The sequence below is a fragment of the Spinacia oleracea genome, chromosome 4, assembly GCF_020520425.1.
Source record: "Spinacia oleracea cultivar Varoflay chromosome 4, BTI_SOV_V1, whole genome shotgun sequence".
In the NCBI taxonomy this organism is placed as follows: Eukaryota; Viridiplantae; Streptophyta; class Magnoliopsida; order Caryophyllales; family Amaranthaceae; genus Spinacia; species Spinacia oleracea.
In genome coordinates this window covers 133,212,293-133,284,381 of record NC_079490.1, presented here as the reverse complement: position 1 = coordinate 133,284,381, position 72,089 = coordinate 133,212,293, and the positions used below count along the sequence as shown (strand labels likewise).

At 39.1% G+C, this 72,089-nt stretch overlaps 2 long non-coding RNA genes across 3 annotated transcripts; both read right to left on the bottom strand.

Annotated features, from left to right (window-relative positions):
• Positions 1-25,337: 25,337 nt before the first annotated feature.
• Positions 25,338-40,751, bottom strand: LOC110777040 (uncharacterized). The gene is made up of 4 exons (XR_002530314.2): positions 40,106-40,751; positions 37,565-37,663; positions 37,434-37,484; positions 25,338-25,762 (listed from the first exon to the last, which is right to left on the bottom strand). It is a non-coding gene; the product is annotated as an uncharacterized lncRNA (long non-coding RNA).
• Positions 40,752-63,569: 22,818 nt separating this feature from the next.
• Positions 63,570-67,197, bottom strand: LOC110777628 (uncharacterized). Of its 2 annotated transcripts, none has more exons than XR_008933070.1 (5): positions 66,963-67,197; positions 65,672-65,762; positions 65,493-65,584; positions 64,249-64,433; positions 63,570-63,962 (listed from the first exon to the last, which is right to left on the bottom strand). It is a non-coding gene; the product is annotated as an uncharacterized lncRNA (long non-coding RNA). The 2 variants fall into 2 exon arrangements; XR_008933071.1 differs by having other exon boundaries at positions 65,672-65,749; positions 66,963-67,196.
• Between the last annotated feature and the right edge of the window lie 4,892 nt (positions 67,198-72,089).

Genomic DNA, 72,089 nt, shown 5'->3' with positions numbered 1-72,089 from the left:
CGTAGGATAAGACCCTCTTCCTTATCATGCGCCGGCGCCATGGCTGACAAATCAAAATCTCGGAAGAACGGCAAGAAACCTTCGGGACCTGTCTCGGATTCACAAGCAAAGAAGACGAAATCAATGGATGAAGTTCTTGGGGTTGTGGCTCTGGAGATTGAACCGGAAGATGATGGAAATCAATCAATGGAGGATGCGAATACTTTGGTGGGTGAGAATGTGGTGTTATCACCTCGAACTTCCCTCAATGAATTGAAATCACGGTCGGACTCTCACCGCACTTTCTCGTCGTGGCTTTCAATGATGGATTTTGGAAAACAGAGTCAGGTATCCCCCATTCCCACTTTTAACCCTGTTTGCGATGATAAACTTGATGAAGATGATAATGTTGTGTGTATAGAACTGGATGATATTCAGGATGAAGTAGATTACTGGAACTCAGCTGTAATTTGTGCTGTTTTGGGCGCAAATCCCCCTTTATCTGTGTTTCAGGGTTTTTGCATGAGAATCTGGAAAGATTTAGGGGTTGACAAAATTGTTTTGGTTGAGCATGGTGTGTTTCTGGTTAGGTTTTTCACTATGGAAAATCGTGATAAAATCTTAGCTGCTAACAAACCCACATTTGACAAAAAGCCTGTAATCTGTAAACCTTGGCACAAAGACATTGTGGACTTCAAAGATGAAGTCAACGTGGTACCTATTTGGGTGCATTTGAAACATCTTGACCTTAAATTTTGGGGAACATGAGCCTGGGTAAAATAGTGAGCTCTATTGGGAATTCATTCAAGCTGATCAAGCAACCATCAATAGGGATAAATTGCAATTTGCTAGAGTTCAGATTGAGGTTGCATTGTCTCAGGAATTACCTGAGTGTGTTAAGTTTCAGGATGAACATGGTATACTGAGAACAATTAATGTGGGGTATGAATGGAAACCAATAGTTTGTGAACACTGTAAACTGTTGGGCCATCTTGCTGGTGATTGTAGGACGAATAAAGGGAAGAAAACTTGGGTGGCTAAGCCAATCTAGAACAAAGAACAACCTCAACTTGTTGTGAGTAACAAGGTTGGTCAAGGTCTTAGTGAGGGGGATGAGGGTTTTATAACAGCCAGTAAAACTGCACATGTCAGGCAAGAGAGACATAGTCCAGTAGTGGTGGCAAACTCTTTTCAGATCTTCCAGGGCACTATTTGCAGCATTGGTGATGTCACTTTAAGTGAAACAACTGTATTAGATGATGGAGGTGGAATACCTCCTGACTCTAATGGATAGATTGATGTTTTGTAATGTCAGGGGGGGTGAATAGGGGCACCAAACAAAAAGATGTAAAAGCCTTTTTGAACTCCAATAGGTACAGCCTAGTTTGTCTCCTTGAAACAAAGGTAAAATCCAAGAATTTGGGGGCTTTGTACCTTAATTTGTTTGTTGGTTGGTCATTTACTTCCAACAGCATGTGTCACCCTGGTGGTAGGATTGTTCTTGCTTGGAATCCTTCTGAATTCCAGGTGAATCCTTACTTTTGTTCTAGTCAGTTAATTCAGTGTGCTATTCGTCTGAAAAATGGGAGTAAATTTGAATGCTCTTTTATATATGCTCACAATTCTCATCAAGATAGAGTTGCTCTTTGGAAAGATCTTTTCACTATTGCTGGTTCCATCAATGATGCTTGGATCTTGATGGGTGACTTTAACTGTGTTCTTAACACAGATGAAAGAGTGGGTAGTGCAGTCAGATTACATGATATTCAGGATTTCCAGTCCTGTGTAAATACTTGTGGTTTGGAGGATGCAAAGCTGAATGGGAATTTTTTTCACCTGGAATAACAAACAACAAGGCGGTAGGAGAGTCTTCTCTAAAACTGGATAGAGTGTTGATTAATCAGGCTTGGAGCACTCAATTTCCTAATACTGAGGTATGCTTTAAAAATGAGGGCTACTTTGATCATTGCCCTGGCATTGTCTCTGTGTATCCCCATCTGGCAGCAGGCAAAAAACCCTTCAAGTTCTTCCCCATGTGGCAAGAAGCTCCTCAGTACAAAGACATAGTGCAGCTTGCTTGGAATATGTCTGTAGCTGGCACCCCTATGTATCAGGTGGTTCAGAAGCCGAAAAATGTTAAGATTGCTTTGAAAAAACTTAACAAGGAGGGGTTTGGTAATATTGAGGCTAAGGAGACTAAAACAGCACATGCATTGCAAGATTTGCAAGATGAATTACATAAAAACCCTACTGATGTAGAGGTGGCTAACAAAGAAAAACTAGCTCAACAGGAGTATTTGGTGGCACATAAAGCTTTCTTGAGCTTTCTTGCTCACAAGGCTAAATCATTGTGGATAAAAGAAGGTGATGATAACACTGTTGTGTTCCATAGGACTATCAGACAAAGACAGCTCCAGAACACAATTCTCTCTATTAAATATATGTATGGTAACTGGACTACAGACCCTGGTCAAGTTCCTGGTGTATTCTTAGAGTATTATAAATGGCTTCTGGGCACAAAAGGGGATGCTAGAACCTCAGTTAAGAAGGCAGTGGTGAACAAAGGCCCCTTGGTGTCTGCTGATATGGCTAGTGTGCTCAGTCACACTTTCAACAAAGAAGAGATTAAGGTAGCAATGTGGGACATTGATGGTGGGAAGGCTCCTGGTCCTGATGGGTTTTGGAGTGCTTTCTTGAAAGGCATGTGGGGGGAAATTGGAGATGATGTTAGTAAGGCTGTTCTAGACTTTCTGAACACTGGGAAATTACTGAAGGAGATTAATGCTACAAGTATTACCCTTATCCCTAAAGGGAAATGTCCTGAGAGTGTTCAAGAGTACAGACCCATTTCTTGCTGCAATACTTTGTACAAATGCATCTCTAAAGTGTTATGCAACAGGTTGAGAAATGTCTTGCCAAATTTGATCTCTCAAAACCAAGGTGCCTTTGTGTATAGTAGGTTTATTGCACATAACATCATGGTTTGCCAAGACTTAGTGAAAGGGTATGAAAGGAAAGTTAATGCTGCAGGGTGTTTGATTAAGTAGGACCTCCAGAAAGCCTATGATTCTGTAGAATGGGATTTCATTGAGGAAATGATGGTTGCCCTTAAATTTCTAGTGCAGTTCACTCAGTTGGTCATGCAATGTGTGAGGTCTCCTAAATTCTCTTTGTCCATTAATGGCTCTTCACATGGTTTCTTTAAAGGGAAAAGGGGGCTCAGACAGGGTGATCCTCTATCACCTCTACTCTTTGTGCTGTGTATTGAGTATCTATCCAGAATTCTGGTGATGGTAGGTGAGAAAAAGGAGTTCAAGTTTCATCCTAGGTGTGCTGATTCAAAACTGAATCATCTGTGTTTTGCAGATGATATCGTTCTGTGTTGCAAGGGGGAGTTTAAATCAGTCCAGATGTTGATGCAAGGTTTCTAGTTGTTCTCTCTTTCCACTGGATTGAAATCTAGCCCCTCTAAAACTTCAGTTTATGGTTCTGGCATGAATGCATCCACAATGCAGAAAATCCTTGACATGACTGGTTTTGCTAGGGGTTCTTTTCCTTTTAGATACCTTGGTATCCAAATATGTTCCAAGAAGATATGTGTTGCTGACTGTGAAAAAATTATGAAAAAATGTGTTCTAAAATCAAATCCTGGAGTTCCAAAAATTTGTCTTTTGCTGGTAGACTAACTTTGGTTCAATCTGTACTGATGACTATCCAAACATACTGGGCTCAGATCATGATTCTTCCAAAGAGTATCTTCAAAAATGTCAACAACATTTGTAGATGCTTTCTTTGGAATGGGGTAGCAGATTATAGTAGTCCTGGTAAAGTGGCCTGGAAACAGCTGTGCAGACCAAAGAATGAAGGTGGATTGGGGCTGGTTAATTTAAGTCTATGGAATCTAGCTGCTACGGGAAAACATGTGTGGATGATAGCCACAAAAAGAGAAAACATCTGGGTTAGATGGGTTTACTCAGTGTATATTAAAGGGGAGAATTGGTGGGATTGCTCTCCTAAGAATACTAACAGTTGGTACTGGAGGTCCATTTGTCATGTTAGAGATCTGATGAAAGTTTATTTGTCAGAAGCTCAGTTATGTTCTATCTAGAAATACTCTATCAAAAAAGCATACTGCAAATTGATTCTTCCTGTTGCTGAAAAGGTATACTGGGCTAGTGCTGTGTGGAGTCGTTTAGCCCAAGCTAAGCACAGATTCATCACCTGGTTAGCTATTTTAGAAAGACTTAATACTAAAGACGGATTAAGACAGTTTGGGCTGTCTATTGGTGATTTATGCTTATTGTGTGGTGCTGATACTGAGAACCATAATCACCTGTTCTTTGGCTGTCATTATAGTTCTCACTGTTGGACTCAAATTGCTGGCTTCTTGCACATTAGTCCCACTACTAGATGTCTACCTCAGCTGATTAGATGGATCCATAGGAGGAACATCTCTAAATTCAGAAAAGGGGTGTATTTCACCTTTGTCTGGTGCACTGTGTATCATATATGGAAAGAAAGGAACAATGCCTTGTGGAACAATCAGATTAGCTGCATTCATAAATTGTGTAGTCTTGTAAAGAGTAATGCTTGTAATAGGCTTTATTCGGTTTTGCCTAGAGCTCTTAGCTCAAGGGATAGGAGCTGGTTTCTCACCCTTGCAGAAGGGTAGTCTTGTTTAGCTTTGTGCCTGTTTGTCAGTTTCAGTGGAGGTTTGTTCCACTTGATGCCAGTTTGTAATTGTTGTGAATAATATATACAAATACTTGCTTACCAAAAAAAAAGCATAAATAAATTGGTGAACTAGTATGGCCCAAAACACTTGTCTTGAACTTCTTCACCATCTTGTTAGTTTGGCATCTTCTTGAATCTTCATTCAACGCTAACTTAAAGTTCTAAACTAGAAATACTTGAAATAATAAAATTACATCCAAATTTCAATGGTTCGCAGACCATATTTAAAACTTTGCATTCAAAGATGAAACAGTACGCAGACCGTATTTAACTGTCCTAGAATGGCCATACTAGTCACTTGGAGTATCTGCATTACATAAAATATACATTCTATGCATTCACCCATTCGTATGCCAAATGAACTAGACCAGCGAACTAGAATGAAGAATCAAACAATGATGCCATTCCCCGGCAACGGCGCCATTTTGATAAGGCGTTTTTCCGTCATTGAAAGATCAACGCCACAATCAAACAAAATTTATAAAACACCTAACTAACCGGCTATATGGACTATAGCGGCAAGTATAGGGATCGTCCCATAGGAATGGATATGTTTGACTAATCAATCTATGCGTTCACAAGCTAGTTCGAATGGAATTTGAGTTTGAATTCTAATCTAATGAAAGAAAGTAATGCACACAAATAATGGAATTCTAGAGGAATCGGGAATCGGCAATGGGAATCGAATCAAAGAAATAGCAAGGTCAAGACATTCATGAATATGCAACGACATAGCAAATAGGGGAATGAAAACTAATGATGTGCTCGCCACCTCTTGGATAGAGCACGCGAAGCAACCTAGCCTATGGAAAAGCTTTCGCATAGTCCTAAGCTAGATTAGCTTGCATATAATAGGAACTATCATTCACTTGCATGAATTAGGCTCACAATGTGTTGCCAAACCTAAATCATGCATTCCAATCTAATTCAATCAACTAGCATTTGCAACTACTACTCAATTGATCATGGAAAATCCTATCACTAAATCACATTTAATCACAACATAAATCATGAATTTTCCCTAAAATTCCCCAAATTCATTCCCAAGGCTTCATCCCTAACCTCTAGACTAAACTACTCAATTAGCATGATTAACATCAACATTAAACTAATATTAATCCTAATCATGAAACTAATTGAACTAATGAAGCTAATTGAAACAATAAATTTCAGAAAATTAAAACCACAAAAATTGGGGAAAAATCAATGAAATTCAAAATAACGAACTAATCCTAGAATTCAAGCATGAAATCAAAGCATAAACGAAATTAGTGAAACAATTAAAGAATTAAAGAACAAATCAAAAAGAAAAGTAGAATTATACCTTGAATTGAAGAGTTAGCATCAAACTTGAAGAACAAAATGAAGAACAAAGCTCAAAGCAAAAGGAAAGAAATCTGAAAATTAAAGATGATTGAATTGAATTTAGAATCAAGAATCTGAGGCTAAGAATCCTTAATCCTAATCTCTAATCTAAGCCCTAAACTAATTCTAGAGAGAGAATTCTAAGCTAAGCCTAAAATCTCAAAAATCAGAAAATTACGTAAATGAAAGCCTAATGAAAAGTTGTTGCGATTTAATCTTTTATAGTAGTAGCCCCGCGTTCCAATTCGGTCGCACAAAGGTTGTTGTGTGGTTGCACAAAACTTGTGCGGTCGAACAAGGAAATGCATTCGTTCAGACAGCAAAAATCAGAGCTTCTTCCTAAGAATTCCAGTTTGTTCGACCGCACAGAATGAACTGTTCGACCGCACAGATACCTGTTCGACCGAACAGAACCGCAGGCTGCTTGTTCTACCGCGCTCTTGCTGCACTGCTCTGCTGTGCGATTGCTGCTGTATTACTGCTGTGTAATGTGTTGAATCATGGCACTCAAATGGGAAATAAGAGATGTTGCAAGGATGGCTTATAGGAGAGCACAAGGCTGCTGCAGTGGCAGCTCGTGCATTTATGTGAGTGTTGCTGTGAGTGTTGTTGTGAGTGTTGTTGTGGGTGTTGCTGTGAGTGTTCGCCTGCTATTCCTTGCGTGATGTTGCTCCTGGTATTGCTAATGTACAGCTGCTATTAACGCACTCAAGTGAGAAGCAACGAAGCTCAAACAACAGCAGCCGAGGCAAGTGCTGCGTGCATAGCTACTGTTCTATTCCTAAGCTGTTGCTGCGATGTTCTGCTATGCCATGTTGTGGCGTGTGTTGCTGGCTGCTCATATGCTCATGCCTTGCTTCGTCTCTGCACAAAGAATATCGTCGCTGCACTCAATCAAACAACGAATAGCCAAGTTATTCAAATCGCCTAGCACACTTATTAAATCGCGTAGCATTTATTAATTCGTATCGCATGTTTGCAAATCGTAAAATCATATTAAAACATTGTCAAGCATAATGACACAATATTAACACGTCAATACTCGAAACGACCCTTACGCAATGAGAATGCGCATAAAAGGCACCTTTTGAGCAAAAGCGACTAAAATATTACGATTAATGCAAAAATGCGATAAACGAACTAAAAACGATAAAACTAAGCAAAAATAACAATAAAATGAATAAAATGAACTAAAATCCTAAGCTAAGAGCGACATAAATGTCGCTCATCAAACTCCCCCAAGCTAACCCTTTGCTTGTTCTCAAGCAAATCTAGAATGAGAAACGGGGAGGAGAATGAGCTTAATTATTCAAAATCAAAATTACGAAAATAAGAACTACAAGAATGCACACTAACTCACTTTCGTAGGAATCACGGTTGCATTTAAGCGCATGCAACAAGCTCTTTGAACCCCACAATCGCTCATGAGGGCGAGTGGGATCTCGCAAGGGTTTCCAAAGAGAAACACCCATAACTCTTCCAAAAATTTGAATCAAGGCAAGAACTAAAAATGAAAAACAAACAAGAAAAAGAAAGAAAAGAAAAGAAAAAGAAAAGAAAGGAAAAGAAAATGAAAAACGAATTAAACTACAAAACTCAAGATAAGGGCCTTTATTATGGAACAAGGATGAAAGAATGCTAACATTACTAACTAAATAAACGCAAGCACGCTAAACAATGTCCTAGATCGAGTGAAAGATTCAAATGCCAAGCAAAGAGAACTACGGGCGAACACTAGTCAATTCCCCTTCAACCGAGCATACCACGTCAAATCTCTAGATCCTATCCACCCTTGAGAATAGCGTCTCGAGACACCGCGAAGGCGCCGGAAAACAAGATTAGGCTACCCGACATCTTAGCATGACAATTCCATTCCATAAACTTGACCAAATACTCCCTCCACCGACAATGACTCAACTCTAAAGGGTCAAGAGGACTTTTAGGGCGTAATGTAGGCTAGGGGTAAGGTGTGGAACAAATTTGGTAATTTGGTGCTCATACCTAAAGTGAAGCGCAATGATAGAACTCAACTCAAGCAAAACGAACCAAATACAAACTCATACAACTTAATTGGGGTACCACCAAGCTTATTCAACAATAATTCTAAACTACAACTCTTTTTGCACTTTTCTTGATTTGATTTTCTCTTTTTTTTGTGTTTCAATTGAAACTTTTCTCATGCCTTGTTTTTCTCTATTTTTGGCTTTTTTTTTCAAAACTTTTGCTTTTGCTTATTTATTCATTATATACAACATACTTCCCAAACTTCGTCATTCAATCCAATAACAATCATTCCTCAACTTTGCATAATCAATCAAAACCAACAAGCATCATAACTCTAAGCTTCAATGTCACTTCTAAGGGTGAAAACAAAACAAAGGCTATTAGGCTTGTAATGTGCTCATAAGAAATGAAGGGGCAAGGCTCAAATGGCTAGCAAGGGGGCAAATGCAAACAAAAACAAATGAGGAAAATAGAAAAATAAAGTCCTAAACTAAAAAGGAAAATAGTCACCGAAAGAAATGCCTCTATCGTCCCCTAAAGTAGTTCGGTCGCGATCTCGGGAAGGAAATAGTCAAATTCGGGAAGTAAGAAAGTCAATGCCAAGGATCCATGCCACTCAATATATGTATATGTGTTTGGGCTAATTTGAACATGAACCTCACATGGGAGCAAATACCACTCTCTCCGGTTTCAAGTCACTAGAATCATCTTACCACAAGCCAAGGGTTCAAGACGCATGCTACCCAAAGTTCAACCAACTTTCTTAACACCTAAATCCTAGATTCGTCCCAAGACATTGAAAACCGTGCAAACATCTACAAATTGTAGACACCTACTTTTTGTCCCCATTCCCGAAAGGGAAGGTTCGATGATAAGAACATAAATCTCCAATTGGCAACGCATCTCCTATAAAATAACGAATCTAGATCACCCTTTTCATTTCAGCCAAACCTGCTATTTATAGAAACCTGCTAAAAATAGTAATTGCCATAATGGGTAGTTGTTAAAAGTGGCAAGTCATAAAAGATAGAAACCTGTCAGAATTAGGTGTTGCACTCCAACATAAATCCTAAAAGAGATAGAATTGGCAAAAGGAATTCTGTTCCTGTTATAATTCGAAAATAAGAGTTACGTATCGATTAAATTCCTAACGAACCTAGAGTTCGTAACGGACCCAGACGCATTCCGTCATAAGTTGATACGCACTAAGAAACTCGGATAAAGTCTCAAAAGCTCCGTGATTAAGAGTCCAAATCTGACAAAAAGCTCGGCTCAGACCCTATTTTCAACGCCTGGGTCTAGGCGCCGAAATCTTCGGCGCCCAGCCCTGGGCGCTGAAAATACCTGGCGTCGTGTTGTTTCCGAATTCTTTTTGGATCCGGATTCTAAAGATCTATCTTTCCACAAACTCTTTCCCTGTAAATATAGCCTCAAAACCGACGTGAAGAGGACACACAATTCATAATCTGAGTATTGACTCCAACCCTAAGCCTAAGCCTCACGCTGCGAAATTGATCCCGCGTTCTGTCGCAATCGACCCAAAAGTCGAACAGAACGTATCCTGTCCCCTGTAGCTGATGAATTAAGCCTAAATACTGGAACACTGCTCAGAAACCCGAGATTCGTTAAATAAAAGGAGAAATAGCAAAGACAAGTGGTTAGTTTTCTGAGAACCGTGACGCACCTCTCAAGGGTGCGTCGTAATGTGTCCCTTCGCATGATTTAATCACTTTCATCACCCTTTTATAAAATTGTTAAACTATTAATTTGATTGATCTATCACGCCTAATAAAGATAATACCTTGGACAATTGAACTATCATGCTAGGTACCTTAAATCAATCTAAACAAGATAATCACGATCGATTTAGTATTATGTGTTGCATATTGCTAAAATCAATTCAGAATAGTTTAATAGTTAACGCATGTCCCTTCAATTATTTATGCTGAGCTAGTAAGGATAACCTGCCTCTGGAGTTATCGATGAGCACTCCTCTCGGTAGTTACAGTCCCCCGAACTCTCAATCTCTGCCCTGCGGGTGTACGTTGAGCGATCCCCACACCAGGGATCACAAGGGAACCTACGGCCGTCGTGGTCGAACATAATTGCACTCCCTTTATGTCACGATAACCGGGTTTTGTCATTTTTTCTCATTGTCGTTAAAAACAGAATGGCGACTCCTATATTACTAGTCGATTGGGTGTAAACTCACAGGAAATCTTACTACACTTGATCTGACGACGTCACGCCCACGAGGGACGAGGTCATGCATTAGCCTCGTGCTTTTTCGACCCCCTCACAGTGGCGACTCCACTGGGGAACGTTAATGAAATACTCGTGCTTGTAGGTAATCAAAATAGCTGAAGGGTGAAACGATCCTACTCCGCGTTTATTTCCTTATCAAGTTGGGATGACCTGAAAATCAGCATATTAATGTGAACGGACAGAACCGCATAACGAATCTCGGCTCCCTTGGAATGTTTCATCTCGGGAGTTGGGACTAAGGATACCCATCGCCTACCGGGGGGTGCATACGCTTCGAATGTTGTCCACTCGGCACTTGTCGCTAGTAGTACACCCGTCCCAAAACCAATCACTCGCCCACTAAGGTCCCTCTCATTGGTGCATGCCCCCTTGGCTTACATCGGGTTTGGCCTCTTGGGACGAAATTCGTCTGTTGAATGCACTACCTCGACCGGGGCATGTGTTGGATCTACGATAGAAGCGGTACCAAGCCAGGCGCAAATATTACCCATAGAAGCCTATCATAAACTACGTGACATATTATTTTTGCTTCATGTTGTAATATTAGTTATGTGTAGGGAATTACGTGATTATATTGTGATTGTGTGTGACAAATAACGCTAGAAAGCCAACGAACCTAAAAATTTCCCAAACATTCATAAACACCAATTGGCCAAAGAGTTATACCTAAATACGTGTTCCGCAGTCCCAGGCGATCGCCACAAAAATAAGCGACGCCCAGGACGGCCTGTAACGGATCCCACGACGCTGCATAACGCGCAAAGGACGTTATTGGGCAAGCACGCAAAATTAAGTCGTATGTACAAAAAAATAGACGAACAGAATACGAGTACCAGTCAGGGACGCATTTACAGCGCCCCTGGTTGGGCGGCAATTATTTCAACGCCCCTGCTGGGCGCTGAAGTTGCTGCTTGGCCTTTTGGCCAGGCACCGCATCCTCGGTGCCCGCGCACAAAATATACGTAGCAATAAAAAATTCGTAACAAATTTGCTACGAGGACGTATGAAAGAGGCACTCAATTCTAAGAACGACTTATAAAATAAATAACTCCTTGCGTCGTCATTAGGCCTCCTATGACGACAATGTTCAGCACCAAAACCGAGCACGCTAATTAAATGGCCTTGAATGTCACATGGGCAAAGTATTCAAAAAATAATGTTCAAATAAAGTTTTTAAGGACAAATAATGTTCGTATAAAAAATAAATAAATCCGAGTCTAGACTAGGCTATGCCAAAGTACAATCTAAATCCTAAGTCTTAGTTGTCTTATACATAGAATCGGTCCTAATGCTTGGTGTCGTTCTGCAAGTTGAAAGGTTAAAACATATCGAGTCTCCCTTCATAACATTTAAATCATTAAGCACCCATATGTAATTGTCATCCCTTGCTAAGAATCTACGGCCTCAATACTCTCTCTCACCAACAAAAAATATATTATGTAATTCAAGTATTTGCAAAATGGAAACAGTCACATTCTGAAAATCATTCCTCCATAGTCGCACAACCCCCAAAGTGAACCTAAGGTGTCAATACCATTGGCAAAAAAATTAATGGCCTCAAGGCTTATGATCACATTGGGTCACGACTATCATAGTCCTCTCGAGCCACTCGCTCCTTGAAATACTCCTAAGTACGGACTAAAAGATTTTCCATGAATACAACATGACAAACCATGAAAGTACCCAAATCGGCATGCCATAAGGCTACCATTGGGGTAAAGCAATACACACTAAGAGGGAAGCCGCGCTAATGGTTCTAGTCTTGCAAAAATGAAAATTCGATCTCCCCAACTAACTACCTTGCCAACATTAAGCAAAATGGCGCATGACAAATGAACACCCAAGGGTTAAAATCTAAAGTGTCAACCAACGAAAGTTATGGTCCAATTAGCCTAAGTCTGAGAGTCGCTTGGTCAAGTATTATAGGCTTACGCCACTTCATTATTTTGAGTCTAGGATACCTCCTTGTATTCGTACACGGGTTATAATCAGAAAAATTAATGAAAGTTCGAGTCTAAATCACAACTTCCAATTAAATCCCGGAAACTGGAATCTGAAAAGAAGCAAAAAAATTATTTTCGATGTAATTCTTTCGTTAAAATTCAATAAAGTAAAATCAACATTTTGAATCTACGCTATTTGCACATTTTAAGAAAGGACTAAATACGCTTGCAAAGTAAGACAATTTAAAGGTCCACCCTAGGCCTACTAAAATTAAAGGTCCACTATAGGCCTACCAAACGAGGCTCACTCAGTCTCGCCTCGTGACTCAAAGACCACAACCATCTACCTTTTAGCCCAAATAAAACGGGGGAGAAATCCCAAGCAAAAAAAAGAAAAAAGAGAAAGAGAAAAGGGAGAGCGAAAAGAGCGAGCCATGGAATACTTAGCCCGTACCTCCCAAAGTGCGAAATTTACCAAAAGAAGAGCCGAAAGCGTACCAACAAAAGTGAGAATAGAAAACCAATAGAAAGAGTCAGAAGTCTAGACTAAGTAATGAAATACTTAACCCGTACCTCCCAAAGCGCGAAATTTACCCAAGTAAACGAAGGAAAAGAATTGAGTCAACCAATCCAAATCATACCACATAAAGTTCTACGATCTTCTACCCTTTCCGATCCTCATGCTTGACTAATACCTATACAAATTATCCTATCTCATTCAACCCATCCTTCAAGCCATCTTGAGTCACGAATACGAAAAAAAAAAAGACAAATGAAAAGTACATTCTACGCTTAACGTAAAAAAAAATAATAAAAAATAAATAGTAAAAAAGAAACTTTGCAAAGCACCTTTAAAGTTCGTCTAAAAAATAAAAAAGAAGCATTTAGCGCACCAAAAAAGATCCGCCCAGAAATCATTTTTAGCGCCCAGAGCTGGGCGCCGAAATCTTTAACGCCCCATCCTGGGCGCTGAATCTCTCTGCTTGCCAAATTTTGTCCAGAAGTGCTCGTCATTTTATCCGCACATACACGGAAAAATAACGAACACTTGGAGGGGTACAACACGTATTCAGATATACGTACCAAAAAACACATGAAAAGATTTTTGTGCAAATACATGTACTTAAAAAATACGGATTTTTCATGAAATACCCCCGAATTTTGGCGTAATTCACAAAATTCCCATCGACTTTCAGAAATACATAAAATACCCCTATTTCAATACTTATTACACGAAATACCCTTATGACGTCATCAACACTAATTAACCCAATTAACCCATCCATTAACCCATTTTTTTCCCTAATTACTTTTTCGTTTCTCTCACCCCCTTCCTCTTCCCTTCCCTACATGGAAGTTACTTTGCTGCTACTCTGCCCTTCGTCTTCGTCGAACCCGCAGCCCAGAAACGACCAAGTCACCTCCTCCAAACACAACCATTTCCAACCGATGTGCCTGCAATAACACCTGCAACAGCACTTTGTTTTCACGTTCGTTCGTGCTCTTTTGCGGAGGAGCAACTCAATGCAGTGGAGAGTGTGGTTTTCCGCAGCGGTGTGAAGCGGAGCGAAGCCGAAATCTCCGTCGACGTCGTTAACTGAAGGAACGACGGCGCCGCCGGTAATTTCGCCGCTAATCAGAACCTCTGTTGAGTTCACCGAGTCGAACTCATAGCAGAGGTGAAGGAGTTTCGACATCATCACTCGATTGAACGATTCCGACCATTTTTCTTCAATCCTCTGCATTTTCTGCCAAAAAGAAATCCCACAAACTACCAAATCGTCCGAATTTAATTTTCTGCCAAAAAGTAATCCCACGGACTACCAAATCGTCCGGAAAAAATGCTTGAAAATGCTTGAATTGAAAAAATAACTACAGCTCAAACATAAATTCAGAGAAATATGGAATGAATTAAGAGAAAATTGAAGAGATTCAGAGAAAAAATGAAACGGTGGCAAGGTGGTGGAGGAATCTGGGTTGCTTGATTCGTGAATCTGGGTTGGGGGTATTTTAATAGCAGTGGTGGTGGTTGTTACGGTGGCAGGAGGAGGAGATAGAAGAAATGAAACGGTGGGCGTGGTGGGGAGGAATCTGCAATCTAGGTTGCTGATTTTTGAGGGGTTAATGGAAGAAGGAAGGGGAAGAGACCAGTGAGTTAATGGAAGAAGGAAGGGAGAGAGAAAAGAAAAAGAAATGGGTACGTGGGTTGGTGGGTTAATGGGTGGGTTGTTAGTGGGTGGGTTGATTAGGGGTGTTAATTAGGGATTAGGTACTTTAATTACACGTTAAGGGGTTGATTATGGGGTTGATGACGTCATTAAGTATATTTGGTGTATTTAGTTTTGAAATAGGGGTATTTCATGTAATAAGTATTAAAACAGGGGTATTTTATGTATTTCTGAAAGTCGAGGGGCATTTGGTGAATTACGCCAAAATTCGGGGGTATTTCATGAAAAATCCGTAAAAAATAAAACAAATTTTTGGCTTACGGCAAAGCAGCAGATTAAAATAATAATAAACTTCACTTATTTCACCCTATTTCAAACATTACGATTCCACTCGAACGTACTTGTTTAAAATCGACATTCTAAGAAACCATTTTCTGGCTAAGAACTACGCAAGACCTGATTCCAAATTAAATCTTTTTAAGGCGGATATGTAGGCAATCCATGATTCGGTCCAACCAATTTGCAAAAATGTTAAAGTCTATAGAATAACTAGAATAAAAAATAGAGTCCCTTATTGAAATTTAATTACTTGCAATCTAAATCGAAAGAAAAATTTAAGTCAAAGGAAGAATCCAAGTCATCAAGATGCCAAAATGAGCACACATCGAAAAATAATAAGGGCATGTACCCTTGCCAGAAGGAGCACTCACACTCCTAGGCACTTAGCCAAGACTCAAAAGATCGCTTTGCCTCAATTGAATGGGGGCTAGCGCAAGTGTCCATGACCTCTAAGGTACTCGACTTGACCCTCCCTAAAGCGAACTAACTCACTTAAAGACCTTCTTTCACCACTAGACACAGTCATAATCGCCAACAAGTAGTAAAGGAAGTAAGCTTGCAATAAAGAGGATTGTTCTACGGCATCGCCCCATCGTTCCTTCGAACTCAGGGTATCCGTTCATGGTAATTCAAATGCTTGCGAATCCCCTTTGAAAAAAAAATCAGACATTGTCAATAGGACTTGGCACTTAACCAAGGCTCACCCTACTTAGACATATGACACGGGCATCTAAAATCGAAATCTGAAAGCATCATTAATGAGAAGACATAATAGCAACTGGGGGCTAAAAATTGAAATGAAAAGAGCTAGGAAAAGAATAAGTATACCTTGACCTTTTGTACAGACATACACCAAGTAAATCTAAGTCAATTTGAAAGCGGTTTATATTCCCGCAATTCTGGAAAAAATGGCCCTAAAATCCTAAAGCATGTGCCACACGGGCACAAGTAATATCCTGACGCCTGCACCCTGGCTTCCAGCAAATCCTTAGACAGCATTCCAAAAATCGTAACAGTATTTTGATTCACTCATGTAATCCTGTACGAACCCTTCTATAAGTCAACTTACTTAGGACACCTCGGATTGTACACAGTAGGACTCGGATTTCAAATAATTTTCAAAGACTTCTTCGAGCATAATAAAGTGTCGGTTGTTTAAGCTAAGTATGCGTTTATCTCAATGTTGCAAGTGAGTCAAAAAGATTTCTAAATATGATTATGGGTAAAGAAAGGCACCTAGCTTTTGGTCAAGGCACACTTCAACATGTGACTACCTTGACTATGGCAATGTCGCACAATACGACATTTACAAGAGAAGTAGCAAATCACTACTCGAACGTACCTCGCACTAAACGAGTCTGGTTCAAACTATTCATGATCCATGTCACCATGAATACATAAAAACGTATGCCAAGCATTATAGCACCAAGCCAATCCCGCAGCTACAATTGGGGGCTTGAGAAAAACACTCTAAAAATGCTCGAAATGACGATTTTATCGCAAATTCTCGACGCTAATGCTATACACACGTCATAAGGGCACAATCCTAAGGTTTGATCGTGTAAAATGAACTTTAGAATGGCTACAACCCCTCCCAAATTCTAAGCGCTACTTAGAATATGTAAAGTCACCCCACTAACAAGGGTAACTGAAAATCGCGAGTCACCAAAACTACGATCAAACTACTGCACATAACGCTCGCCCTACAAGCGCCCGTTACACAGTCTACGTCATTCGAAAGCAAAAGCGAAAGAAAAAATCAAGGATAAAAATCAAGCAAAACATTACCCACCACGGAAGGGATAGCTCGCACCTACACGAGCGGAACCCCAAGGCATCTTTCTCGAAAGAACCTACAAAAATCGTACGCCAAAAGGAAGCATCCCAACATGCATACTTGGGGGCTCCAAGCTACGAAACAACCATAGCAAAATAAAAAAAAAAAGTCTCAAAGCAAATATTTGAACGATCAAAAGGGCACGATGCCTGAGCCCACTTCATGAATGGGCCTGAACCCTATCAAGCTTCTAAGAAAACTATTCAACATCAGTCATTGCTCAAAAAAAAATATAATGATTCAAGCAAACTGATTAATGGACCGCACGCAACGGCCATCCTATGAACGCTCGTTCGCACATACATTCTAAGTATCGAACATTCACGAACACGTTCAAAAGAAAAAATATATACGTTCAAAATAACAGCAAGAGCGATCAAAGTCTTACGCCTCAAGGTATGTTCCTCGGGCCATATAGACTCGCCTGACTATTGCAATAACTGTACGCCTTAAGAGCAACAATTCCTTTAAATAATCGCCCCAAAGCGACAAACACCGTAGTCCACCAATCGGCTACGGCTTCTCGAGAAATCATCACGAGGAAGTCCTGCCTGGGACGCACTTTCAACGCCCAGGACCAGGCGCCAGATATTCCGACGCCCAGCTCTGGGCGCTGTAAATCAAAATAAGGAAAAAACAAAAGAGAAGAGAATACGTAGAATTTAACCAGCCCAAACAACATTTTCAACGCCCCACCTGGGCGTGAATTATTTCTAACGCCCAGGCCTGGGCGCCGAAAATGAGCCCAGGCCCAAAAGAAGCCTGGATTTCTATAGGGTCCTGCCGTATCCATTCGACTTGAAAATTGCCGATTCCTTTACTGAAAGTCGCACCTCACGGCTTTGTTAAGAGTAGCACACCACTACAAAGATCGCTCGCACTTACGAGCACGATCCCAAACACGATCAAGAACATTACAAATTGTGTATCCCCAAGGAACCTCTTTTACAAGAAATGACCGTCAAGCACGAGTGCTTGGTGGCTCGAAAGAAAATATAGAGTATACAAAGTTAAAAATAATATTCCCAGACTACGCTGTACGAAGCCCCGTGTTTGGATAGTTTCAAAAGATAAAACTGGATTACGACCTCAAGACAAAGGCCGCCGTTGATACTTATACATAGTCCCCTAATCAAGGACCCAGGTAGTGGCAAAATTAAACCGTAAAGACTAGCTCAAAACCATGAAAGATGATGACCACGAGACAATGGTCCGTCTAAGCACGTTGTCAACCCACATTCAGGTTGCAACTAAATCCGAGCATCCCTCGAAAGAAAATAAAATTCTTCAAAACAAAACAAAAACAGGCTCGCCATCTTCAGCCGGCGGGGTCTGCGTCACTAAACCGCGCAGGTCCTCAGTTTTCGAAAAATGAAAAGAAAATAAATTCTTCAAAAACAAAAAAAACAGGCTCGCCATCTTCAGCCGGCGGGGTCTACGTCACAAACCGCGTAGGTCCTTATTTTCAAAACATCAAAACAGATTCGTCCACTTCTATCGGACGGGGCGTCCACCCTCAGCAGGACAGGCTCGCCCACCTTCAGCGGGCGGGGTCTGCGCCACTAACCGTGCAGGTCCTTAGTCGTTGCAGCAATAAATTTTCCTTGGTTTATCTTTTTCCAAAAATCAAAAGATGGTTTATCTTTTTCCAAAAATCAAAAGAAGGTTTATCTTTTTCCAAAAATCAAAAGATGGTTTATCTTTTTCCAAAAATCAAAAGATGGTTTATCTTTTTCCAAAAATCAAAAGATGGTTTCCCTTTTCCAAAAATCAAAGGATTGGTTTTCCGCTTTTCCAAAAAAGAGCGATGTGTTGGATTTTCCTTCGTTTTACGTCCTATAAAAACAAAGGGGGTTTTCTCGTTTAGCTAACCCTGAAAATGAGAATCTTTAAAAACATTTTTACCTCGTGATCGAGCTTGGCCAGGCCTGGTTGCACTTTATAGCTTTGATTTCGAAAACGTCTGTAGATACTTCCAATGACAAAGTGAGGGAGTTTCTATACATCTGTAGGTACTTCCAATGACAAAGTGAGGGAGTTTCTATACTTAACAAATTCCAATGACACGTGAGGAATGTGTTAACATTTCAAGTGATGACCCTTAAGACAAATGTTAGCACTCAGGGGCTCGTGAGACCCTTGCAAAACAGGTCACATACACTACGGCTTGTATGACGCACTCCGTCTGATACTTTGACCATCGTCTTACTCCAAGACTCAGTCAAAGTGGGGGCTAACTGTAGACACCTACTTTTTGTCCCCATTCCCGAAAGGGAAGGTTCGATGATAAGAACATAAATCTCCACTTGGCAACGCATCTCCTATAAAATAACGAATCTCGATCACCCTTTTCATTTCAGCCAAACCTGCTATTTATAGAAACCTGTTAAAATAGTAATTGCCATAATGGGTAGTTGTTAAAAGTGGCAAGTCATAAAAGATAGAAACCTGTCAGAATTAGGTGTTGCACTCCAACATAAATCCTAAAAGAGATAGAATTGGCAAAAGGAATTCTATTCCTGTCATAATTCGAAAATAAGAGTTACGTATCGATTAAATTCCTAATGAACCTAGAGTTCGTAACGGGCCCAGACGCATTACGTCATAAGTTGATACGCACTAAGAAACTCGGATAAAGTCTCAAAAGCTCCGTGATTAAGAGTCCAAATCTGACAAAAAGCTCGGCTCAGACCCTATTTTCAACGCCTGGGTCTGGGCGCCGAAATCTTCGGCGCCCAGCCCTAAGCGCTGAAAATACCTGGGGCCGTGTTGTTTCCGAATTCTTTTTGGATCCGGATTCTAAAGATCTATCTTTCCACAAACTCTTTCCCTATAAATATAGCCTCAAAACCGACGTGAAGAGGACACACAATTCATAATCTGAGTATTGACTCCAACCCTAAGCCTAAGCCTCACGCTGCGAAATTGATCCCGCGTTCTGTCGCAATCGACCCAAAAGTCGAACAGAACGTATCCTGTCCCCTGTAGCTGATGAATTAAGCCTAAATACTGGAACACTGCTCAGAAACCCGAGATTCGTTAAATAAAAGGAGAAATAGCAAAGCCAAGTGGTTAGTTTTCTGAGAACCGTGACGCACCTCTCAAGGGTGCGTCGTAATGTGTCCCTTCGCATGATTTAATCGGTTTCATCACCCTTTTATAAAATTGTTAAACTATTAATTTGATTGATCTATCACGCCTAATAAAGATAATACCTTGGACAATTGAACTATCATTCTAGGTACCTTAAATCAATCTAAACAAGATAATCACGATCGATTTAGTATTATGTGTTGCATATTGCTAAAATCAATTCAGAATAGTTTAATAGTTAACGCATGTCCCTTCAATTATTTATGTTGAGCTAGTAAGGATAACCTGCCTCTGGAGTTATCGATGAGCACTCCTCTCGGTAGTTACAGTCCCCCGAACTCTCAATCTCTGCCCTGCGGGTGTACGTTGAGCGATCCCCACACCAGGGATCACAAGGGAGCCTACGGCCGTCGTGGTCGAACATAATTGCACTCCCTTTATGTCACGATAACCGGGCTTTGTCAGTTTTTCTCATTGTCGTTAAAAACTGAATGGCGACTCCTATATTACTAGTCGATTGGGTGTAAACTCACAGGAAATCTAACTACACTTGATCTGACGACGCCAGGCCCACGAGGGACGAGGTCATGCATTAGCCTCGTGCTTTTTCGACCCCCTCACACCAATTAGGAATAAAAGCATTCTAACCTACAAGTTCCAATTTTATTTGCCCAAATCAAGAATAATGCCTAAAAATCTAGAAAAGCTTGCCTTGAAAAAGATTGAAAAGGAAAAAGAAAGAAAAGAAATGAAAAAGAAAATAAGGAAAAAGAAAATGAAAAGAAAAGAAAAGGAAACAAAATCAAATATTCACAAAATCAATGAAACTTATCAAGAAATATGCACAAAATCTAAAATATTCACAAATCAAGCAATCCATCACACGGAGATCAAAGTAGCAAGCAATAGAATCTCCCCCCAAGCTCGAATTAGGCCATGTCCTCAAGGCCTAAAACGAAACTAGGAGGGGCACAACTACCCATCCAACCAATGCCCCGCAATAACGATGCCCAACCCAAAAGATGCATGTGAGTTAGAAGGATATTACCGGTGATGACGTGGGAGCAAGTCCCGCAAAGAACCGTAATAACAAACGAACTCACCAAGGAGAATAGCCGGACATGGCAAAGATGGATGCAAAGATTTCCACATCAAGAAAGCTTGAGCCACAAAAAACTTCAAAAATCAAGAAAAATTAGTATACATGGGCCAAATGGCCAACACCCACGGGTTGCCTCCCGAGAAGCGCTCTTTTTACGTCATTAGCTTGACGCCTCTTACCTCTAGTAAATACCCCGACAACAATCGCAATAGTTTTTCATATGCAATGGCAAACATATCCAATAGTAACAAGTAGGCAAGAGTCAAATGAGATGCAAGCACAAAGTAGAATGCAACTCTATGCCTACAAGGTGCGGGGAGCCCAAAAATAAGAAAAATCAAAATGAAAAACAAAAGAAATACTCCCTTCTTTATGCTCCTTTGGGGAAGGAGAATCATTAGGATCAATAGAGGAAAAAGAATCCTCAAGCGGTGGGAGTCTTGACAAAAAGGGAAAAGAAATGGGAAATGAAGGATAAATTGTTGAGTTTTCTCTTTCGGAATGGGGAATGAGGGAAGGGAGTGGTAACAAGAGATTCACAAACAAACTTCACTCACATCACATAAACCACAAGAAATCTCAACATAAGATCCTTCATTCACTTTAAAATCTTTTTGGTTGGCACATTCACTCTTTTCCTCAATTTGAATCGATTTAAGCACTTCAAGGCAAAATGGAGCAAATAGATTTTCATCACCATCATCGAGGAATTCACTCAAAGAGGAACGAGTAGGAACAAACTCTCCAATACTCAACTCCTCAATGTAATGCATCATAGGTGGCAATGTAGCCTCAAACTCATCTCTTCTCCATGAAACATCCTTAATAGATTCTTGCAATAGGTTAGAAATTCCCAAAAAGCCTTTTACAACTTGTTGGGACATGACTTCAAATGAACTCAAACAAGATTCTGTTCTTAGCTCTTCTTGAATTTCAAGATATTTTATGAAAGCAAGCCTCATAATTAATGATTTTGGAGGTTCAAAATTCAAAGAGCTTAGGAAATTATCATGGAGAAAGAGAAGATCATCAAGCGAAATCGATTCGTCATTTTGAGCAACAAGAGAATTTGCCATTTTTTGGTTTTTGAAGAAAAAGAAAATGAAAAATGAACTAGACTAGCGAACTAGAATGAAGAATCAAACAATGATGCCATTCCCCGGCAACGGCGCCATTTTGATAGGGCGTTTTTTCGTCGTTGAAAGATCAACGCCACAATCAAACAAAATTTATAAAACACCTAACTAACCGGCTATATGGACTATAGCGGCAAGTATAGGGATCGTCCCATAGGAATGGATATGTTTGACTAATCAATCTATGCGTTCACAAGCTAGTTCGAATGGAATTTGAGTTTGAATTCTAATCTAATCAAAGAAAGTAATGCACACAAATAAAGGGATTCTAGAGGAATCGGGAATCGGCAATGGGAATCGAATCAAAGAAATAGCAAGGTCAAGACATTCATGAATATGCAACGACATAGCAAATAGGGGAATGAAAACTAATGACGTGCTCGCCACCTCTCGGATAGAGCACGCGAAGCAACCTAGCCTATGGAAAAGCTTTCGCATAGTCCTAAGCTAGATTAGCTTGCATATAATAGGAACTATCATTCACTTGCATGAATTAGGCTCACAATGTCTTGCCAAACCTAAATCATACATTCCAATCTAATTTAATCAACTAGCATTTGCAACTACTACTCAATTGATCATGGAAAATCCTATCACTAAATCACATTTAATCACAACATAAATCATGAATTTTCCCTAAAATTCCCCAAATTCATTCCCAAGGCTTCATCCCTAACCTCTAACTAAACTACTCAATTAGCATGATTAACATCAACATTAAACTAATATTAATCATAATCATGAAACTAATTAAACTAATGAAGCTAATTGAAACAATAAAATTCAGAAAATTAAAACCACAAAAATTGGGGAAAAATCAATGAAATTCAAAATAACGAACTAATCCTAGAATTCAAGCATGAAATCAAAGCATAAACGAAATTAGTGAAGCAATTAAAGAATTAAAGAACAAATCAAAAAGAAAAGTAGAATTATACCTTGAATTGAAGAATTAGCATCAAACTTGAAGAACAAAATGAAGAACAACGAATAGCCAAGTTATTCAAATCGCCGCTTCGTCGTTGCACAAAGAATATCGTCGCTGCACTCAATCAAACAACGAATAGCCAAGTTATTCAAATCGCCTAGCACACTTATTAAATCGCGTAGCATTTATTAATTCCTATCGCATGTTTGCAAATCGTAAAATCATATTAAAACATCGTCAAGCATAATGACACAATATTAACACGTCAATACTCGAAACGACCCTTACGCAATGAGAATGCGCATAAAAGGCACCTTTTGAGCAAAAACGACTAAAATCTACGCAAGACGAGAAAATATTACGATTAATGCAAAAATGCGATAAACGAACTAAAAACGATTAAACTAAGAAAAAATAATAATAAAATGCTAATAAAATGAACTAAAATCCTAAGCTAAGAGCGACATAAATGTCGTTCATCACTCGGCAGTGATGTGGTAGCCCGCATGGCTCGACGAGCCACACGTCCACCCGCACCCTCGTGTTCCTGCCTTTGGTTCGCGCCTATGGACCAATTAATTAAAAAAATAATTTAATTTCACTAACATTTGCATTAAGTTATTTTTCACAAAATTTACGATTTTTTTTTTCGAAAAATAACGACTTTACGATTTAATTAATTCTAACAACAATCCAATTTCGTTAAATTTATTAAATCTTGGCTAACATTATTCAAATTTTAAGAACGAACAATATCAACCAAAAATTTGAACTTTTAAATAATCGAATCAAAAACTTTAAATCGTTCTAAACATTTAAATTTCATATTTTTACGAATTTGGTTGATTAAAAGTAACGAATCTAATCAAAATTTTAATCCAATGATTTTTAAAGGCTGCCACTTTACATGAAATTATATTCCCTTTCCCAATTAACCAAATTACTAGATCCAAATTATTTAAAAAATGAATTAGCGATCTAAAATTTACGAATTTGGGAAAGAAAAATTAGGGTTTATACTTAATAAAAAAGGCCGAAAATTTTACCAGAATTATAGAATATACCCAAAAGCATTGTTTCAAAATTTCAATCAATTCCGAGTAGTTTAGGTCGACCAATTAATTGAAAATTTTCCGAATTTATTAATTTTAACACGAAAATTAACAAAAACGCCCAAAAACACATACTTTGAAGTCTGTTTTTGCAATTCCGTTCTCATGAGTTGATCTTAGAAAATCATTTTCAATCAGATTAGGGTCATAAAAATTGAAATTTCAACAATTTTCGAATTCAGAACTGCTTCCTGCGATAAATCCAATAATCCAGAAACATTCGAAAAAATTCCGAAAAATACAAGAAAATTCGACAACAGCAAAAACAATAAATCATGCTAAAAAATGTTTTGAATACATAAGGCTCATGATACCACTATAGGGGAATACAGTTAAACATACATAACATGTGCGGAACATCCCCAAAGCCAGGAAACATGTATAAAGCACAGTTTAAGCATACTTACATTTGAGGCGTGTTTTCCCGAGTATTGTATCAACGAACACGAACAAAGAAATCCACTTGTCGTTCCTCTATTTGGTTCACCGAAACGTTCAGATCCGTCTTGATTATTGTAGCTTAGACAACGCACAAGACTTTTGCTTTTTGGGATGAACAGTTTTTGAGCAGAGAGAAAAACTGAAGAACGTAATTTAGGAATTAGGTTTAGGTCACTTGGAAACTAATTGTTGAAGTGTGTGGGAAATAATATAACCTAATTGTTATATTAGTGTAACCGTCCAAAACCAAAGGGCCTTGACCGGCCAAACCACACACACGAGCACTCCCCACGCACAGCCCACACTGCAGGCCGAAGCCCACAGCGCGCAGCTGAGCAGCATGGCACTACTAGAAAAAGGGTTTATAACGACAAACTTTACCGTCGTTATAAGTCTAAAAAGCCGTCGTTAAAAGCTATAACGACGAACAAAGTTCGTCGTGAGTTTTGTCGTAATAGCTTCCGACGTTATTAGTATTAACGTCAACGTTCGTCGTGAATTTTACACGACGGAGTTACTGTTTATCGTTACTTATTAACGACAAGATTGTTTGTCGTTATTTATTAACGAAAAAATGATTGTCCGTCCCTATTATGTATTCAATGACGTCGAACAAACAACAAATAGCGACCAACAAAGTTGACGTAAAAAGAGAATCAAATGGACAAATTAATTTTAATTACCGTCCAACAACGACAAAATATTTCGTCGTTAATGTGACTATGTAAAATAAATATATTTTGTCGTTAATATGAAAAATAATTATAACCTGTAATTCATTCCAAGCCATAAAAAATGCATAGAATAATACACTAAATTTATATTAAACGTAATCAATCACTAAATATTTATAATAAACTATTTCAATGTGAGTCAAAACAACCAAACTAATAAGATCAAATAACTTGGTCTATACTAAGAGTTAAATCTCAATAATTCCTTGTTCTTAAACAAAAAATAAGAAAATTTGCACCAAATATCTAAAACTGATGTGTAGCAGGTTCGACCTATTTTTGCATTTCTGATCCAGCTTGTGAAGTCGGAATAGTAAAATCAAGTTGCAAGACCAATGCATCTTGAAACATTTTCATTTTAGACTCAACCAAGCTAACTCGTTCCTTCATTTCATTGTTCTCGGCTTGTACTTCCTCCATGCGATTTGCAAGAACTTCATTCTGTTTGTTGGCAGCATTCAATTTATTTTGAAGTTCTACTATACTGGGTTGTGGTCCCCTTACATCTTAAGCTTTTTCCTCCTCCAAAACCTACAACCCGATATGATCTCGAGATTTTGATTTAAAAACCTGTTGTACTACCTACCAGAACAAAAAGATTTAATTAGTAACATGAAGAATACATTTGCAAATGAATCAATCCAACCCACCTAATTTGGTGTATATGAGCAGCATAGCGCAACAACAGCAGTAGTAGTAGTGGAATCATACAGGTGAACAACATCCGGTTATACGAAGTACTACTTATACTTGAACAAAATGTAGATAATAGGAAGCTTATACTTATAATTCAAGCAAGAAGACATAATAAAACGGCCATAAGTTGTGATCCCGATAATTAAATTCTAAGCAAACATGAACAAATCAATGCCATAAATAATTGACAGCAGAAACATTGAAACCAACTTACAGGAGAACAGATTAATGAATATGTACATGAACAAATCAATGCCATAAACATATGCTCTCATACTACTATATATATATATATGATAATAATAATTAATCAAATACCATGCAAGATAGAGATAGATGATAATAATAAACTAAATAAGATATATACGGATTAAACAGACCATTTTTACTACTAATCTTTAACATGAGCCGTCAGGTATATCAGATCTATAGCTGTCGTGACGCTTTACTTCTTTAGTTGGGAGTTGTTACAGATGACAATAACTTTGAGAACTAGGATGGGACCTCAAGAGACAATTTTACAAACTGAAGGAAACAGAAGTTGGAGTCATGGTGGACGTCTGGTGAGGAATAATAGAATCTAACGCACCTAAGCAGTACAATTGGAATGCTTACAGAACCCTGATATCTTCTACACTAATAGAAGGGGCACCAGAAACGAAGAGTATCTGACTCTTGGTATTGATAATGAACCGATAATTGGAGGGAGAACTTGAAGAAAATAATGCCCTTGGTCCAAGTATGCATTCTATGTTAAGTCTAATAAGTGCGGTTCAGTATTAATTAACAAGTTAATAATTCAGTGAGATCAAGTGGGCTGAATGCCTAGCTAGAGGCCGCTTCAGTTCAAGTGGAATTAATGATATTAATCCACAGCTTACTCTTGACTGAACCCGTAGGGTCACACAAATAGTACGTAAACGGATCAAGTATTTAATGGCATTAAATACTCTATCTATGGATATTCGGAATCTACGGATCTTGGTTTCAGTGGGAGCTGAGATCGTCACAAGCAAGAAATGAATACTCCGGAAACGATGATATTGCCGGAAACGGAAATATGGATCGTATCGGAAATATAAATATTATCCAAGTCGTAGATGTTGCCGGAAACGGAAACATGGTACGTATCGGAAAATATTATCAGAAATGGAAATATTGCTTGAATCAGAAATATTGCCGGAAACGGAAATATTGTCAGAATCGGAAATATTATCGGAATCGGAAAATAATTCCGGAAACGGAAATATTAAATATTTGTTCGAAACGGAAATTAATTCCAGAATCGGAAATATTAAATATTGTTCGTATCGGAAATGAATTCCGGAACCGGGAATTTAATCGGAAGCGTATCGTACGAATAAGCATCGGACGAGGCCTGCCGGACGAGGGCCCGGCACGAAGCCAGGCCATCGCCAGCAAGCCAAGCATGCCACACGAACAGCCAAGGCCACGCCAGGCCTAGCGCAAGGCCAGGCCCAGCAGGCCATGGCAGCGCGAGCAGCGCGCGCAGCAATGGGCTGCGAGCTGTGCTGCTGCTCGCATGGGCTTGCGGCTCGCGTGGGCCGAGCGGCCGTGTGGGCTGTGCGCGGGCATGGCCTGCACGCTCGTGGGTCATGCTCGTGTAGAGTTTATGTTCACATACAAAACCTAAATTATGTAGGATTTGTTTGATGATTAAATTCCTAATCCTAAAAGGATAAAATTAATTAGTTAGAGTCCTACTAGGATTCTAGTTTAACTAATTAGTATCCTAATAGGATTCCAGTTCCTTTTCCATACCTCTATAAATAAGGGCCTAGGGTCATTATTTGCAGGCACGATTGAAGTATTCAAAGGGTAAGTTTTTGAAAGAAAAATCAGCCATACACTTGCAAACACATAGCCGAAATTCCTGGTAACCTTAAGGGCGATTCTAGTTGGTCTAACTTGAGGCGGATCCGGACGTACTGTGGACTATCTACGGAGGGACGACAATTTGGAGTCCTAAAGACTTGTTCTTGTTCGGTTCGGGCGCAGCTAGGGAAGGCACGCTACAACATGTATGCATCTATTCTATGCTAAATGGTTATGTGTAAATAATATGCTTTCCTGGCTTTATGGTTTTTCCGCATGATTTATGAATTGTCATATGTATCATAACCTAATAGTGGTATCACGAGCCTCTTATTATTTTAATAATCTAAATTGCATAAACATGGTTAAATATTACAAATTTGCAAGAATTAAAAGGGGTGATTAATTTTCGTAATTGTTAATTAATTGCAAATTGCGTTTATTTAATTATACGTACGCAGTTTTTCGGCAGTTTCTTCGTTACTCATCCAAATCGAGTGATTTTTATGTCAATTCCGCATGTAAAAGGCATTCTAAAATTTTGACAAAAACAGTATTTTTCGGCCGAACCCAGTATTCTCAAATTCGAAGCCTAACTATGACTTTTCGGAGGTTTTAGTTTTTCGAATGCAAAATTTCGTAAATTTAAGATGTTAAATTAAATATTTGCGATTCTTGTTGATAAATCTTGAATTTTTGATTGACCTACTGTATATGTTTAACAAGTTTGAATGCCTAGCCTTGTTAATTATGCAATCTAATTTGTAATTATGATTAATTTGTTGAAAATTGGAATAATTTAGAATTAATTTGATTTTCATAATTAGTTATAATTTAATTAGATACTTGTGATTAAAAACCACCATAAAAATTGTAAATTTATGTTAAATTTTAAATTTTTATGACCTAGACTTGAATCCATGTTAATCGGAAATCGATTAAATAATAAATTTTCGATTTTTCGCCCTAAAATTATGAAATTAATATGATTTTTTAATTTGTCATTAATTTTGAAAATAAATTTTTAATTTTTATGCGATTCGCTCATATAACTTGCACACACAAAGCAATGGACGCTACGTGTTACCCTTAAGGGGTGTTGTATAGTGCGGGCATGCGACGACGAGCAAGGGAGCTCGTCGCCCATGCGGTACGAATGCAGCGAGCAAGGGCATGGTGCACGAGCACAAGGCAGCAGCCCTGCCTTGTGTCGTGGGCTATGAGCAATGGGCGCATGGGCAAGGGCGAGAGCAAGGCACGAGCAGTCGCGTGTGGGCAGCAAGCGTGCTGCGCCACAGCACGCACTGCCTCGCGCAAGCGCATGTGTGCGTGCGACGAGCGCTGCGCCCAGCGATGGCGTGCAGCGTGCTTGTTGCGACGTGCGACGAGCGCTGCGCCCAGCGATGGTCAGCAGCATGCTTGTTGCGACGAGCGCTGGCGCGCACCTTGCGATGGAAAGCAGCAGCGATGCGACGCAGCGCATGAGCTGCGCGCACATGGCCAGCGATGGTTGTGTGCGTGTGGCCCATGGGCGTGCGTTGCGTGGGGTTGTTGCGTTGCGATTAGATCGTTTTGAAATTTTAATTTGAAATTTTCAGTTTACGTAATTTTAATTAATTTTAAAATTAATAATTTAAATTAATTTCTTGGATTTTAATTTTGAATATTGTAATTATAATAAATTTTATTTATTCTAATTATTTTACTAAAATTAAAATCATGAATTAATTTAAATACGACTGAAATTAAATTAAATTTATGGATTCAATTATAAATTTATATGAGCTTTAAATTTTAATTAAATTTGTATGTTTCCGGTTAGACTAGAAATACATTTTTATGTTTAAAATTAGTAAAGCATATGAATTTATGGGTTTAAGTGGGAGCCCTTTTTAGTCATAAACTCTTGATTAGGTCTACAAATCCTTAAGGTTAAAACAACTTGATTAGAATTAATAAGGACTGAATAATTTGTAGATTATTAGTGCCCTTGATTAATTGCTGCAAATGTTTATGTGATGCATAATGTGTTTTACTAACCAGCTATGTGGGCCATTCATGATAATGAATGGGTGAATGGTATATATTGTATATGTACTGTCTTGCAGGTTATGAAGTGACTAGTATGGCCCAAATAGGATAGAAAATATGGTCTGCGTACCATTAATTTGAATGTAATTGGTCTAAAGTACCAAAGTTGTTTTTCAATTCAAATATGGTCTGCGTACCATCAAATAGTTGTAATTAGTTTTAATTATAGCTTATCCTATTTGAAGAAAATGGTGCCTCCCAGAGAGATTTTCAAGACGGACTTTGAAGTTAAAGCTTCAAGATGAAGTCGGGCCATACTAGATCACATTTATCTTATGCATGTTTTAAGTTATTTATTGCTTTTAAATATGTCTTAAAATGCATGAGATCAAAAGCTTGATTATGTTGCATGATTAAGGATTTTAGTTCACTTAAAATCTAACCAACATAGTAAGAGCCTTAAGTTCCAAACTTAAAAATTGAGTTAAAAGGTGTCATGCCAAAATATACACTTGCTTGGATATCCTTTACATCAATCTAGTAATAGTTGTCGCTCAGCGAGGTGTTACTTATTGGTCCTAAAGGGGCAAGGTACACAAATAATTGTGAGTACATGTTAGTTTTGGTGAAACTCAACGATATAAGTAAGGAGTCCTTTTATGTCGTGGCAAAATCGATAGGTTTACCTAATAAGTTCTTAGACGTACCTATCAACCAAGAATAGTTTCTAGACTATTAGCAAAAGGCTTTTGCTTACCTAAGATGTTTTAGGATTAAGTCGACAAACTGTGCTTAGTTCTTCAATGATTTTAGGATCTTGGAATCATTCTATTCACACCTGCCGGAACACATAACTTGAATAAAATGCTTAATGAACATTGAATTATGCATGTATGCTAGAATTTAATTTTATTAAGAGAAACTGTGAATGATTATTTATTTGTTTATTCTTTTCAATTGTAGTTTTAACTATGGCAAACAACAATCAAAACATCATCATGGGTTCTGAGCTTATGGTCAAGCTGAACCTGGCAAATTTTCTTGAATGGGAAGCTAAGCTAGTTGAAATAGTCAGACTCAATGGACTTGAGTATGTACTATCACATCCCATGCCAAGCTACTATGCCAGAGACATGACCCCTGAGAGATTTTTCGCCTGGGATGCGGATCTCAAAAAGGTTATGAGTCTCATGCTGAACAATATCCCTGATGATTGGGCTAGAAGGTTTGTAGCCTATGAACCTTTTACGCTCATCAAGAATCTGAGGGATATCTGTCGTGGAAGCACGGAGGACAGGGACCTAAACGTCCATAAGTTGATTGAATCAATGTCTGGTCTAAAGGTTAGTTCTCCCAACAGGTGTTATAGGATGGAAGTCCAAGAAACACATGTTCAGCTCCTTCGCACTAAACAGAGGGTAGGCGTCCCACTGAGGTCCCATGTGGATCGTATGCGTTCATACTTTGATCGCCTAAGTCTACTAGGAACACCAATAAGCGCAAGGATGGCAGTCTTTATCTTGCTCAATTCACTACACAGTGGGTTTGGTCGCTTCAAGCAACTATACCTAAGTGAACCAAGAGAAGAAACAGTTGCAGAATTTGTTCACCTTGTCAGAAAGGCTGAGATAATACTGGACTGTGAAGCCAAAGATTTACTCAAGGCTAGAAGTAGACCGTTCAAGAAAGGTGGAAAGTCCAAGGGCAATGCTAAATCAAAGCAGGACAAGTCCACATCAAGCTGTCTTTATTGTGATGGAATAGGCCATTACAAAAGAGAATGTCCAAAGCTAAAGGAAGATCAGAAGAACGGAACAGTCGTTCCATCTTCAGGTATTTTCGTTATAGACTGTATACTTGCTAATTCAACTTCTTGGGTATTAGATACAGGTTGTGGCTCACACTTATGTTCCAATCCACAGGGACTAAGAAGAATTAGAAAGTTAAGCAAGGGTGAAGTCGACCTACGAGTGGGAAATGGAGCACGGATTGCTGCATTAGCTGTAGGAACTTATTATTTGTCGTTGCCCTCCGGGCTAGTTTTGGAACTGGAAGAATGTTTCCATGTTCCAAGTCTTACTAAAAACATCATTTCAGTTTCTTGCTTATATGCTAAGGGATTTTCCTATTTAATAAAAGACAATAGTTGTTCGTTTTATTTTAAAGAGATGTTTTATGGATCTGCTAGATTAGTCAATGGACTTTATTTATTAGATCACGCCAAACAAGTTTATAACATAAATACCAAAAGGGCCAAAAAAAATGATTCAGATCTCACCTATCTGTGGCATTGTCGATTAGGCCATATAAAACTTGAAACGCTTAGAAAGACTTCAAAAGGAAGGAATTCTAGAACCATTTGACTTAGAGGATTATGGTAAATGCGAATCATGTTTACTTGGAAAAATGACAAAGCAACCTTTCTCTAAAGTTGGAGAAAGAGCAAATGAACTATTGGGTTTAATCCATACAGATGTATGTGGACCAATGAGTACAAATGCTAGAGGTGGTTTCAGCTACTTTATCACTTTCACTGATGACTTCAGTAGATATGGTTATGTCTACCTAATGAAGCATAAGTCTGAATCCTTTGACAAATTCAAGGAATTTCAGAGTGAAGTAGAGAATCAATTAGGCAAGAAGATCAAGGCACTGCGGTCTGATAGAGGCGGTGAATATCTGAGCTATGAATTTGATGACCATCTGAAAGAATGTGGAATTCTATCAGAATTGACTCCTCCTGGAACACCACAATGGAACGGTGTGTCGGAACGGAGGAACAGAACCTTGCTAGACATGGTCAGGTCAATGATGGGTCAGGCCGAACTTCCATTAGAATTTTGGGGACATGCACTAAATACAGCTGCACTCACTATAAATAGAGCTCCTTCTAAAGCTGTCGAAAAGACTCCATATGAGTTATGGTTTGGAAAGCCTCAAAAAGTGTCTTTTCTTAAGATTTGGGGATGTGAAGTATACGTCAAACGATTAATTTCAGACAAACTTCATCCAAAATCTGACAAATGTATCCTTGTGGGCTATCCAAAGGAAACAAAGGGGTATTACTTCTACAATACATCTGAGAACAAGGTGTTTGTTGCTCGAGATGGTGTCTTTTTGGAGAAAGATCACATTTCCAAAATGACAAGTGGGAGAAAAGTAGACCTCGAAGAAATTCGAGTCGAACAACAAACTCTAGAGAATGCTCAAGATGACATTTAGGATGAAACTCAGAGATCTTTAGAAGAATCTGGTGAGAATCATGGTCAATCTAGAAATGTTACCCCGCGTAGATCGCAAAGATATAGATCTCAACCGGAAAGGTACTTAGGTATTTTGACGAACGAGAGCTATGACGTTCTATTACTTGAAAGCGATGAACCGGCGACTTACAAACAAGCTTTTTCGAGCCCTAGCTCCAAGCAATGGCAAGAAGCCATGCAATCTGAATTAGACTCCATGTCTGAAAACCAAGTATGGGATTTGGTCGATTTGCCAGATGGCTACCAAGCCATTGGAAGCAAATGGGTTTTCAAACTGAAAAAGGACAAGGATGGGAAACTTGAAGTTTTCAAAGCTAGATTGGTTGCAAAAGGTTACAGGCAAGTCCATGGCGTGGATTATGATGAAACTTTTTCACCAGTCTATTCGGATAATGTTAGCAATCGCTGCATATTACGATTACGAAATATGGCAGATGGATGTCAAAACTGCTTTCTTAAACGGCGTTTTAACAGAAACTGTGTTTATGACACAGCCTGAAGGTTTTGAGGATCCAAAGAATGCTAAAAAGGTATGCAAGCTAAAGAAATCAATCTACGGATTGAAGCAGGCATCCAGGAGCTGGAATATACGTTTTGATGAAGCAGTCAGTGACTTTGGTTTCATCAAGAACGCAGACGAATCTTGTGTATACAAGAAGGTCAATGGGAGCAAAATTGCTTTCCTAGTATTATATGTCGACGACATATTACTTATCGGAAATGACATTCCTATGTTGAACTCTGTCAAGATTTGGCTTGGGAAATGTTTTTCGATGAAGGATCTAGGAGAAGCACAGTACATATTGGGCATCAAGATTTACATAGATAGATCTAAAAGGTGATTGGACTTAGTCAAAGCACTTATATCAATAAGGTGCTTGATAGGTTCAAGATGGCAGACTCCAAGCGAGGCTACCTACCCATATCTCATGGAATAACTCTAAGCAAGACTCAGTGCCCAAAAACACTTGATGAGTGTAGACGAATGAATGGGATTCCATATGCATCATTGATTGGTTCAATAATGTATGCTATGATATGTACACGCCCGGATGTTGCGTACGCACTCAGTGCTACGAGCAGATACCAGTCAGATCCAGGAGAGGCGCATTGGACTGCTGCCAAGAATATTCTGAAGTACCTGAAAAGGCACAAAGATGACTTCCTGGTCTATGGTGGAGATGATGAATTAATTGTTAAAGGCTATACGGACGCAAGTTTCCAAACCGACAAAGATGATTTCAGATCACAGTCTGGGTTTGTCTTCTGCCTCAACGGAGGTGCAGTAAGCTGGAAAAGTGCTAAGCAAAGCACCATTGCGGATTCAAGACCCTGGAGCGGAGTACATTGCTGCACATGAAGTAGCAAAGGAAGCTATATGGCTAAGGAAGTTCATAGGTGAACTTGGTGTAGTCCCCTCCATTAAAGAAGCAATAGCCCTGTATTGTGATAATAACGGAGCTATTGCACAGGCAAAGGAGCCTAGACACCACCAGAGAGTCAAGCATGTACTTCGTAGATTTCACCTTCTATGAGAGTTCGTTGAAAGAAAAGAAGTCGAGATAAGCAAGATTGGAACTGATCACAACATATCAGATCCATTGACTAAACCTCTGCCGCAGGCGAAGCACAACTCGCACACTGCAGCTATGGGAATCAAGCATATTGGAGAATGGCTTTGATATCCTTGTTTAATGTTTTAAAATTTTAGAGTTTAAATCTTTGTAAAACATTATTGGTTAATCATTCACAATAAATGAAGAGAATTCATTTTTCCATTTAATTTGTGGTTTATTAAATGATGAGTCCCTTCAATTTGACGATATATTCAAGATAGACTGTCAGGACCAGTCCTGTGACTAAGAAATGTCTATCAAGTGAACTTGAATGTCAAAGGTTGAAAATGGTCCCTAGTCGGAGTTTTCTATAAAATTGGACGCATAGAAAACGTTAGACGACCAGAATGCAAGATGACTAGTAGTTCTGTTTCTTGAACTATGTGGACATGACAATGTCATAATCATTTGCATAGATACTTACTTTGGGAAGACTAGTATCGGACAAGACCTATGAAACTTTACTGTAAGAGATGAAAATCTGTCATAAGTAAATTTCATTAAAATTATTAGACACTAAATCCTCAATACATGAGTGATTTGAGATTACTTGTTTGAGAACTAGTTGCTTTGACGTTGACCAACCGTCGCACCGTAAAAGGAGGCTATAAAGGCAACGCTCAGGTAATCACCTATCAAACGAAGTCTTATCTCAAGATCGCAAGATTGGGATTGTCCTCCCATAAATCGGGATGAGATGCTTAAAAGTTGTACAAGGCCACTCGGAGAGCTAGAAACTGTGAAATGCATGGCCGTGCTCAGATGAATCATAGGCTATGATTATCTGTTTATTTGATTCGTTGAACTCAGAAACCGAGAAACACCTCTGGACATAATAAGGATGACAACTCTTACCTTATGTTCAAGAGCAAGCATCGAGCGACAAAGGAATTAGGAAATGCACACTTGTCCCTAAGGACAAGTGGGAGACTGAAGGAAATAATGCCCTTGGTCCAAGTATGCATTCTATGTTAAGTCTAATAAGTGCGGTTCAGTATTAATTAACAAGTTAATAATTCAGTGAGATCAAGTGAGCTGAATGCCTAGCTAGAGGCCGCTTCAGTTCAAGTGGAATTAATGATATTAATCCACAGCTTACTCTTGACTGAACCCGTAGGGTCACACAAATAGTACGTAAACGGATCAAGTATTTAATGGAATTAAATACTCTATCTATGGATATTCGGAATCGACGGATCTTGGTTTCAGTGGGAGCTGAGATCGTCACAAGCAAGAAATGAATACTCCGGAAAAGATGATATTGCCGGAAACGGAAATATGGATCGTTTCGGAAATATAAATATCATCCAAGTCGTAGATGTTGCCGGAAACGGAAACATGGTACGTATCGGAAAATATTATCGGAAATGGAAATATTGCCGGAATCGGAAATATTGCCGGAAACGGAAATATTGTCAGAATCGGAAATATTATCGGAATCGGAAAATAATTCCGGAAACGGAAATATTAAATATTTGTTCGAAACAGAAATTAATTCCGGAATCGGAAATATTAAATATTGTTCGTATCGGAAATGAATTCCAGAACCGGGAATTTAATCAAAAGCGTATCGTACGAATAAGCATCGGACGAGGCCTGCCGGACGAGGGCCCAGCACGAAGCCAGGCCATCGCCCAGCAAGCCAAGCGCGCCACACGAACAGCCAAGGCCACGCCAGGCCCAGCGCAAGGCCAGGCCCAGCAGGCCATGGCAGCGCGCGCAACGCGCGCAGCAATGGGCTGCGAGCTGTGCTGCTGCTCGCATGGGCTTGCGGCTCGTGTGGGCCGAGCAGCCGTGTGGGCTGTGCGCGGGCATGGCCTGCACGCTCGTGGGTCATGCTCGTGTAGAGTTTGTGTTCACCTACGAAACCTAAATTATGTAGGATTTGTTTGATGATTAAATTCCTAATCCTAAAAGGATAAAATTAATTAGTTAGAGTCCTAGCAGGATTCTAATTAAACTAATTAATATCCTAATAGGATTATAATTCCTTTTCCATACCTCTATAAATAAGTGCCTAGGGTCATAATTTATAGACACAATTGAAGTATTCAAAGGGTAAGTTTTTGAAAGAAAAATCAGCCATACACTTGCAAACACATAGCCGAAATTCCTAGTAACCTTAAGGGCGATTCTAGTTGGTCTAACTTGAGGCGGATCCGGACGTACTGTGGACTATATACGGAGGGACGACATTTGGAGTCCTAAAGACTTGTTCTTGTTCGGTTCGGGCGCAGCTAGGGAAGGCACGCTACAACATGTATGCATCTATTCTATGCTAAATGATTATGTGTAAATAATATGCTTTCCTGGCTTTATGGTTTTTCCGCATGATTTATGAATTGTCATATGTATCATAACCTAATAGAACTCCCATTCAGGTAACTACCTAGGTTATCCTCCAAGTATCCTAATAAATGCTACAGCTACTACCAGATGAGTTTTTAAACGAATGTACTAATTGTAATTGCTCGTTTTCCTGAATTCTATGGCTTGTTCCTCTGTGATTTTTTGTTATACATTAACACATACCAAAAGGAGGAGGGGGAATTGCACTAATTTCTGGTTATAACTTCACATATCTATAGTGATTACATGAAGAGCTTCAGAGAAATTATGTTAGATTTCCTAGATGTTGGCCTGATAGTTGACATTGAACTCAGGGAACTCAGGGTACTTCATGTACTCAGAGAAGTCAGGGTACTTCATGTACTCAGGGATTAATTTGTGTGAAGTCAGAACTTTCCCACATTTCACCTAAAATACAAACACCTAAATTTTGTTAAGATACAAAAAATTAAATGAGGCTACCTCGACTTGAGAAAGTGATGGATCCTTTGCCATTGTTTCCCGAAGTTCTTCCTATAACATAGCACAAACATGATTATTAACATTAACAAAAAATAAAGGGCCAACAAAAATCAAGCATTCAACCGACATACATATTTTTGCATTGTCTCTGCATTTGGAAGCTGAGTTCCTTTCTTTCGAGTGGAGTAGAATACGTCAACCAAATTCGGCTTCTTCCCTTTATTTCCTCCCTAACATAACAAAGAAAATAATCAGTTGTCATGTGAATTTAATTCCAAACTTCTTAAACCTATGAAATTATGTACAGAACAACAGAACAACACTCCGGGCCAGTGCAACAGAACAAGTCAACTCCCTATCACTCTATCTGTCAATATCAATCATTATTCTATTCCTGTACTCTAACATGAAAAGAGCTTGGGAAAGTTAAAACAAAAGTCCATACCATCCATCAAACGCTAATGCATAACTAAAAACATTTGGAGCCAAGACACAAGGCGAAGGTGCGGAGAATTGGAGATCATGTACATCAGCTGCATTTTAAAATCTCATTCCATTTTACTGCAATTTCAACAAAAAGTTCCTTCTATTTTTAGTGTGTGAACATCATGCAATATGAGGTGCATTTTAATACTCATTTGTTTTTACTTTTTTTTCAGAAAAAATTGTTTTCTAATTAAGACGATAGATTTTTATTTGAATGCATCTTGTACACATAAAAGTTGTTGTGATGCCCAAGGTTACTCAAGGAACACTTTTGAAGAATGAGATAGATGAGAATTATTTTAATTGAACAAGAAAGGATGTGACACCTTAACTTCTGGAAGTGGAAAGAGGGAGGTAATAAAATAATAGTGGACTTACCCCTATTATGGAACGGAGGGAGTATTATAAGTGAACCAACAATGACGACCTAAGCCAATATATTAGTGAGTGACAGGTAAATCCCTAACAGTAAATCTATCAGCAAGTAACCGGTAAATCCCCAACAGTCTATCTATCAGCAAGTGACAAGTAATTAAGTAAATCACTAATTAATGTACTAAGTATCAAGTTACAGATCTAAACACGGGCAACCTGAACATTAGAATGCATTGCCAAAAAAGTGCATCTTTAAAAGGGTGACTACACTCGTGCAAGAGAATATGGTTTCACCAAATATGCTGATGACCTACATTTTGGTCTGTGAGGTGGACTGGAGGTAAAGCCAGTTGAACAGATAGGATAACTATGAGCCGTTGCCAATTCCAGTACCAGTGTTTTTCATAATTTCAACGTGGACACCTTAGGTTTTTAAAGTGTACTTATTTTTGTCTACTTTTGCAGGGAGGCTTCAAATTCCATATTGTCATTCTTATTTGATGTCTTTGATCTCACAAAGTCACACATCAGTCGATCGGGGATAGTGTGATTGTTCCAAACAACCGCTTGTAATAATCACTGCAGGGGGGGGGGGGGGACAACCTTATGAGACTTAGGACGTGTTTGATCAAAATCTATGGTTAAATTACATGTCGGATGTATATTTTTCAAATCGCGAACATCAGAGATAATCACTGCAGGAGAAGCAGGCACACTACACAGCCCTTAATACATATGCATACCTCATCGTTAGCATCCACTATGAACTACATTTAATAGTTAAACCTATATTTGTTTCAGCATTGTAATAGCTAAACCTATATTTTATTTTTTCCTCTAAGGCTATATTATGATTTGTGGTTCAGGGGTATATCACGCCAAAGATAATTCACGGTAGTACATCTTAAGTAAGATTCTTGCTAAGTTGAAAAGGAGTTTTGCAAGATCGAATCAAAACACACCCTATTGAAAAAAAATCAAGTCGGTACTAGAAGTGTCAGAGATGTTCAGCTTGATTTTCTCACACAAGAAGCTCATAAGAACAACAATCATGCAAGAAAGAACCACAGAAACAATACTAAAAGGAACACTTGGCAGAAAAATATGTTGAGAAAAAACAAAGAGCAACTAAAGCCAGAATTTTGATAGCGTCCTTCACAGGAGCTATCCCAAACAACCGCTTCGATACATTAAGTTCCATCTGAACGAGGCCAAGTAAAGTAATGTTTCCTTCACAGTATATTTGTTAAATGGAAATAAGACTTCAGGACTAAAGTTGGGAATGGGAGAGAGAACTACTGATTTACTGACTCAACCTTATTTGGTAATTCTGGATATTCATCAAGTAATTCACTGACTTTCCCTTATTTGGTTTTCTTCCTCACTCAAGCCAAAACCCATACTTAATTCTGCCGTAAGAAACCCAGAATTTCTCCCGCAAACAAGATTATGAGAACAAAATGCATTAATTAAAATTAAAGAATCCAAACAAATCCATAAATTATACCCAATATCTGATAGTTTCGGTATTAATAAACACAAAAATCAATCAACATAGGAACATACCAATTCGGAACATACCAATTCAAAATATCAACAAGCCATAAAAAACGCCGAAAACTAATGTCAAAACGAACCAATTCGGATAATTAAAATTAAAGAATCCAAACAAATCCATAAATTATACCCAATATCTGATAATTTCGGTATTAACAAACACGAAATTATACAAAAATCAATCAACATAGGAACATACCAATTCGAAATATCAACAAGCCATAAAAACGCCCAAAACTAATGTCAAAACATACCAATTCGGATGATTAAACCTTCAATTCCGTAGATTTCATAGCAAACTCCAACTATAGCAGCTTCAATCCTCTGATTTCGTTCCTCTTCCGTCTCGCCCTTCTGTCTCGCCTTTCTTTCTTGTGTGAATCGTGAGTTTTGTGCGTGATAGACCTCGTTATTGGACAGGGTAGCCCAATGGGCATAAGGGTCAGGCCAATTTTAAAAGGGTCTTGACCCTTTACCTTTATATTGGCAGGGCCCTTATAGGGTATTTGTTTATAGGGTTTTTATAGGGTATTTTTAAAAGCCCAATAACACTAAATGAAAATACAAGGGTCGAGTTTAGGGTAAAAAAAAATACACGGCTCTCCTCAGTATTCCCAAATCTTCATCTCATCTTTCTCTCTCCTCCCCGCACTTGGATCTCCCGTTGTTCTTCTTCTAATGTCGAATTCATCTTCCCCAATATTCATCTGAGTTTTTCTCTCTCCTATTAACTATCTATTTCTCTTTCTTCTGCTTTAAATCTGCTGATTTTTTATTATTTAATTGAACAAATTTTCAAAAATTATCTACAGAGTACTTTTGTTTGCTGTTTTTCTGTTCGGATTTTCGATCTAGTGAACTAGTTATGTGTACGAGCTTACTAGAACTATTGCTGTTTTTTTTTTTTTTTTTGCTTGAATTCATCTTTGTTTCGTAGAAATTTAAGGAGAAACAATTTTTACCAATTTATTTTTTCTAGGTACTATATATGAACCACTGTAACATTTAAAGGTCGATGATTAGTTGATTACTTTGTTTTCTTACAGAACTTGAAATATTCGATTGGTGGAAGGAATTTTGATCCAAGAAACATGACATGAAGAATGATATTGCACCAAATTGAAACAAAAAGACAAAAAAGCATTACAACTTTCAGCAGTAATTTCCCTAGTAACTCAAATTGAAACTAATCAATTATTACTATCCAAAGTATATGGTAATAATAATAATGCTTGATAGAGTAATGAAGGTTTTCGACCCGTTGTTGACCCTATTAGCTTTTGGCTATGACCCTGACCCGACCCTAACCCTTATAACCCTGACCCTGGCCCTGACCCGCATGTATTTTATTATGACCCGCAAATGACCTGCCCCGTTAATGACCCGCCCCGTTAATGACCCGCCCCGACCCGCCCAATAACCAGGCCTTACTGCGTGACTAGAGTTTAGGAAGGAGATGGAAGATCTTAAAGAAAATTGAGGAAGAAGATGTAGGGTTTAAGAGGATGAATTTGTGATATTGGTTTTGAGAAAGTGTGAAATTTTTTTATTTATTTTTTTGAAAGGAGAAAGTGTGAAAATTTAATTTGCCCGGCTTTACAAAAATAATCCCGCTGGGGCGCTGTGCCTGTGGCTAAATGCGATTAGTGACCACTTTTTTTTTATTATTATTTACTTGTTCACATTAACGACCACTTTTTTTTTATTTTTATTATTATTATATACTTGTTCAAATACGATGCGGCTCGTATTCGCGACGAACGCCTTACGTCTATTATTTATCGTATTGTACACGAAAAATCACCGTCGTACGATAAGATTATTCGTTTCGCCCATCTTACGAATATTCGCGATACGATATACGATGTATCGTATAATATGTTTTCCAAACTAATTCCCGAAAAGCTATTAAATGAATTTCTGATTCATTTAATCCGGTGATATGTTACATGTCATTGGTGTGACCTTATAGGTTCAGTCAAGAGTAAGTTGTGAGCCTAATATAGATTAGAACTCACTGATCGGAAGCATTGCTCCAGCTAGCTGTTCCGATCGCTTGATCTTACTGAATTAATTGTTCGCAATTAATCTGAACCTTGGTATTAGACTTAATGCACCTTGGGTGAATGACGTATTTCCTTTAGAAGGGACCGTGAATGTGGTTGCAGACCACTTGTCTAGATTGAGATATGATGATGGTAAAGTGTCTACACCGATCGATGATTCACTTACAGATGATCACCTACTTGCACTTGCCAGTCATTCACCATGGTTCGCAGACTATGCGAACTACATTGTGGGGGGTATTCTTCCGTTTGATCTCACATATCAACAGAAGAAGAAGTTCCTGCATGTTATTCAGTTCTACTTCTGGGATGATCCACATTTATTCCGTGAAAATTCTGGAGGGTTGTATAAGTGATGTGTTCCAGAATGGGAAGTCCATGGTATAATCAATAGGTGTCATTCTTCACCTTATGGAGGTCACCATGGACCTTCGAAGGCTAATGCCAAGTTGTCGCAGTGCACGTTTTATTGGCCTACTATATTCAAGGATGCAGAAGCTTTTATTATGGCTTATGATGCGTGCCATAGGGCCGGCACTATCTCGAGGAGGCATGGGATGCCACTAAACGGAATTCTTGAGGTTAAGGTTTTTGGTCTACTATGTTCAAGGATGCAAAAGCTTTTATTATGGCTTGTGATGCGTGCCAGAGGGCCGGCACTATCTCGAGGAGGCATGAGATGCCACAGAACGGAATTCTTGAGGTTTTTGATGCCACAGAATCGAAAGAAGACTTGTTTTCGAGTACATCACCCTTTGTGGGAGAAACTCGCATTTCCCTTGGTGGGTTGATCACCCACATTGCCATGGCCACGGTTACCTTTGTCGAGGCCAATCAGACCCCGGTCCTAGGGAGTAACTTGTTGAATTTAACATACTTTGAATCACTCTGCCGCCTACAAGGCGAGCATCAGTTACTCCGTCAGGTCCTCTTTCGCCCGGTCGGGTGAAAATAAACATCTATTCTTCTTTCGATACGCGCCCGATCGGGCGACCTTCGCCCGGTCTCCACCGAGCGGTTTGATAAGTACTCTGTTTTAGCTATTTTTTGCCTTTTTCGAACTTGGAGCCTTAAACCTGCACACCACTAAACGTCCAAACAGTAAAATTCCCTCTTCTCACCCCTCCAGTGCCAAGAACTATACTAAAAACACACAAAAAAAATTCAAAATTACACTACTGTAAGCAATAAAATACGGGTTGTCTCCCGCAAAGCGCTGGTTTATTTCTAGGTCCCGCTCGACCTCTTTACCTCAAATATGCACATCATTGGGGGGGGGAGGGTTGAGGTGTTGAACCTCAACCACTCCTACAGTATCACCCTCGTGGTACAACTTCAAACATTGCCCATTAACCTTGAATCTCTCACCCATGTTGTTCTCTACTTCAACAGATCCAAACTTGCTAACCATGGTCACAGTGAACGGCCCAGACCATCTAGACTTAAGTTATCCCGGAAATAACTTAAGTCTAGAGTTAAATAGTAGAACCTTGTCGCCCACTGCGAACTCCCTATGAAGAATGTGATTATCGTGCCATCGCTTAGTCTTTTCCTTGTAGATACGGGCACTATCATAGGCTTGCAATATAAACTCATCTAGCTCACTCAACTGTAGTAGCCGCTTCTCACCGCCCGATTTAGCATCCATATTGAGTTGTTTGATCGCCCAATAAGCCTTATACTCCATTCCTACCGGAAAATGACATGCCTTACCCTACACCAACCGATACGGGGAGGTACCAATAGGTGTCTTGAAAGCAGTTCTATACGCCCATAGAGTATCATCAAGCTGGTCGCTCCAGTCCTTCCTAGATTTCGCCACCACCTTCTCAAGTATATCGATCTCCCGGTTAGAGACCTCAACTTGCCCACTCGTCTGAGGTTGGTAGGCTAGTCCTGTACGGTGGTAGACCTCATATTTGCGCAGGAGCGCATCTATATGCTTCTCATGGAAGTGCGACCCTCCATCACTGATCAATGCCCTCGGTACTCCAAATCTGGGGAAGATGATTTTCTTGAACAAGGAGATGACTGTCTTGGCATCGTTAATAGGTGAGGCAACGGCTTCCACCCACTTAGCCACATAATCTACAACAACAAGGATATACATATTACCCTTGGACGATGGGAATGGTCCCATATAGTCTATCCCCCACACATCAAAAACCTCAACGTCAAGAATTCCGTTGTGTGGCGAAGCATATGTCAAGCGATTAATTCCGGACAAGCTTGAACCAAAATCTGACAAATGTTTCTTCGTTGGGTATCCAAAAGAAACTAAGGGGTATTACCAAGTGAGAGAACAAAGTATTCGTTGCTCGTGACGGTGTCTTTTTGGAAAGAAATAACATTTCCAAAATGAAAAGTAGGAGAATAATAGAACTCGAAGAGATTCGAGATGAACAACGAACCAAGAACTCTTTAGAAGCAGTTCAAGGTGAAGAACCTCCAAGGCCTTTAGAAGAGCCAGTGGGAGTAATTCCTCAAGACATTGTTGCCCCTCGTAGGTCATATAGAACTAAGGTTCAGCCGGATAGTCGGACAGGCGTCCTCTTGACTGAAAACTTAGAAGTTCTCATATTAGATAGTGATGAACCTATGACCTACAAGCAATCTATGACGAGCCCAAGATCCGCTAAATCGTTAGAGGCCATGAAATCTGAAGTAGAGTCCATGTCTAAAAATCAAGTATGGGATTTGGTTGATATACCGGATGCGTTTACACCTATCGGATGCAAATGGGTCTTCAAATTGAAGAAAGACAAGGATGGAATTGTATACATATACAAGGCTAGATTGGTAGCAAAAGGTTACAGGAAAGTTCACGGCGTTGACTACAATGAAACCTTTTCTCCAGTCGCTATGCTTAAGTCTAATCGGATAATCCTTGCGATTGCCGCGTTTCATGACTATGAAATATGGCAAATGGATGTCAAAACTTCCTTCTTGAATGGTGTTTTTGAAGAGACTGTGTTTATGACAAAGACAAATGGTTTTGTCGATCAAAAGAATCAAGGAAAGGTATGCAAGCTTAAGAAATCCATCTATGGATTGAAGCAGACATCAAGGAGTTGGAATTTACGATTTGATGAAGCAGTCAATGAATTTGGCTTCATCAAGAATCAAGACGAATCTTGTGTATACAAGAAAGTCAGTGGGAGTACAATTGCATTCCTAGTCTTGTATGTAGAAGACATACTGGAAACGACATTCCTATGCTGGAGTCTATAAAGACTTGGCTTGGAAAGTGTTTCTCGATGAAAGACTTAGGAGAGGCACAGTAAATACTGGGCATCAAGATCTATAGGGATAGATCGAAGAGGATGATTGGACTAAGCCATAGCACTTACATTGACAAAGTGTTATCTAGGTTCAGTATGATGGAAGCAAAGAGAGGCCATCTACCCATGTCAAATGGCATAAATCTAAGCAAGACCTAGTGTCCCAAGAAATCTAATGAGTGTAGAAAGATGAGTGGAATTCCATACGCTTCGGCTATTGGATCCATCATGTATGCTATGATTTGTACAAGGCCAGATGTTTTGTTCGCACTCAGTGCAACGAGCAGGTACCAATCAGACCCAGGTGAGGCGCATTGGATTGCTGCCAAGAATATCCTAAAGTACCTGAAAAGGACGAAGGATCAGTTTCTGGTCTATGGTGGTACAGATGAGTTGATTGTTAAAGGCTACACGGACGCAAGCTTTCAAACCGACAGAGTTGATTTCAGATCACAGTCTGGTTTTATGTTTTGCCTCAATGGCGGAGCAGTAAGCTGGAAAAGTGCTAAGCAAAGCACTATTGCGGATTCTACAACTAAAATCGAGTACATTGTTGCCTCAGAAGCATCAAAGGAAGCTGTTTGGATTCGGAAGTTCATCAAAGAACTTGGGTTTTCCCCTCCATTAAAGGACCAATGTCTTTGTATTGCGAAAATAGTGGAGCCATTGCCCAGGCAATGGAGCCTAGGAGCCACCAGAAGTCCAAGCACGTACTGCGGCGATTTCACATACTTTGAGAAATTAAGATTTGCAAGGTTGGAACCGATGACAACGTCGCGGATCCATTGACTAAACCGTTGCACAAGTGAAGCACAACGCACATGTAACAACCATGGGAATCAAGCATGTTGGAGAATGGCTTTGATTTTCTAAGTGTTTTTTAGAACATCTGTTAGATCTGTGTTTAAAACAATCGGTTTAACCATTTCATATTTATGAAATTATTTATTTCATATTCATTTAATTTTGGTTTAGTATTAAATGAAAAGTCCAAGTGATTCAAAACATTCAAATGGGATGTCAAGATGGATTCTTTGACAAAGAAACACCCATAAGTGAACTTGAATATTGAAGTCACAAAGGATCCCTAATCCAGGTCATTGAAAGGTTGGACGACCAATGACTAATGAAGATTATATTGCAAGTAGATTTATAGTTCGGTTTCTTGAACTAGATGGACTGGATGTCAATTGTTTTTTCATAGATACTTATTGGATCTTGTATCGGATTGACCAAACACTTTAAGAGATTAAAGTCATGTCATAAGTAGTTCTCATTGATGGTGATTAGAACCGTTCCTCAAAACATGAGTAATTATGATTGCTCGTTTGAAAATTAGTTCGCTTTGATGCTCGCTAAACGTCGCACCGTAAAAGGAGACTATGAAAGCAGTTATTGGGCATACTATGAATCAAAGTGAGTGTTCATAGATTGCAAGACTGGATTTTCCTCCTATCTTTGATAGGATATGGTGTTCTTGTGTAACAAGGCCTCTCGGAGAGTTAGATACTGTGAAAATGCATGGTCGTTCTCAGAATGGTTAAGGCTTAACCTTCTGTAAAAGTTTAACAGTTGAAATCAGTAATCCGAGAAACACTTCTAGACCTAATAAGGATGACTTGGATCTTACCTTATGTTCAGCAAGTAACACTAAGCCACAAAGGAATGTGAATGCAAACTTGTCTGAATGACAAGTGGGAGACTGAAGGAAATATGTCCTTCACCCAAGGTGCATTAGTCTAATACCAAGGTTCAGATTAATTACAAACAATTAATTCAGTGAGATCAAGTAATCGGAACAGCTGGCTGGAGCAATGCTTCCAATCAGTGAGTTCTAATCCTTATTAGGCTCACAGCTTACTCTTGACTGAACCTACAAGGTCACGTCATTGGCATGTAACAGATCGCCGGATTAAATGAATCGGAAATTCATTTAATGGCTTTTTGGGAAATCAGTTTCGGAAAACATAATTATACGATTAAACATTGGATCGTGAAATCGTATATCGTATTGCGTATATTTCTAAGCTAGGCGAAACGAATAATCGTATATGCACGGCATTGGATCGTCAAAGCACTATACGATAAATAATCGCCGGAAGGCATTAGACGCAAAATACGAGGAGGCACACCACCGGCCCAATGAGCCAAGCGCGCAAGCACGCAAGGCCAGTCGAGGCGCAGCAGCGTGCCAGCGCCAAGAAAGGCCCATGCTTCGGCTGGGCGCTCACGTTGGGAATAGCAGCAGCAGCACATCGCACACGCCAAGGCCCACGGCCCAGCTCGCATGGTTGTGTGCTCGTGGGCTTGTCCGGGCAAGCTGGACGGTTCTTGGCCTTAGTGCCTTGGTCGGTTGGTGTTATAACCTTAGGGTTATAACACCACCCCACCCCTTATGTTTTCCCGCACACACACTTTTACGTAATTAGTTTAACCTAAAACAAAAGAGAAATCCTAAACTCTTTTGAGCCTCCGTTCAAACTGTTCTTCCCAAAAAAAAAATATCTTGAGTGACTTCTAAGACGTCGATCTCAAGACGGATCTGAACGTGTCGGTGAACCAAGTAGAGGAAGGACATATGGAGTTCTTGTTTGTGTTCGTGATACGTTGAATCTAGGGAAAACACGCTACAAACGTAAGTCTGATTGATCTGTACTTTAACATGGTTCCTGGCTTTGGGGATTATTCCGCTGCGTTAATATGTATTTAACTGTATTCCCCTACACCATGCAGTCCACCGAACAAGGCATCGAGCTGAGAAGATCCCCAACTCTGCGCCTGCGGCGCAGGCACCCACCCGGTGCTGAAAGGCTGCTGAAATTGTTCAGGCTGCCAACCGACCTGGAATGGATGAAATGGGGGAGCCTAACATCCCATCTGAGACGCCGACACCCAGAAAGGACTAGCATAGCTCCTCCTAGGCTCGGTTTGCGCTCCCACATGCCTCTGTCCCAACCCGACATCCGAAAAATGGGGCCTTGCTTGCTACCCAGAGGCACCACGATCACCCACAAAAGAGTGTCGGTCCCTCCGAGCAGTCCGCACCGTCTCATGTGCATGAGCCTGCGGTGCTCCAGTTTGCAAAACACAGATGACAAGTCAGCAGGTAAACAATCAACTGACGAACTGAAATAAAATGATCAGTGTAAGACCCTAATAATTCTATGTTTTTTATAAAACATTTCCCAACTTAAAACAAAGGAATTACCACGATATTACCGCCACCGGGATAACGTCAAAGGCTATTTACCAGAATTACGTAGCGGGATTTAACTAACTTTCAAATATAAAAAATAGCTAATGGCCATCGTACAAGTCGGAACCATTAAGGCCCAAACCAAAACATTTAATAGTTTTAAAAATCCATTAACTGAAGTTTAAGTAAATATTGTAGTCATGACTAGAAAATAAATATAGAGTTTGTAAAAGCAGAAGAGAAAATAATCTCTCAAACTCAATCCCATGATAACTTCTCTCGCAAGTTATCTCTACAAACCTGTTATTAATAATCTACTCCCCAACAATGCAAATACAATGATGGATCATCATAGGGTCATTAAGGAAAAGGCCATGACCAAGAGACATGAAGGACGAAGTCAGCGAAAGCTAAGTACGAACAAGCTAGAATGAAATCCTAATCTAACATGCTTCACTCAACAATATAATAGTTCACATGCAAAAGCCATTTAATAACAAGTAATCATGGAGACAAGACTCGACACTTGACACGACTCTTGACTCACAGATTAATAAGAATTAGCATCGAACGGGTAAAAGAAAATATCCATAAAAGGAAAAGAAAAGGTGTTGGAAGCCAAGCACACACCAAAATAATAAATATCGGACTACACCGACTGTTGGACCATACCGACGGAATTCCCGCGCTTAAAATAAAGAACGAAACAACGTCTTGTATCATTTAAGGAGTACAAGTTTTCTGGCAAGACTCCCCCCATTTTTCATACTCAAGGTATATACGTTCCAAGAGTTTTGAAGCTCATTCGAGTTGCACTTTACGTTAATTAATATTTTATGCACAAGGTGAACTCAAGACAACAACAAGACACTTCGTTTTAATCCTTTAGGACATGTGATCAAACATAAGACTCAAGTGATATTACTCCCATTGTTCCTTCTCAATATACTATTGAGATAACCCGACATTGCCAGTTAACAAGCGGGGTGTGCACAAGGCACGAATAGTCCTTAGTTCAATTCACATAAACTTCCCAAATATATTCTACTCGGCGGTAGAATAATACTGCATTGCGGCACAACTACTTGGCTTAAAGTATGCTAGACATCCCGTACAATAGCATAAACATAATCCTTGCATGTGAAACACTCATACATGCATATAAACTTGAACAACATGCTTGACATAATTCAACGATTATAAATGATCACAACATGACTGTTCACATAGGCTTCATAATTCAATAATAAACCATAACATGCTTGTTCATCACATCAAACATGAATTCAATAATACGTCAAATCACATGATTCACAAATAATAATCTTCACATTATCCTCATGTAAACGATGGTCACCCTAGGCATGTACGTACGTCGAGTATCTAAGTACGGGGGCCACTTTGTGAATCACAATCAAGGCTAGAAATCACCTCCTATAATTAAAACAATAAAATTTAGTTATTATCCATGCTTACTAAATTTCCAGCAACTTTTAAGAGTTTTAAAGCCTTTGATTTAATTAGAAATTAGTCGTACATGATTAAAATAATAGTCTCAATTGGCTGATTAAAGTCCTAGTATGAAAACATTGATACTTTGCCTTTAAAACCATTAAAATCAACACTTTAAAACCTTGGATTTAATCTGAAAATTACATTTGATTTTCCCTAATTTAAATCACCATTAAATTATGTAAATCAATCGCTTATTAAATTGGGATTAAAACCCTAGTATTAAATAATCATAAAAATCACTTTAGGACATCAAATATCCACACTTTACTAATTTATTAAATCAGAAAAAATAGTTTCTTTAATAAAAATCATCCTTATGAATTCAAACACGTAAAACATCACAATATGGTGTTCATAACCGTTTCCAGCAGTTTAATTAATCCAAAATAATAATAAAAATAATATAATTTCATTATACGGAATTGAAATAGAATAGGCAAGGAAGAAGAGAATTATACCAAACCGGCCTATAGCACGGTACATCACGAATTAAATGTGATTGGGAGAAAAAGGGCTAAAAATATACGGAGTATACGGAACGAACAACACACAAACACGCGGTGTGCGTGTGTTGTTTGCGGGCAACGAAGGCAAGCAACAACGGCAGGGGTGGGGGCTTCGGTGCTTGGCAAGCACGAGAGAAAGAGGAGTGCGAGTGTGTGGGTTGTGGCTGAGTGAGCACACGGGAGCAACAATAACACACGGAAACAACAACGACACAACACAACAGCACCAACACGCAGCAAGGGTGTGTGTGTGATGGGCGAGTGAGTGATGAGAGAGAGCGAAAACACTGTGGGGTGAGGCTATGTGCGAGAGGCACGAGAGAGAGCGAGAGGCAAGGTGAGGTGCATGGAGGCATGGCACAAGGCAGGCAGCCGCGAGCTACGACTTCGGCTGCGTGCGTGCGGGTGAGGGCGAGCAAGAGAGAGCCGGACGAAAGAGAGAGCAAGGAGGAGAGAGAGAGAGAGGGTTATGAATTTGTGAGGGGATCCTCAATGCAAGGGTTTATATTTATAGGTTCCTAGTCCTAGTGGGCTTAGGTTTTAGGGATTTGCATTGGGCTTTCACAATTGGGTTTGGGTTAGAATTAAAAGATTAAAGGCTTTGTTGGGTTCACCAACGAAATGGATTTGGGCTCGGAGTTTATTTAAAACACGACCCAATAAATTCCCGAATAAAATAAAATAATAAATTCATTTAGTTTATTTAAGAAATTTGGATTTAATAAATAAATAATAATTATATTATTTAAAGTAAAAAATACATTTAAATCATTATTAAATGTAATTAAATTCGTAAAATTCATAAAAACACTTTATAAATACATTAAAATATATTTATAAATTCAGAAAAATACGAGGTATTACAATCAGGCACACTACCTGAGTCGAACTCAGGTTGCTGCAAGAAAGAGCCGCCTGAGTCGAGGACAACGCGACCTTCAACCGGTTGACCACCCTGACAACCTGGTTGACTATCCTAACAGGTACCTGACAGGAGCGGAAACGTCCGCAGTCATACATAAAAGAAGCATATAATAAGTATAACTTCCAGAAAAATAAGATATCATACCACGCGATCATTCGCAGGAACTAACGGGTGAACTCCCTCCTCGTCGGGGATGACAGACACCTCCTCCGTCATCCTAGAACCACCCGTCGTGGTATAATGAATCACACAGTTAGGCGGCACCCAACTGTCATGAATAGTAGGCTCGGGCTGCAACACAGACAAACTATTAATTAGTAAAACACAGCAAGAAAGAGCAAACACGTGCATATCAACACAATTTAAGATTGCACGTACCTCGACGACCGGGGGAAGCAAGATCCGGTCGCGCACGAAATCTGAATAACTGGCATAAGCAATCACCAGTTGTCCCGCATGCACACCCTGTCACAGCATCGCCCGGCGACTAGGAAGGATACCCCTAAGGCGCAACATGCTAGTAGGCGGCGACCGAGGCACCCGCATAAGCTCCGTCGTCTACCGAAGGACTCGCTCCCCTAAAAACCAAGCAGGATCCCTAGGACCCTGATACAGAATCCGACACCAGGACTGTTGTCGAGCTTCCCTTAACTCCGTCGTCTCGTCCAATCGGGCCCAACAAAACCAACCCACATGTTTATAGAATAAGCAAAAAACAATAGGTCAAGTAACTCGCATAAAATGAGACAATACGAAGAGATAATTAGCTACACTTACCACGTCAGGGTGCGCAGTCATGATCATGTCTCTGAATCTCGACATAGTGGGTCGTCTCTTCAACTTTCCAGCACCACCCAATAGTTGGCCACGGGGTAACCTCTGTCCACCCTACCAGACCGAGGGGAAAAAAATGACAGATGCTCAAAAGCCCAAAACTGCAAAAAGACAATAATAGTAAAGAAACGGGTTGGAATAACTACCCCGTCTATGTAGCATTCCTAAAGAGTAAACAAGGCGCATACCTAGATAAGTCGCGGCACGACGCATAGAGAAATAGGCCTCATAGGCCTATCCGGACCATCCAGAACCCTCACGGCCACACTCATGTGACTCATCAGGTTCGCATAAGATGGCTCACCCCAGCAAAAAGAATCCAGCTCGGATAGATTTTGCACCAACGGAATCAGCCAAGGGTCAACCCTCTCAGAGCGATTCGACAAGATCGTCGAGCTCAGGAACAACATATAGAAAATGCGAGCATATAACCTCGCAGAAACACCAAAAGGGCGGCCCTCCACTAGAACTGACACCAACAAGGAGTAAGGAATCCCCCTCCCTCCATACTTTGCCACCTCAACAGCCAACTCCTCACCAATGCACTCTCTAACCGTCCTCTCCTACAGCAGCTCCCCGTCCCTAGGGATGAAGATCTAGGTACCCATAAAGGACAAACCCGTAAGGGCAGTATAGTCCTCAGGAGTAATAGTCATTTCCTCCCAGGGAAAGTGAAAAGTGTTGGTGGTATCCCACTACCACTCCAAGATCAGCCTCAAGAACCTCCTAGACGCGTTAGGGCGCACCACCTCTCTAAAGACGCACACGATCGAATACAACAGGTCGTCCTCCACTACCTCCCGCGTCTGCTCATCTAGCCCACCCAAGAATTCCATGAATACAGACCCACCATAAGGCCGAGAAGCAGCATCCAACCCAGCTCTACCGGCCCGAAACCGAGACACCACGTGATGCCCTAGATCATAATGCATGTCGACCCCGTTGAACTCAGTAGGGCCCAACCAAGCCGGCTCCTCCTCAGGGTCAGACTCTTCTCCTCCCATAGCCTCTAATGGTGGAGTCGAAGGACTACCCCTAGTCCTCCGAGTAGCCCGACGAGTAGGCTCACGCCTCATCGGGCGAGAAGGAACCATACGTAGTTGTACCACGTAGTCTGAAACATCCATTTCCTTAGAAGAGGACGTAGGATCACCTAACATGCTAAAAATTCGCAAGGAAAGCACAAAAAACTATAAGGCATCATACCTTAAACCCAATAATGCAAGCAATTACATTCCAATATTCTGAGCACAATCAGACTAGTGACATCAGACAATTTTTTTCCCTAAGTATGAACATGTAACTAAGTTCAAAATTAGTAATAAACTCATACATGAAAAGTTTAACCAAAAACCAATGCACACCTAATATCAAATTCATGCATTTTATATCATTCATAGACCATGTAAACCGCAAGCAGTAGACAAAGGATACCTACATTGTGTCCCAATACCAATTCGTAGGCACACTTGGGGGCTAATTTTGAGCAAGCTCAAAATTACCCAAAATCAATATCCTTGCAAAAATTAACATGCCTAGTCACTTGTACATGTTATAAACATCACATGCAAGCAAACAATTGCAAGAATTTGAGGCAAAATCAAGAAACTCCAATTCAATTTGAGCATGAAATTTCATACGAATTTTTACTTAAAATTAAGCCAAAACTCGAGTTAATTCCGAAATTACTTACATATATGTTATCTGGGATGACTTGGGAACGATTTTGGTGAATCAAGCAAGCAAACCTGAGAAAAATTGACAAGGGAAAATTGAGAGCAAACTCTAAAAAATACGAAGCAGCAGCAGCAGAAATGGCGAATTACCGCTCTGTTCGTATTTAAAGAAGATATGCGCTGGAAATTTCCAGCGCTCTGATGCACGCGGTGGAAAATTTCCAGCGCAACAGTGCACACGCTAGAATTTCCCGGCGCACTTATATTCTCATTCAGACAAAATGTCGGGCCATTTCGCCCCTTTTTACGCCAAATAACCGTTTAACTCTATTCTAGTTTCCTTCCCTCGGAAAAATTAACGGTATTTCAAAAAATATTTTTGATATTATTTTCAAAAATAATAATTTATTTTGTTAAGCCCACTAACCCACTTTAGGTGACGGTTTTCTAAAAATCATAATCCCGAGAAATTCTCAAGTTAGAAGTCCTGATCTTCTTCCCATTAGAGGTCCCGATCTTCATTTTCAAGTTAAAAGTCCTGATCTTCTTCCCATTACAGGCTCCGATCCTCATTTTCAAGTTAGAAGTCTCGATCTTCTTCCCATTAGAGGTCCCAATCCTCATTTTCATGTTAGAAGTCCCGTTCTGTAGGGGAATACAGTTAAACATAATAACATGTGCGGAAACAATCCCCAAAGCCAGGAAACATGTATAAAGCACAAATTACACAAAACTTACATTTGAAGCGTATTTTCCCAAGTAATATGTCAACGAACACGAACTTAGAACTCCACTTGTCGTTCCTCTACTTGGTTCACCGACACGATCAGATTCGTCTTGATAACCGTAGCTTAGAAAATCAATCAAGAGTTTTTAGCTTTTTGGGAAGAACAGTTTTCACAGAGAGAAAACTGAAGAACGTAATATTCTGAATTAGGTTTAGGGTTGAAAAACTGATGTGTGTTGTGTTGTGTGAAAATACAATAACCTAGTTGTATTAAATGATGTAACCATCCAAAGACCAAGTGGCCTTGACCGGCCATATCAACACACACGCCCAACCCAACGCCCAGCCACACGCTGCAGGCCGAAGCCCACAGCCCGCGCAGCCGAGCAGCTGGGCCATGGGCCTTGCTCGCTCGTCGCTGCTATGTTGCTGTTGCGTACTCGTGCCACAACGCAGGCTGGCTTGCTCGCCTTGCTCGCAAGCTCACTGGCTCGTTGGGCCTTGCACGCTTGCGTGCTTGGCTCGACGGGCCGGCATCTCTGATGCCCTTCGTATTCGCGACTAATACCTTACGGCTATTATTTATCGTATCGTATACGGCGAATCACCGTCGTACGATACGATTTATTCGTTTCGCCTAGCTTACGAATATTCTCTATACGATATATGATTCTGATGCAAGGTCATATCGTATAATACGTTTTCCAAAACTAATTCCCGAAAAGATATTAAATGAATTTCCGATTCATTTAATCCGGTGATCTGTTACATGCCATTGGTGTGACCTTGTAGGTTCAGTCAAGAGTAAGTTGTGAGCTTAATATTCATTAGAACTCACTGATCGGAAGCATGGCTCCAGCTAGCTGTTCCGGTCACTTGATCTCACTGAATTAATTGTTCGCAATTAATCTGAACCTTGGTATTAGACTTAATGCACCTTGGGTGAAGGACATATTTCCTTCAGTCTCCCACTTGTCATTCAGACAAGTGTGCATTCACATTCTTTTGTCACTTAGTGTTACTTACTGAACATAAGGTAAGATCCAAGCCATCCTTATTAGGTCCAGAAGTGTTTCTCGGATTACAGAGCTCAACTGTTAAACTTTTACAGAAGGTTAAGCCTTAACCATTCTGAGCACAGCCATGCATTTTACAGTATCTAACTCTCCGAGAGGCCTTGTTACACAACAACACCATATCCTATCGAAGATAGGAGAATAATCCATTCTTGCAATCTATGAACACTCACTTTGATTCACAGTACGCCCAATAACTGCTTTTATAGCCTCCTTTTACGGTGCGACGTTTAGCTAGCATCAAAGCAAACTAATTCTCAAACGAGCAGACATAATCGCTCATGTTCTGAAGAATGGTTCTAATCACCATTAATGAGAATTACTTATGACTTGAATCTCTTAAAGTGTTCTCATGGTCAATCCGATACAAGATCCAATAAGTATCTATACAAAAGATTCTGACATCCAGTCAAACTAGTTCAAGAAACAGAACCAAAAATCTACTTGCAATCTAATCTTCATTAGTCATTGGTCGTCCCCCTTTCAATGACCTGGATTAGGGATCCTTTGTGACTTCAATATTCAAGTTCACTTATGGGTGTTTCTTTGTCGAAGAATCCATCTTGACATCCCATTTGAATGGTTTGAATAAAATGGACTTATCATTTAATACTAAACCAAAATTAGATGAATATGAAATATAATTTCATAAATGATAAATGTTTAAACCAAATTCTTACCAATTTGTGGGCCTCTAACCCAAATCAAGCATTTAATATTTTACAGATATAGGCCTTTCACCCAATACTTAAAACATTCATGGACCTCAAACTTGATTCCATTTCTACATATGAATGTTGTGTCTCATTCAATGTAGAGGTTTAGTTTATCATACTTTGCTATTCTTAGCATCCTTTCTATTGAAAGCCTTTTGATGTAAGATGAAAAGATCTTTGAATATGTTTATAGAATGATCTAGTCTTTCATTGTTGTTAGAATTATTCTCATATTCAAAATAGAAAATTATCCAGATAGCAAACTTGTGATCATCCTGAGTTCATTGAAGAACTCCCACTAGAAACAATTCCCTTTTATTTCTTCTTAGGCAATAATGAATTCATTTCAATTATGTAGAATTGCAAATGATGCCATCCTTTTGGAATACCCCAACCAATTCTCAGAGATGTGGGAGATACATCTTTCAACTGAGAACTTTGGAAACTAATCATTGATTCAGTTTCCCATGCATCACATATGGTTTAGAACCTATGTTACCACCTTTTAATCACAACGCCTAATTTCCCATGTATGTTTGTGGTTTGCCTAACAACAAGATTCAACTTTTGCTTAGGAAAATGCATGTAGCATCAAAACTTTAGTTCATCTTCACTTCCTCTTATCAAGTGCTCATCCTACATATCCAGATGCACTGAATGTTCTAGATATTGTTCTAATGATCTTTGATCTAGATCAATAGAGATTGGTATAAACTCGTCCCGATCCAATGTTCACGAGTTATCTTGGTGATCTATATATCACATTATACATGATTGATTGTAATGCAAAAGCCATTTGCATTTTAAAATGCATCCATGTGACTTTTAGCTTTATTCTGTTTCGAGAGATACTGAATCTTGCTAAAATCTTGGCATTGCCATGTGATATAAGGTGAAGGCACCTCTTCAAGGTCCTTCATGTTTAACTTTAGTGATAACAGCCTAGCTTTATACTTTAGTTAAATCATTCCTTATTTAGACTTACTCATATGGGTTGAGAGTCTCTTTTGAGTCTCTCCATTGTGTTTGATTTAGTAATTACTTTTACAGAATCCAAACAACGCTTTAGATCCTATCCAATAGATCTTTAACCCAATATGTTCTAAGTTTCGCCATGGTTCTAATATTGACAAATACTTTCAAATCTAACCATTTAGAATTTGAATGTCATTTTCTATAGAGAGATATGTATCTCATATATAGAACAAATAAACTTGACTTAGCTCCCACTAAACTCCTCATCTATAAGATGATCCATATTTTCATAAAGCTATGATTGCTCAATAGCCTTTTAAACAAATATGGTCCAATTCCCACTTGCATGCTTTAATCTACGAATAGATTTCTTAAGCTTTCTCTTTTATCTAGCATCCAAAACTTCTAAATTGTGTGATGTACACAATTCCTTTCTACAAGTCCAATTTAGTAAGGTGTTTCATTTTCCAATTGCCATATTGCCATATGCAATGATTGCTAGATTTATCCAAAATAGTTCAAGCATTCCGATTTGGTGAAAAAGATTTCAACATTATCAACGCCGTGAAGTTGTTTACAATCTTTAACCACCAATCTAGCTTCTCTTTTATATGTGTATCATCTATGTATGTTTTGAAAGCATGTTTGCAACCAATGGGAGTAAACCCTTTATGCAAATCAACGTTGTATGTTTAGAAAACATGTTTGCAACCAATGGGAGTGAACCCTTTATGCAAATCAACGTTCTATGTTTAAAAAACATGTTTGCAACTAATGGGAGTGAACCCTTTATGCAAATAAACCAAATCATAGATTTGATTCTTTAAGATGAAGATATTTCGGATAAAATGGCCTCAAACCATTTTGTATGGCCTCGAACCATACTTATGTTTCTGATGGCTTTAAACCATACTTGGGAATTTTTAATTCGTCGTAGCTAACCTGTAAGTCGTATGTTCTTGAAGCACTTTCCAAAGTCTTCATAGTTTTCATTCCTCAAGATATCTATGCATCTATCTTGGTTGAATTCTATTCCTTATACGATTTACCTAGGTATTGAACATCAAACGTTAGTGTCTATAAAGACATTACTCAAGTCCTTTGAGTATTAGGATTCTCTTGAAGCACTTCTAAAGTCTTCCTGAGGCTCTTCCAAAGGCTTCTAAGTGCGGAGCTTTTCCAAAGACTCATAAGTATCCTACATTTGTTTGTTGCTTGACTCGAAGTTCATTCGAGGTCATTTTTCTCCCACTTACCTTTTTGGAAATATGATGTTTTCCTAAAAGACATTATCTTAAGAAACAACCATATGTTCTTAGATTTGTGGTAGAATCAATACCTTTTGTTTCTATGACTCGCTCATAAAGAAACATATATCTATCCTTGAGTTTGTTTGATGTAAACACTAACTCCCACCGGGTTTGACAACCCTAGATATATATGTACTGAAAGATGTACTGAACTGAAGTTCAATCCTTATGACATCTTATCCTTAGCTTTGACAACTTTGTTTAGTGTGATAGTCACTTGAGAGTATCATCTAGAAACTACATAGGAAAATAGTCGTGATTATCGTTAATCGAATAAATATCGATTTCTCCATTTGGACATAGCATATTCTTATGGAGCTTTGATTGTCATAATGCCATATAAACAATCTAGATAATCTTTCTTGGCTCATGAAAACATCACCTTCACCCAGCCTAGATGATCCAAAATTCTTGCCAAGTTGATTTTATACCCTTTTATGAATTGCATTGAATCATTTCACATATTTCACGTTGAGTAAATATTGCCATATTTTCTCAAATTCTTGTGAAATAGGTAAGTCATAAAATCCATCTTTGGCCCATGAACTTTATTGTCTAGAAACTTCTAACAATAGTCCATTTATATGTCATGTTCAACAAGCAAGACACACGTGTCTTAAATTAATCAACTTTCAGAAATCCATGCCATGGAATCTTAGAATGTTGTCTTGTTGATATGGTCGTATGACATTGCCAAAGATATGTGGAACACAAATCAAAATGTTTAATTTGAACCTTCTGAAGTTTGAGTGTGAAGAGATTTGTTTGTTTATTAATCAATCATATGACTCAATCCTTAAATGACCATTTCATAATGTTTTTGTTTACTTTGAATGTGAGTCTTTCCGTTGTCCAAACTGAAATTTATTATCATGATTAATGGAACATAATACCATTAAGTTCCATCCTTTAGAAGGACTTTAAAACAAACATGATGACCCTACAATTAATGTAGCACAACTTTGCTTCATTTCCCACTTGTAGGTCAATAACCAGACTTAGCTCCCGAAATTTGAGTTCTTAACAAGAGTTAGAACCTCAAGCGATAATCTAATACCATGGGAGTTTATTTGCTAAGTCGTTTCTCTTTAACGCAAACTTTTAGGTAGAAATTAAATCTTGAATTCATTTCTTTTGTTCCCCTTTCCTATCCCTTCTAGCACGTTTTCTTATAGTCCTAAAGATTTTACCCTTTGCTTGATCTTCTTACTTTGTTATGCTTACAAAGTCCCTTTCTTTTATTCACTTTGAATGACCACATCCAATGAGTCTAGTTCATTATCGAATCAAAAGAAAATTGGTTGTTAACCATTGGTTATACATGAGTCTAGTTCATTATCGAATCAAAAGAAAATTGGTTGTTAACCATTGGTTATACATGAGTCTTTAACAATACTTCATTATTCCAAAACTACCATGAGGTCCAATTGGTCTACCATTCAAATTTTAGTTTGAAAACAACCATGAAGATCACTATAAGAAAATACCATTCAAGATACGCTCTCACTCTCCTTTTCTTTGAGAACCGCTCTCAAAATTAGTTACCAATCGATCGAGGAAATATCGCAGTTCTATTGACCAAACGCGATAATGGTTGAAGATTTACGATTCTACATAATGAACTAGCAAAGAAAACATTGATCATACTTTAATAACTTGAAATAAAAGCATTCATGCAATCATCAAAGCTATTAAACATTTCATTCATGCAAAAGCAAAAACAGGGTCTAAAATGAATGAAACGATTTCAAGACCCTAAAAGTCCTAAATCCTTAAGCATCTTTGGCATGTCTTAAGTAGTTTAAGATTCTAGGTAAGCAAAACCTATTGCTAGTAATCTCCAAGTTACTCTTGGTTAATAAATTAATACCATAATTTATCCCATTGCCACAACATAATGCCATTGTTGTTTGAGTTGAAACCACAATCAACGTGCTCCTTTGGGACGCCTTACCATCTAAGTCAACTAGTATAGCACCTCGCTTTGGCGTAAACCTACTACGTTAGATCCTTAGATTTTTGTAAGTGCTTGATTCGGAAGGCAACTTTTGAACTCAATATTACTTTGGACCTAGTTGTTTCTATGTTGGTTCGATTATTTAGTGAACTAAATCTAATCTAGTCATACAAACAACCTATTCATGCATAATATACATTCATTCAAGCATAATATATATAAAGTGCATAAATAATAGGTGAACTAGTATGGCCCAAAACATCTTGTCTTGAAGCATCCGATCTTCTTCACCATCTTGTTAGCTTGGCATCGTCTTGAATCTTCATTCAATTGCTAACTTAAAGTTCTAAACTTAGAAAGACTTGAAAATAATAAAATTACATCAAAATTTCCATGGTTTGCAGACCATATTTAAAACTTTACATTCAAAGATAGAACGGTTCGCATACCGTATTTAACTATCCTAAATGGCCATACTAGTCACTTGGAGTACCTGCATTACATAAAATATACATTATATGCATTCACCCATTCGTATACTGGCCCATGCTAATTATGCAAGTATTTACGTTAATTAATTAAAATTCACGTTCACATAAACGCGTCCTAAAAGATTAATCAATTTCCAAATTCTTAATCCTTAGACTTTATTCTAATTAAAATTGAATTTAATTAAAATAATGCGACCTACGAAAAATAATTAAAATAATTATTTCATTTTTAATTCCATTTAGTGACTCCCACTCAAACCAATAATTATTCCGGATAATTAATTATTAAATATTAAATTAAAACTCGCGACCTAGCCCAAGTAAATAAAATATTAAATTAAATATCCCGTTAGCCCAAATTAATGCAAACATAGTCAAGCCCAACAAAATAAACAAATGGAAAAAAAATGTTCATGTGCTTGCTCGGGCTAGGCTTACGCCCAGCTCAACGTAGCACGGTGTGGCCTACGAGGCACACGAGCAATGCCCGTGCACCCCGCAGCCGCGCACACGTGCCCACAGCTGCTGCTGCCCCTGCGTGCTTCGTCGCTACTCATCGCTGCGCAACGCAAGGCGAGGTGCCTTGCTTGCTCGCAGCCATAGCAAGCAAAGGCCCTACCTTGCTCGCCCAGCGCGCGCGGGGCACGCAGCGCCCATCCTGCAGTCCGCGTCGCTGCGGCTCGGCACGGATGCGGCAGCCCGCGTGGCTCGACGAGCCACACGTCCACCCCACCCTTGTGTTCGTGCCTTTGGTTCGTACTACGGACCAACTTAATTAAAAAAAAAATTCACGAACGTTTGCATTTATGTTATTTTTCATAAAAAGTTACGATTTTTATTTTCGAAAAACAACGGTTTTTTCGATTTAATTAATTTAACGACAATCCAATTTCGTAAAATATTAAATCAAGGCTAACATTATTCAAATTTTAAGAATGAAAGATTTCAACTAATATTTGAACTTTTAAATAATAAAATCTTGAAACTTTAAATCGTTCTAAACATTTAAATTTCAGATTTTAATAATTTGGTTTAAGTGCGACTAAAATTAACGAAACCATTCAAAATTTTAATCCAATAATTTTTAAAATTAGCCACTGACCCATGAAATTATATTCCTTTCCCAATTAACCGAATTATTAGATCTAAATTATTTAAAAAATCAATTAGCAATCTAAAATTTACGAATTTGGGGAAAGCAAAATTAGGGTTTATACTTGTCGGAAAAGGCTGAAAATTGTATCATAGATCAAGAGTTTACCCAGAAACATCGAGTCAAAATTTCAATAAATTCCGAGTTGTTTAGTTTGACCAATTAATTGAAATACTTTCTGACACTTTTAATTTTAATCCGAAAATTAACAAAAACGCCCAAAAAACACCATTTCGATGCCTGTTTTTGCAATTCCGTTCTATGAGTTGATCTTAGAAAATCGTTTTCAATCAGATTAGAGTCAGAAAAGTCGAAAAACCGAATCTTTTTTATTTCAGAACAAGTTACGCAATTAATCCAATAATTCATAAAAAATTCCGAAAAATCAACAAAATTTCCCAAAATTTCAACAACAGCAAAAACACAAAAAATCATGCTAAAACATGCTTTGAATACATAAGGATCGTGATACCACTGTAGGGGAATACAGTTAAACATAATAACATGTGCGGAAACAATCCCCAAAGCCAGGAAACATGTATAAAGCACAGATTAAGCAAACTTACATTCGAAGCGTATTTTCCCAAGTAATCTGTCAACGAACACGAACTTAGAACTCCACTTGTCGTTCCTCTACTTGGTTCACCGACACGATCAGATCCGTCTTAATAACCGTAACTTAAACAATCAATCAAGAGTTTTTAGCTTTTGGGAAAAACAGTTTTCACAGAGAGAAAACTGAAGAACGTAATATTCTGAATTAGGTTTAGGGTTGGAAAACTGATGTGTGTGCCGTGTTGTGTGAAAATACAACACTACTACAAAAAAGGGCATAGAGTACTGTTTAAATACACCTTATAGGACGCCTTAGAGGCGTTCTCCAACTCAGCGCACTATAAAGTTTATAAAACGGGTAAAAGAAGTGTTTTATATACCTAGTTATAAAGTACGGTGATAAAAGATAAGCGTCCTCTATTCCCTTCTTAAAATCAGAAAATGGAGAAGGAATATAGAACGCTTAACGTACATAACCGTCTCCTATACTCTATAATAAAGCGCGCCTTCCGTACATAACCGTCCTCTATTCTTTCTCTTAAATATTGAGATACAGAACATCTTCCGTACATAGGCGTACTATATACTTCATGTTTAATATTAAGATAGAAAGTCGTTTCCTTACACAACCATTCTATATTCTACTCTTTTTTTAATATTGTTTAAAGATAGCAGCACACGCATCCCTAAAATAGGATATTACAATTCTAGTATGTAAACCAAATCTAAAAAGATATAATAAAAATGATATCCACACGATTGTCCAAAAATCCTTTCATTAAATAACGAAATAATATTGTTTATTCAATAACAATCCTATTATTCATTGATAAAATATAAATGATCCAGGGTACGTCAAAAAAAAAAAAAAAAAATCCAATATCACTACAAAAAAAAACAGATTCTGCAGCAAGAACAGATTATGTAGCAACAACAGCTTCTGCAGCAACAACAGAAACAGACTTGGTTCATCTGCAGGACTGAACTGAGGTAATCATCTCCTTGAGCTAGCTTAAGTCACAATAGATCATCGTCATCATCATCTTCCTTTTCATCATTATTTGGTCGGTGATATTCGGTAACGTATGAGATCCACCTCTCCCTTAGCTCGTCAATCGTAGTTTGAGAATACGTGGGAGCTTTGATAAAATACTACAAGACAAGTTAAAATGTAAGAGTAAGAAATGAACATGATAGCAAGCAGAAATAGTATTTAACAAAGAACATGCAGCAAGCAACAGAACCAGTAAGTGATGAGTATATACAAGTAGGAAAGTACATATACAACCAGGACAGTTCATATACAAGCAGGACAGAACCAGTAAGTGATGACTAATATTTGCAATTAGATGTGCTAAGTCACGCTTAAAATTTCTCAACTCAAGCAAAGTAAGTGCGAGCAGGAAGTAATGAGTATATACAAGAAGAAAAGTTTTACCGCAGGTTTATTGATGCAGGTGTGAAGGTTCATACTGTCAAATTGACCCCAAGATAGATAAATTGAGCATCTGTAACTTTTACCAGGTCCAAAAGCTCTAGCACAAACAGTATGCATCCGAATCACACTGTTCATTTTCCTCTCAACTCAATTTTTAGAGGTCTAGAGTCTTCACACCTTTGTACCTGAGTAGAGAGTCACGCTGTGTAATAAGAAAGAGTAACCGGAATGGAAGCAGATCTTTGCTATTACTCGACAATATAAGCAAATAATTGCAGCACGGTACAGGGATAAAATTTCAGTACCATCAAATCTCACATTCTCACTATAGTTAGAGCAATGAAAATGTTTATCAATAAGCCTACAAAATCTTGGATTGATCTGTTACAACGCAATCCCATAGCATACTAAAGATTAAAGCAACCGAAATTTTAACGTTTGTCAAACAATCAGCGGAGACCTTTAAATATTCAAGCAAACACAAGAGAATTACCTCCAAGTGGGTCAGCATGTCAACTACAACACCCAAGTCGTATGTAAATGCCTTAGTAATCATCATTACCATGTACTCTGACTTATGTAAATGCCAAGCAGACTCAGTAAATGCCTTAGTAAGAAGACTCAGTAAGCAGACTCATGACTTATGTCAAGCAGACTCAATAAATGCCTTAGTAATCATCATTACCATGTACTCTATGTATATAATGTAGTCGCGTCATATCAAGCATAAGTACACCTAATGGAGAATGAATGACTTCAGTAGTAATGAAGGTTAACATGCTTAGGGACAAGGGAAGTTCTAGGAAATAGGGAAAAAGTCAGAAAAGATTCACTATGATACATGTGTACTTTGATTTGCTGCAGTCTGGAAAGTTCACCCACTGCTTTTCTGCTAAGTTACTCAGGCTCATTTACTTAAGATAACCCCAGCTCTTCTATATTCAGACATGACTATGTCAGTATGTCTGTATGTGCACTTGACATTTCATTTTGGATCCAATAAATGTAGAATTTTCAGTTTATAGCAGGGAGGTGCAGACAGACAGGTTATGTAAAAGTTCTCTAGAGAAAATATATATATGACAACAAGAAAGAAGCTACAAGATGATAAGTAGAAGCTGGTTTTCTTTAGCCATCTTTCCATTTTAAAGTCTTATTAAGAATATGTTTCGCCAAATAGAAATTTATACACAAATTTACATTATTTGGCCACCTTGCCATTTCAGTAATATAGTTGTACGTACCTTCCTAGCATAGCCACCATATGCCATACCACCAATTAGAGAATTGCATGAACTAGATATTTCACCGGTCAAGATCTCATCATCCGGGTTCCCTGCAAAACGGGTTTAATAAAGGGTTAAGTATTTCAATTAAAGACAAAACTAGACCAATAAGGACACTTAAAGGGTCAGAATATTACTCCTGGTTTGAAAAAGTCTGTGTTCCTTCAACCCTTTTATTGTGTGAGCATTTGTGCCACCAGCCAATTGAAGAAATTCTGTGAAAGTTAACTATTGATAGAAACAAAAGAAGATAGAAAAAAGAAAAAAACAGCAACAGAAATTGACCATAAATACACTTCACTGAAAGCAATTATTCTGAAAACATCTAAGAAGAGGATACGTTTTATTTTTATTGCTTTTTAGTTCAACTTTGTTCTATTAATCGAAACCTAACTAACCATCATCGACTTAAGTTGCAAGGAGTAAACAAAAAACTCCTTATGTAGGACTTATAACTGAAAACTGAGTTTAACTTACAAGGAATAAACAGAGAGCTGTGCTAAGCTAGTCTTAATGGTCGTCTGTTGGGCAGGAAAAACAGCGCTCAACTCTTACCAATTACCAAACAACCAATTATGAGCCCCCTCACTGCTCAAACATCAAGAGAACATCAAATATACAACTTTTTTCTAAGAGTGGAGGTCAGGTCAATGCATTTTATCCATAAGGCAGAAGGGGTCTGATATTTATATTCAATGTCTGGTAAATGTTAAGGTTGTCCACCACATTTGGATTCCCGAAGGAAAGAAACTATCACCTCGACTAGTCTGATTATGTACCGTGATTAGTGTTATGAACTAAATTCATCAGTGAAGCTGCAGAGGTGATGTTCCACTTCAATGGCCTCGACTACATGTTATATGATGCAAATTATGGATAAGGCACTCAGGGTTATATTGCCTGGCTATAGGCTCAAAGAAAGTGAGGGTAAGGTGTCGATATTAGCATTTCACCAACAAAGGAATGCTCACATTGGGTATGATCTGAAGAACAACTTTTTCAGTTTAGCCTATTCAGGAGCTTGTCCTGATGACACTGTCGATTTTCGGCAAAGGTGAAGGCAGCATGCGCTTATTCTAACAACTACACAGTGCATCTACATATAACACTCAATAGACAACAAATCAGTACTAAAAGTAGAAAAATCAAAGATAATCCAGATCCTTGAAGAATTCAATTTTTCATTATCCCCTTTCTTTCCCTAACTGCAAATTTCAATTTAATCAAACTTAAATCATATTAACTAAAAAATTCAGTTTAATTTGACTAAATTCATCAGATTTTTTCGCAATAATCCTACTAAATTAAATGTAATTCGATTTAATTATTATGATTCGACCTAAAACATCAATTCGACATTACAATTTCATAATTAAGAACATTATTAGTTGCAGGATAAAGATTTAGAACAAAACTAAGAATACTAACCTCAAAATTCGGAGTGTGGAGAGGCGATGGTCACCAGAGGTTGAAAAGAAGCAGCGGAACAGTAGTGCGGTGGCGGTACATTTGTGCGGCGGTGATCGGTGGTGGTGCGCGATTATAGTCTAGGTTTTGCGGGAGATTGAATTTGAGGGTTTTGTTAGAAGGGTTTTTGTTTTGCACGATTATGGTTAAGGTTTTGTAGGAGATAGAGTAGAATGTTTAGGTTTTGGGTTTGGTGGAGGTTTTTTATTCTAAGGTTTGATTAACTTAATCCCGCATAATTAGTTTTTTTAAATGAGAATATAGTACGCAGTTATCATGGACTTAAAACACCGCTTTATATGTTATTGATTTAAATATTGTATATATTAATTATAATTTTTTTATTATGGTAAAAAATATGAAACGGTTAAGTGACGTAATCGTTCTGTATTCTTTCTCCCATAGAACTGTTATTAGAGAAAACCGTACTCTATTATCCTATGAAACGCTTAAAACACTTAACCGTACTCTATTTAGTGTTACATATTCTAACTTTTCTTGGACATTGCAACAATTGTCTCAATTCATGCAATGTCCAAGAAAACCTCATCTTCAAGGAGCTCTACATGTCATCAGGTACCTTAAAGGTACTATCTATTGGGATTTATTCTATCCTAAAACTTCAGAGCTAAAAGTTAAAGGGTTTTCAGATGCAGTTTGGGGAAGTTGTGCATTCAGTGAAAAATCTCTCACTAGATATTGCATCTTTCTAGGAAAGTCTCTAGTTTCTTGGAAAACTAAGAAGCAGAAGACTATGTCAAAATCTTCTACAGAGGCAGAATATATAAGCATGTATCATACCACAAGTGAAATAGTGTGGGTGGATGACATCCTGAAAACCGTGAATGTGAGCATTCCTAAGCCAATCATACTCCATTGTGACAACAAGTTAACAAAACACCTAGCTCAAAATCCCATTTTTTCATGAGAGAACCAAGCATCTCAACATTGGCTGTCATTATGTCAGGGATCATATAGAGCAGGGGTTCCTGGATACTGGTCATGTTTAGTCCAGCTTGTAGTAAAAATTCCCAAATGCTTGATTTTATTGTTTTATGTCATTGAGTTCATTTTTCAACTGATATAAGAGAGGAGCATAGTCTGTCCATACCTCTATTTTACTTCATCTCATTGCTCTTTTGAGGTTTCCAGGTATAGCAGGCTCTCTATAAGGCTTGTAGTCATCGAAGCTAGTATCCAACCTCACACTTCATTGTCATTTATGTACCATTTCCCAAAATCAGCATGACCTGGATTTGGCATCTTAATCTTTCCATCTATGTACCCTAGCTTGTTCCTTGAACCCAACGTCATTCTGATGCTCCTGGTCCAGTTAAGGTAGTTTTTACCATTAAAAATGATGATTCCAAGCTGTTGATTTGAGCTACTATGGTTAGAGTTGGCCAAGCAGTAAGGGTCTACATATGCATTCCCACTTTGGTTTGCTTCAGATTCACTAGAATCTGGAATTTTTATTGCTTAAAGATCTAATCTTTCAAGGAAAGACTGGTGTAGTTAGTGAATTTTGAGCATTTTATGCTCTGATACCATGTAAAAACATAAGTTTTAGGAAGTTTTTACAGCAAACTTGCTACTTGTATTTCAATTTTTTTGGTTTGTTAATACACTGATTATGTGTACCAACTTTCTTGTTGGCTGCGCACACCAATTAAGCACCTATATATATGCTCATTACAATCTGTAGGAAGATTCTAACCCAGGTAAAACAACCAACTAAAAGAGGACAGCACATCAATAAAAAAGGCCAATGAAAGACGGCCACAAAACAACAAACACACTGCTCATGCACTTGCTCACTTGAATAACATGTGACAGTGCACTAGTGGAAAAATTCTCATTTACGTCGGTCATTTGAGTCTGTTTGTGACGCACATTGGGCGACGTAAAAGGCCGCGACACAAATGACCTAAAGTCATTTGCGTCGCACATTTAGCTAATGTGCGACACAAATGACTTTTTTTGCACCATGCTGAAAAATTCATTTGCGTCGCACATTAAGCTAATGTGCAACGCAAATGACTATTTTGGCGCCATGCTGAAAAGTCATTTGCGTAGAACATTTAGCTAATGTGCGACGCAAATGACTTTTCAGCATGGTGCAAAAAAAAGTCATTTGCGTCGCACATTAGCTAAATGTGCGACGCAAATGACTTTTTGTTTTTTTAAAAAAAAACATGACCTCCACAATTTGTTTATTTAATCTGCACTATTTATGTAGATTAAAATAAACAAAATGTGAAAGTCTTAGTTATATTCTCCCTCACACTAATAATATACAAATTAACATTCAATTTCAACAATAAGTCCACAATGAAAAGTCCTCATCGTACTTGCACAATTATTTGATAGGTCATTCAAATCCTCTACGAAAGGGTAAGCAAATTCCTTGAATGCCTTACAACAGGTGTCTGCTGAATACTTTGGTCCTTTGCATTGGCTTGTTATGATGGTGTAGTTTTGGCTCTCAAAATTTACTCGGCAATCTGCACATCACACCAAATGGGTTAATAAACAAGAAAATATATTCCATTCTTCTTTCACTACATAGTCTGCATGCATTAGTAGTTTATCCCCACAACAACAAAAACATTGCAGACTTGTTGGAGTTTCTGAACAAGAATATATTTGGAAACTTTCAATACTACATTAAACTCTATTTGGGCTCCCAATTGGAAACCAATTGGGCCTCTATGTCCAAAGCCCAAGGGCTCCATACAGCAACATCAACCCACGACCAACTCCCTTGGCTTGTCAGCCACCATGGAGGCCCAAGGCCCAAATAGTAATAAATGACCTATGGGCACATTTACTACTCAAACACTATAAATAAGCCGCCAAGGCACACACCCCAAGGTACGTCCAATTTATCGCCTTAAGACTACTCTTCTAGAGAACTTCTCTCTAGAATCCGAGCATCGTTCTTACATAGGCATCGGAGGGGCTTTCCTCGGAAACACCCCCGAGGCCAGTAACTTGTCATTTGTGCAGGTGAATTCGGACACGACACATTCAAGCTAACAAGATCTTCCACACACACGAAAGGGCCTTCATTTGAAGCCCATTGTTTCATCCACTTCAACACCGGAACAATTTGGCGCCGTCTGTGGGGAAGAACACTTGAAAGCTTCGAAAAACACCCCATTTTTCACGTAAAAAATGGAAGTTCCCAACAATGACAACCAGGACGATGTCCTTGTCCAAACGAATTCGGAATCCGATGGAGGGGAACAACTGCACTCAGTGGCGAGATCGTAGCCAACAAGGGCCACCGCCACAACTAGTAGACCACTCCCTTCTCGAGAAGAGCTCGCTGCGGCCATGACCATCATGCAGAACTTCCTCTTCAACGAGAAAGAACAAGCCCAGGCAGCAGCACGACGAGAAGCGAGGAGAGCCAGGAGACAGGTCTTGCTGAACATGCCCTCGACTGACGAAGATAATGCGAGGCCCGAGCAAGATCTCTCCACAATGTCGGGAACCCACCTGATGACAAGGTGGAGAGAGAGCACGTGGGACACGCAGCAGAGAGCTGCACAGCAGCCAGAATGGTTTGAAACACCGTCTCCAACACCGCAAGCTCTCCAAAGCGGGGCAAGTGATCGCACTCGGATCCGAAGCTCGGTCCACAGCAGACTGCGACCTTCAGTTCATGATAGGCTGGGTAGCCCCTGTGGGTCCAGTAGACAACCCGAAGGCAGTGGCCAGTCCAGAAGGAGAAGGAGAAGTGACCGAACTCCTAGCCCCCTACACGCCCCCGAGCAATCCCTTAGAGGAAACTCGAAAAGCGAAGGTATCAGGGCGAGGCTAGGAAAGAGGATCTTGACTCCAGCATCGTCCCCATTCTCGGATGACATTGTCATGGAAACAATCCCCAAAGTGAGGCTGCCAGCACACTTGACATACAGGGGATCACGGATCCGAGGGACCACGTCATCTCCTATGAACAACAGATGTTTCTGAGTCCCTACTCCGAGGCCTGTTGGTGTAAATACTTCCCAACCACGCTGACAGGAGTTGCGGGAGAATGGTTCAGATCGCTGCCGAAGGGATCGATCAAAAGATGGAAGAACCTGAAGAAGAGGTTCTGTGTGCAGTTCGTGAGCAACAATCGCCCAGAACGAACTACTGCCGAGCTAACTTCTATACAGCAAGAAAGGGACGAGAGCCTGCGAGACTTCATGGCCAGATTCATGAAGGAATCCAGCAACATTCCGAACCTGCAGCCAGACGTGGCAATCTTCGCCTTGAAGCACGCGCTACGGGAGGGAAAATTCCGAGACAAATTGACAATGAAAAACCCCTCCAGGATAGCGGACGTGCTCCAAATGGCAGATGCGTTCATCGGAATAGAAGAGTTCAACAAGGCCGCAGCAAGGCTAAGAGGATCCTCAGATCCGAAAGATAATAAAACTAATCAGAGTAAGCCCGAGGGCAACTCGAGAAAGGGGAAAGAGAAGGTGGGTGCAAGAGAGGCGAGCCCAAAGAAAGATGGGAAAAAGGGTGAATTTCAACCCAAATACACTAACTACACTCCACTCACCATACCCCGAAGAGAAATTTTCAATCTTCACAAGGACGATGAAAAGTGGAAGCTACCAGACAAGCTCAGATCCAACCCCCTCCGTAGGAACAAGAACAAGTGGTGTGAGTTTCACGATGACTTCGGCCATACCACCGAGAAATGCAACTCGCTGAAGGACAACATCGAGGACCTCATCCGCCGAGGCTATCTAAAGCAATACTTGCTCGACCGTAGAACGGAGAGGGAAGAAAAAGAGAAAGCAACGTCTGGAAAGCTACAAGAGCAAGCCCATAGAAGAGTCCATGAGACCGAGGGGAAAAAGAAGAAACCAATTCTCGTGGTGTTCGGAGGACAAAGGTCCGGCCACGCCAGCAAGAAACACTTAAGAGCTCTCTCCCACCGAGTCAACTTCAGCAGTGTTGGGGAGAACCAGCCTACCCCCCCCCCCCCCCCCCCGAACATGACCTTCACTGCTGATGACTGACTCGGGACCCAGTACAAACATGACGACCCGTTGGTGATCGAAATGAATCTCAACAACCACA